This window comes from Hemitrygon akajei, chromosome 31 (genome assembly GCF_048418815.1).
Source record: "Hemitrygon akajei chromosome 31, sHemAka1.3, whole genome shotgun sequence".
Classification (NCBI taxonomy): domain Eukaryota; kingdom Metazoa; phylum Chordata; class Chondrichthyes; order Myliobatiformes; family Dasyatidae; genus Hemitrygon; species Hemitrygon akajei.
This window is the reverse complement of record NC_133154.1, coordinates 16,881,676-16,950,112: the sequence shown is the minus strand read 5'-3', so window position 1 is coordinate 16,950,112 and position 68,437 is coordinate 16,881,676. Positions and strand designations below refer to the sequence as shown.

General features: G+C 42.0%; 1 protein-coding gene across 2 annotated transcripts; it reads right to left on the bottom strand.

The window, feature by feature from the left end:
- Positions 1-13,450: 13,450 nt before the first annotated feature.
- On the bottom strand, positions 13,451-45,840 carry txn2 (thioredoxin 2). 2 transcript variants are annotated; one of them, XM_073033624.1, is made up of 5 exons: positions 45,713-45,839; positions 37,936-38,213; positions 20,884-21,007; positions 16,899-17,022; positions 13,451-14,220 (listed from the first exon to the last, which is right to left on the bottom strand). In XM_073033624.1, the coding sequence occupies exons 2-4, from the start codon at positions 38,211-38,213 to the stop codon at positions 16,912-16,914; spliced, it is 513 nt and encodes a 170-aa protein (XP_072889725.1). In that variant the 5' UTR covers positions 45,713-45,839; the 3' UTR covers positions 13,451-14,220; positions 16,899-16,911. The 2 variants fall into 2 exon arrangements, with proteins under 2 accessions (XP_072889725.1, XP_072889724.1); XM_073033623.1 differs by having other exon boundaries at positions 13,451-17,022; positions 45,713-45,840.
- Between the last annotated feature and the right edge of the window lie 22,597 nt (positions 45,841-68,437).

Genomic DNA, 68,437 nt, shown 5'->3' with positions numbered 1-68,437 from the left:
ACCAGGTGAGATCCTCCATCAGGTGAACACCAAGAAATTTGGTGCTCTTTACGATCCCTACCGAGGAGCCGTCGATGTTCAGCGGGGAGCGGTCGCTCTGTGCCCTCCTGAAGTCAACAACCATCTCTTTTGTTTTGACACTACACTAGTGCTTACACTAGTTAGACACTACACCGTGCTTAGAGCAAACAGTTTTTAAATAGTATCAGTTGTGTACGTTTGTATTTTTAAAAAAGTGATTTTTGTTACTGATAGTTGGTGAGAAATAAGACAGTAAGACAATCCGGAAGTTTTAATCACTGTGGTTTCAAGCATTCAGGCTTGGAGATGCCAGAAACTGAGGGTAGTGAAGATGAAGCAATTTCACTAATTCAACAAGTCAGGAAATGCAAAGGATTTGAAAGTATCAACAATCAACATGAATGTTACAATGAAAATGAAGATCTGGAAGATGCAATTGTCGATAGCATTATATGAAGGCACTGGTACGTTCACAGTCAATCAAAACACAGTAGCACATCCTCTGTTGATAACTATTAGAAACCAATGCAGTTTCATAGTACTGTAGTAGTATTGGTAATGTTCTTATTTGTTCTGTATTTCATTTAAATACACAACTTATTACTCAATTAAAAGGTAGTTAGTCTTTATATACTTTTTTTTAAAAACTATTTCCATAAAACTTTAGCTAATTGGAGCAGCTGCTTAATTGGGCCAACTTTTTTTTTAAAAACTATTTCCATAAAACTTTAGCTAATTGGAGCAGCTGCTTAATTGGGCCAAAATCTACGGGTCCCGATGTGTCCCAGTCAACTGGAATTCACTGATCAGTTCAGAGGGACCGTGGTGGATCGTCACGATAAGTCAACAACCACAAAGGTGCCTCCTCCTGGGCAGGCGGTGTGATAAACCCATTGCCCCTTAGGCACAGGCTTCCACCGAAAAGCAGAAAATGAACAATATTGACTGGAAAACATTGTGTCTACATCATACATTGATTCTAAAATACGTGCCTGCCAGTTCTTAGATCTGCAATGATCCACTTAACGTCTTCAAACCTTCCAAGTGACCCAACCTATGTGAAAATCACAAGGCTGCCCCTCACCCTTAGCTCAGCTTTCCCTGTCAAGCAACACTTAAACTTTTCTTTTTTTCAAAACGCCAGCTTAAATGCTTAATATTAAATACTTCAAGGGGTTAATTTCAAGGCCACAGACTAATGACTCTCATTTTGAATTGCGGCAATCGTGCTCTTGCTGCTTGGCAACCGGAGGCCGAAGTGCAGACAAAGGCAGCTGTAAATTCCAAACTTTGTTGCATTCCTGAAGGCTTTTTTAAGTGGTCAGTTAATTTAGGACAAAAGTCACCCAGGGTCTGGCCCAGCTGTTTTGCAGGGTCAGAGAGCAGCAGCTGGTTTTATTACACTCATTCCAATGTAATTTGAACCAAGGCTTCAAGGTAGGTGTAGATCAGGGAAGTTAAACTATGAACTGCAGATATCTCAAAACAATTGGCCCGTTTACTGATTGAAGCTGTACACCACCTCCTTGTTCTCTGTGGCTCTAAGTTTCGCACCAGGGGGTTGGGCAGAGTAAATAAGGGGCAACTGATTCTGACTGATTATTCGAGGAGTTTTGTTCAAGGAATTTGACAACAGAACCAGGGCAGATGAGAATTATTTTTAAAGGGCGTTGGTCATTACGATCTTAAACAAGAATGGATTTGTGATTCACAACAGTTTGCGTTTTTCCCACTCCTTTAAACTATAAAATATTCCCTATCATATTTCTAATGGGCTGTAAATAGCTTTGGATTTAGCCAAGGGTTATAAAAGCAGCCACAGAAATGCAAATTAAAAATAATATGTATTCCAAAATTCTTCACGGGAGCACGATCAAAGATGTAGGTGCTGTGGGACGCACTGAAGCTTGGTCTAATCACCACAAAGGCTCCAGGGGGAAGGATCACAGTCTAGGGTCCTGTTGTCATTGGCATTGAGGAGCTGAGCCTTGGGTACCCTGTCTCTCAGACATGGATGCAGAGTTTAATGAGGAAGCATCATGCACTGTTACTACAGTGAATGTCGAGAAAGACATGTATTGCTTGTGTTTACTGCATATAATCTAAAGCATGCTTTTGAAATTAAAAAGAAGCATAATGTGATACCAAGCCCTGCTGAAAGATCAAATGTTAGGTCAGATGGCTTTTAATGGGGGTTCAAAGGGGGAAAAAGATAAGAGGATTTGGAAAAGCATTCCAGAGCCTCTGCACCAAGGCAGCTTAAGTTACTGGTGCTGCAGCAGTGAATGTCGGGAATGGAAAGATTCAAGATTGTTTGGAATAATTTCCTGTACACAAGTGTGAAGGAAAACAAAATAATAGTTACTCCTGATCTGATGAAGCACAAAAAACAGACTAGGAAACTAAACAGAGGAGATTCTGCAGATGCAGGAAAGAACGCTGGAGAAGCTCAGCAGGTCAGGCAGCACCTATTGAAATGAATAAACAGTTGACGTTTCAGGCTGAGATCCTTCATCCGGCCTCTTCTAGATACTGCTGTCAAAACCTCAGGGCCGGGTGTTCGAATCCCACCACAAAACAAAAACAAATTTAAGAATTCTGATCTTGTCAGGGCAAGCCCAGAGGAAGCTGCAGGTACCATGGAAACATAATTGGGTCACTCATGTTCTTCGGGACAAGAAACCTCTCTGGTGTATATAGGTGGGGCTCCTGTGCCACACTCTGTGTACTAAAGCAAGCAGGGATGGGCCGTTAGCCAGCCAGGCTAATATTGACACACCCTGACACAACTACAATTAAGCTGGATTCAGATCAAAGTTTGCTGCTCACCATGTGATTACAACACTGTGTTGATGGCTGTTACTCTACCAAGCTGCTTGCATCTGGCGTGGCGTTGTGTTTTTTGTTTTTTTTCGCGGTGAGGGGAGTGGATTGAGTTAGGTAGTTGTGGGGGGGGGGGGGGGGGGGGGTCAGTCCGAGCTGCTGGACCCATCTCCGGGTGGCGGAGTGCCTGTAAAAGTGTAGATCTGCGTCAGCAGGACTCGGTATCACAAGGAGTGGAGAAAGTTGGAACAGAGGAGTAAGCGCACATAGCAATCCCATTACTTAATGTGGTTACAGTTCTGGTAGTCAGCATTCCTCCGCCTGTATCTTGCACAGCAGTGACAGAAGTTGGGCCAACAAACCTGGCCCGTTTCAATGTAGTCAGTGATACAGGGGTCTCCATGGCTGTCTGCAGGGCCTATTCTCCAGGATAATGAGGCAGTTATCAGAACTCCTGCCTCTCAGCACCAGACTTGCTGGCACTGTCTGTGTGGAGTTTATTGCTCTTTCTGTGACTGCGTGTTTCCCCTGCGTGCTCATTTCCTCCGGCATCCCAGAGCTGTGTAAATTGGCCACCCTAAATTGTCCTTAGAGGGTAGGTATGTGGTAAATTTGGGGCAGGGGTTCCCATCTTGGGGTCCACAGACCCCTTGGTCCCTGGCATTAAAGATTGGGAACCCCTGATCTGGGACAGAGGAGGAAGTTGATAAAAATGTGGTGAGAATTAAGAAGTGGGATTAACACCATTTTAATGGAAATGGGTGCCAGAGACACAATGGGCTGAAGGGCCAGTTTCTGTCCTGCATCCGTCTATGATTCTCTGAAAATTAATCAAAACTGCTAGCCGCAGTCTGGGTCACCACTTTCCTGCCTCTCAACTTTCTTAGAAGTTTCCGTATATTTGGCTTGTCATCTAAAGCTCTGACAAACTTCTATAGATGTGTGGTGGAGCGTATAATGACTGGCTGCATCACAGCCTGGTATGGGGACACCAGTGTCCTTGAATGGAAAGTGCTACAAAAAGTAGTGGATACGGCCCAGCCCATCACAGGTAAAGCCCTCCCCACCACTGAGAACATCGACAAGGAGCGTCGTCGCAGGAAATCCATCATAAAAGAACCCTCACCATCCAGCCCATGCTCCTTTTTGCCAGCTGCCATCGGGAGGGAGATGCAGGAGCCTCAGACTCACACCATCGCGTTCAGGAACAGTTATTACCCCTCAACTATCAGGCTGCTGAACCAAACTTCACTCACCCTGACACTGAACCTCAACAACCTATGGACTCCACGACTTGTTCTCAATATTTACTATTTATTTATTTTTCTTTGTGTAGCTGCAAATCTTGTTGCCACTTGCACATTGGTTATTTTTCCGTCTTTGCTGTGAGCAGATTTTCATTTATTCTAATGCAAATTTGTATTTGCTGTGATAGCAAGAAAGCGAATCTCAGGTGGTGCACGGTGACTTTGAACTTTGTCTGCCAGTCAATGACCCACGTGAAGCATACTGCTGTCAGCCACGGCAAAAGTGTTTCAGAGTTCAAGGAGAGACTTTCTTAAGCACAAGAGAGTCTGCAGATGCAGGGAATCCAAAGCAACACACGCACAAAATGCTGGAGGAGCTCAGCAGGCTGGGCAGCATCTGTGGAAAAGAGTCAATGTTTTGGGCTGAGACCCTTCTTCAGGACTGAGAAGGAAGGGGGGGGGGAAGATGCCAGAATAAAAAGGTGGGGGGAGAGGGGTAAGAGGCTAGCTGGAAAGTGATAGGTGAAGCCAGGTGGGTGGGAAAGGCGAAGGGCTGGAGAGGAAAGAATCTGATAGGAGAAAAGGAAGGAGGAGGGAACGCAGGGAGAAGCAATAGGCAGGTGAGAAGAAGTTAAAGGTCAGAGTGGGGAATAGAGGAGGGAGGGGTGGAATTGTTTACCGGAAGGAGAGATTGATACTCATGCCATCAGGTTGGAAGCTACCCAGGATGAATCAAGGTGTTGCTCCTCCACCCTGAGAGTGGCCTCATCTTGGCACAAAAGGAGGCCACGTCGGGATGGGGATGGGAATGGGAATTAAAATTTTTGCCCCCCCCCCAGGAAGTCCCGCTTGTGGCGGATGGTGCAGAGGTGCTCGACAAAGCAACTACTTTATGAGTTTCCCACTACTGGTCTCTTGCTGACAAGTGGATGTGGCAAGTAAGGAGGTGTTGGGCTTGAACGTGATTAAAGAACCAACCTAACTGCACAAGGTGGAACCAAAATGCTGGAATGCCAATGGTGGAACAGGATCCCAGCCAGTCTCAGCCCCTGTGGGGGTGTGTCAGAACCCAAAGGGCTTATTCAGTTATGAATCGATGTCAAGGGGCAGGAGGACATAAAATGGAAATTCCCTGTCTTTGTACGCCTGTCCTCAGCTGTAGGTTCTAAACTCATCACCGCAAGGTCAATGTGAAATGCCATCGAGGTCACTGGGAACGCAGGTGACTATCCCATTCAGTACTGACATGTTATGGTGCCCGCTCTGTAGAATATCCAGCCTGGAGGTCCTGACCCCGCAGGCTCTGAGCAGTGGTTTTTCTGTAGATCGGGAGATGGAGGTGAGGAGTGAACGGTGGACCGGATGAAAGGAGGTGTCGGGGGGAAGAATGCAGAAGGGTACGGTGTACATACACACAAGGGAATGTGTTGCTGGTCGACGTGAAGCCCCTTCTCATTCACTCATTCATTCATTCAATCAATTCGATCTGCTGCCACATGGACTGAATGGTACTTGCTTTGCAGCTCACACCTACGGATATCACTTTATCAGTATATATAGTCAGTCTCAATACCACAGCTGAATTAGTTAAAGATGTTGAGTGTGTTGGCCCACTGTGTAGGTAAGGGCTCGGCTCAGCCCATGTCTGTGCTTCTGACTGATGTCACTCAAGTTAAGAAGCTGAAAAAAGATCAGCTACTCTTGGAAGCTGAGGACTGTACACTGAACTGGGATTTTTTTTAAAACAGGGACTGCTAGGTTGCTCATTACAGCTGACACAGCTCAAGGATGTCTGCTCTAATCTGTCTACACTCAGCACAGCTTCAGTGACTTGGCAGCTATAAAGTTGCTGGTGACGCCTCGGTTGTTGACAGAATCCCAGATGGCAATGAGAAGGTGTACAGGAGCAAGGGAGATCAGCTGGTTGAATGGTGTTGCACTAGCAACCTTGCATTCATCATCAGCAAGACCAGGGAGAAGATTGTGGAGCTCAGGAAGGGGAAGTTGGGAGAATGTACCAGTCCTCAGTGACAGGTCAGTGGTGGAAAGGGTGAGCAGCTTGAAGTCTCTGGGCATCAACATCTCAGAGTACTTAGCTTGGGCTCAACATAACGATGCAATCATGAACAAAGCACACCAGTGGTTCTACTTCACAACGAGCTTGAGGTGATTTGGTACGTCGCCAAGAACTTGCAAATCTCTACAGAGAGCATACCGACTGGTTACATCATAGACAGTCTGGTATGGAGGCTCCAATGCACAAGATCGTAAGACACTGCAGAAGGTTGAAGACTCAGAGAGCTCCATCAGAAGCACAATCCTCCCTACCATCAATTCAAGAGGAGGGGTTCCAAACCTGGGGTCTACAAACCCCTCGGTTACAGGTGGGGGGTCCATGGCATAAAAAAGGCTGGGAACCCTTGTTCAAAAGTCAGTGCTTCAAGAAGGCGAAAGCCATCATTAAGGACCTGGACCATGCAGAACATGGCCTCTTTGCATTACCAGCATCAGTGAGGAGGTACAGGAGCCTGAAGACCCAGGCTCAACAATTTAGGAAGAGTTTTCTCAAATTTCTGAACAATCCATGAACCCATAAACACTACCTCATTATTCCTCCTTTGCACTATTTATTCTTGTAATGTAGTAATTTTTTTTTTTGTTTTGCTTGGTACTGCTGCTGCAAAGCAACAAATTCCATAACTTACATCAGAGATAATAAACGTGATTCTGAGTAGACCGCAACAGGTAGGGTTTGCATTGATGCCGATTGCACTACACAGGCTATAATCACGGGCAGGAACAGGGACTGCAGCTGAATAGCTGAGGCTGCCTACACAGTATTGGAAAATCATCCTGCTGTTTGTGGTCTTTCAGATCAGATTCAGGCCAAGTTTCTTCAGCCCTGAGCTGTGCGTCTGATTAAGGTGTTCCTTGCAAACCCATGAGCATTTGCTCTCTTGAGCAGGAGGGAGCTGCCTTGCATCCAACCTCTTCAGCAGCCTTACATGTCTGAACTTTCAATGTTGCCAGCCTGAAGCAGTTTTAAAGCCTCCTTTGTCTGGAAGCAGTGGTTTGTCCTACTGCAGAGATGACTTCCTGTTATCGATTCGGTAATAGGATTCGGCGGGGGAAAGGAGCATGATAAATGTGTGTTAATTGTAAATGTGAAGATGTTATTTTGACATTCCGGTTGGCAGAGGAGTCACTTTTTCCTCGTTTATGGAGGTCACAGGTTGGAAGGTCATTGCACTGGCCAGATGCCAACATATATTAAAACGCGTCAGTGCGTTTAATCAAGTGGAACTGCTCAGCCCTGCTTGAAGTGAGAGCAAACCTGACGGCAGATTATTCAGCTGTGGCAGATGTGAGGATTGATTTCAGAGGCAGTCAGTACTCCCGGACACAGTCTGACTCAATAATTAGGCAGTGAATGGGAATTTTCCCACATAAATCCAGCTTACACTGCCATCTTGCTCAGTGGCAATGCCCCATTAGAAAGAAAAAGCTGCTTGGCTTTGTTTCAAAATTTATTTGGATCATGGCTGACTTTTCATGTTCCTACCTTAGTTTTATAATCCTAAAAAGCACAGGGTTATCACTTCACCCCGAGAGGAAATAATTCTTCATTCATCTCCAAAACAACACACATAAAATGCTGAAAGAACTCAGCAGGTCAAGCAGCATCTATGGAAATGAACAAATTGTTGATGTTTCAGGCCGAGATTCTTCTACTAGTGGGAAGATACTAGAATAAGAAATTGGGGGGGGAGGGGAAGGAGGATAGCTAGAGGATGATAGGTGAAGCTAGGTGGTAAAGGGCTGGAGAGGAAGGAACCTGATAGGAGAGTGGACCATAGGAGAAAGGGAAGGAGGAGGGGTGCTAAGGGAAGCGATAGGCAAGCGAGAAGAGGTAAGAAGCCTGAGTAGGGAATATTAGAAGGGGGAGCCGAGAGGGTATTGTTTTTATCAGAAGGAGAAATCGATATTCACGCCATCAGGTAGGAGGCTACCCGCACGGAATATAAGGTGTTGCTCCTCCATCCCGAGGGTGGCCTCATCACGGCACAAGAGGAAGGAGAACGGGAATCGAAATTAAAATGCTGAACCGGCGGAAAGTTCCGTTTTTGGTGGATGGAGCAGAGGTGCTTGGTGAAGCAGTTTACGAGGAGCCTCACCGGTGCAGAGGAGGCCACGTTGGGAGCACCGGACGCAGTAGACGATCTCAGCAGAGTCACAGGTGAAGTGTTGCCTCACCTGGAAGGACTGCTTGGGGCCTCTGAATGGAGGTGAATGGGCAGGTTGTCCACTTTCAGGGATAATTGTCAGAAGGGATGAATGGACACGGGAATCGTGGAGCGAGCGATCCCTGCAGAAAATAGGCCGGGGGAGGTAAAGATATGCTTAGTGGTAGGAGCCCTTTGGAGACGGCAGAGGATGATGTGTTGGATGCAGAGGTTCATGGAGTCGTAGGTAAGGGCAAGAGAAACTCTTTCACCGTTGAGGCAGTGGGAAGATGGGGTGACACGGATGTTTGGGTAAAGGAGGAGATGCGGGTGAGGGCTGCGTCAGTGGCGGAGGAAGGGAAACCCCGTTAATGGTTGTTCTACTCTTCCAAATAATGTGTTAAGATCACCCCTCCAACTAAATTCAAGTGATCAGATCAGTACCTAAGGTAGCTGCACTGGTAGAGTCCAGCAACCTTGGGCTCGACCTTTGTGGAAGTTTGCATGTTCTCCCTGTGGCCACACTGATTTCTTTTGGGTGCTCTGGTTGCCCCCCACACTCCTGAATCCAGGCTGGTAGATTACTTGGCTGCTGTAAACTGCTAGAGAACTTTTCCAACTGCAGCAATGGAGGAGCCCAGCTTTTGTACACAAAAGGCACAGCTGAAGGGTTTTCAGATATGTTTGACCACAAGTGGTAAATAGATGATCCGTTTTGGTTTCTTCCTGCAATTGCCACCATCTCTCTCTCACACACACACACACACACACACACATTTTCAGTCCATTCTGTTAACTCCACAAGACATCAAGGAGCAGCAGAGGGCAGTGTGTTCAGTCATCATCCCAGTTGTTGTACTGCGCTTCCAAAATAAGCTGAATCTCTAGACACGCAGTTCCAACAAGAGAGGCAGCCACCCACCAAAGTGGAAAATTGCCCAGGTGCATCCTGCTCACAGTAAATTTAACTTGGCTGTTTACGACCTAGTCCATTCACTCTCACTCGTCAGCAGGTGATGGGAGGTGTCATCAAGTACCATCAAATGGCAATTACTCATCCGCTCATCGATGCCTGGTTCCGATTACACCAAGACTATTTAGATTCGCTCTTCATTGCAACCCTTCTCCAAACATGAACCAGACAGCTGAATTCCTGACATGACTGTTCTTGCCATTAAGGCAAAACTTGATGCATTTATTTATTTTATTGATACTGCATGGAATAGGCCCTTCTGACCCTTCAAGCCCAGCAATCCCCCAATTTAATCCTAGCCTCATCACAGGAAATTAACAAAGACCAATTAACCTACTATTCAGTATGTGGGAGGGAACTCGTCCAGTCAGAGAGTGAACGTACAGACTCCTACAGGTCAGTGGTGGGAAATGAACCTAGGTCGCCTGCACTGTAGAGCGTTGTGCTAACCACTACTTGAATGTGACATCAATGAGCCCTGATAAAACTGAGGTGATTTAAGTTTGAAGGGGAACACACCACCTAGAGAGGCTGCGGGATGGGATGGGAATCTGAGCAGTACGTCAGCAAGCGTTAAGGGTTAATGTTACGACCATTGAGCTTGAAAAGAAGGACAGGCAGGGACAGGTTAATGACATGGTGGGACTGATGGGTTGAAGAATGTTTATTTCTATTCAAGTAATTTGGGTAAAGCCGGTGAACTTAAGATTCTGTATCAGTACATGGAACCATGATGTTGCGGCCATTACAAATGCTCGGTTGCGGGGGAGATAGGAGTGGTAGCTTAATGTTCTCAGGCTTCGATGATTTTGATGTAATGGGAGTAAAAGAGGTGGAGAGTTGCATTACTAATAGGGAAACTTCACAGCTGCACTCAGGATGACACACTGGAGGACTCATCCACTGAGTAGAGCTTAAAAATAAGAAAGGTGCAGTCACTCTGATGGCATTATACAATAGGCGCCCCAGTGATTAAATGAGTACTTTGTGTTTGCATTCACCAAGGGAGAGAAGTGGCTATGGCATTGCTTATGTCAGTGGACGGGCCGTGTTCAAGGACTCATCAGGTTATCTGAATGAACACACCATGACTTTATAAGAAAACAGTCGTAGACGAGTGTGTCCCCACAAAATCATTCAGAGTCTTCCCCATCCAGAAGCCACAAGATCCACAATCAGCTGAGGGCCAGATCAGTGGCATTCAGGTCTGGCGACCAAGTAAAATGCAAGAGGTTCAAGAGTGAAGTGGAAATTCAGCAGCAAACGTGAATCACTGAGGATGCTCGACAACTGTAGCAAGGCTTGAATGCTATCACCTCCTACAAACTGAAACCTAACAACATAAGTGACAACAAGCCTTCGCTCCCAGACAAGCTCAATGCTTTTTATGCTCACTTTGACCGTTAAAACATTGAGGAATCTTCATGAACTCCCGCAGCCCCTCATGGCCCTGTGATCGCAGTCCCTGAGCTGACGTGACAGCATCCTTCAGGAGGGTGAACTCACGGCAAGCATCCAGTCCAGAGGGTGTACTTGGCTGAGTACCCAAGACCTGTGCTCATTAACTGGCTGGATTATTCACTGTCATCTTTAACCTTTTGCTTCAGGATTCTGCAGGCTTAAATTATATTGATACCCAAGAAGAACATGGTAACCTGCCTCAATGACCACCATCCAGCAAGACTTACATCCACTGTAATGAAGTGCTTCAGGGAGTGGTTGGTGATGAAACGTATCAACTCATGCCTGAGAAGTGACTTGCATCCATTCCAATTTGCCTACCGGCACAACAGGTCAACAGCAGATGCAAGACGCAAGGGCTTTTCACTCAACCCTGGAACATCTGGACAGCAAAGGTGCATACATCAGTATGCTCTTCACAGACTACAGCTCGACACACAATACTATCATCCCTTCAAAACTATACAATAAGCTTTAAGACGTTGGCCTCAATACCTCCTTGTGCAACTGAATCCGGTTTCCTCATTGCAAACCCCAGTCAGTTCAGATTGACATCTCCTCCACAACATCCCTCAGCAGAGGTGCACCACAAAGTTATATGCTTAGCCCCCTCGCTCTACTCATTTGACTTTTATGACTGTGTGGCTAAGCACAGCTCCAAATGGCATATTTAAATTTGCTGACACCACTGTCATTGGTCAAATCAAAGGTGGTGATGAATCAACATATAGAAGGGAGACTGAAAATCTGGCTGAGTAGTCTCACAATAACTTCTCACTCAATGTCAGCAAGACCAAGAAGCTGATTATGACTTCAGGAGGGGGAAACCGGAGGTCCAGGAGCCAGTCCTCGTCAGGGGATCAGAGGTGGAAAGGTTCAGCAAATTTAAATTCCTCAATTTACAGGATCTATTCTGAGTCCAGCACGTACGTGCCATTATGAAGAAAGCATGGCAGTGCCTCTACTTAGAAGTTCGCGAAGATTTAACATGTCATCTAAAAGTTTGAAGAACTTCTATAGATATATGATGGAGAGTATATTGACTGGCTGCATCATAGCCTGGAATGGAAACACCAATGCCTTGAATGGAAAGGCCTACAGAAAGTAGTGGATATGGCCCTGTCTGTCACAGGTAAACCACACCCCCCCCCCCCCCTCCACTGAGCACATCTGCACGGAGCGCTGTCACAGAAAAGCAGCATCCATCAACGACCACCACCACCCAGGCTATGCTCTCTTCTCACAGCTGCCATCAGGAAGGAGGTACAGGAGTTTCTGGAGTCACACGCCAGGTTCAGGAACAGATATTACCCCTCAACCATCAGGATCTTGAACCAGAGAGGATAACTTCACTTAACTGTTTCCACAACCTATGGACTCACTTTCAAGGATTCTTCATCTCATGTTCTCAATATTTATTGCTTATTTACTTATTATTATCTCTTACCTTTTCTCTTTCTTTCTGCCTTTGCAGTTTGTTGTTATTTACACCAACTACCATCTCAGGTGAAATACAAGAGGCTCTTACACTATTAGGAGACAGCAAGATGATTGAGGTATGTAAAATTGAGGGTTCTAGATAGGGAATATTGTAGAAAATTCCTCATTTCAGATGTAGATAAAATTAGAGACTGTAGGATTTCGACTGAGAGGAAGAAAGTCAAATGAGATACAAAAGAGGACTTTCTTTGGTCAAAAAGTGATAAGTACTTGGGATATACTGCTGGTGAGAGTGGCTAAAGCTGCATCACTGAAAGCATTTAAGTGTCTAAATGAGCTCTTTAATCACTTGGGTATAAAAGGCTAAGGACTAAGTGCTAGGAGATGGGAATAATATGGAAGGGTAAACAGTGGTCACCATGGGCCAAACAGCCTTTTTCCATGGTGCATCATTCTATGATTCCACTTGAAAAGTACAGTACTTCTGATAGTGTTTGGTAACTATTTATTGCTGGTGAGATCACTCTGCTATGGAGAGAGGAGAATGCCTTTTTAAATCGCTGGCAAGATTGCTCTGCTACGGAGAGGGAAAAGCCTGCTGCTGTGCCCGCAGATATTACCCAGGTTTTCTATGTTTTCGATATGGACTCGGCCTATTGACTTTTCTCCCCCCAGTCTTACATTCAATGTGCCTGTTCCATTTTTGTTTTTTAGGGGTTTGTGATTTGCGATTTAGGGGTTCTTTTCTTTCTTAGTTTTGTGGCTATCTGGAGCAGAAGGATTTCAGAGTTGTATACTTTAATAATAAATGAAATGAATCTATTTATTTTCGGCTAATAAGAACCAAGGATAAACTAATTATTATCCTGATTCGTCTTGCCAAGGAGAGATTGCCTACAGTACATTGTTACATTTCATCCTCAAGGACCAAGTCATCAGGATTACTGAAGCTAATACAATAAAATTATCAGAATTTCATTTCCACTGAGATGCTCCTCACATCTTCCTTCTTGGATCTTTAGGTCCCAATATCTCATCAGCCTCAACGTTCAGTTACTGTTTCAAAAATGCAAGTTTTGATCTAGTTTCATGCAACATCTGAATATTTCCATAAAGACATTGGGAGATAGGATCCTTGCCAACAAGCTTGCAAGACCCAGGCTCAAATGAGCAAAGTTCCAGTCCTGCGAAGACCCCATACTCAAAGAGATACAGATGGTGAGTGTGGGTGTGCAAAAGCAAAAATTAGGGGGAAAAGATCATTAAAATTTGTAATTTGCTGGATTTATTTGATATAAATTTGTTACATTGATGGCAAAATTTAAGACTGTAAAAGAATACCAGAATTCAGTTACAAAGTGATCAGTTTATAAATGATGTTAAACATTGCTAATTATTTAGCCCTCAGCTTCAGTTCTGCTTCATCCAAGTGATGTGCCAAAGGAAATTTTCCAGTTGGTGATAAAAGCTGGAGTTTCAAGATGGTGCCAGTGAACCACGGTGATGTTCTGTGGGCTAAACTTTGTTTCTGCAGTAGGCAAATGTATTTCAGAAGCTGGAAGGAAGCAATACTGGTGATGTTGGTAAGGACCCAATATGTCATTTTAAAAAAGGCAGGGGATAAGCAGTAGGTCAGACAGCATCCATGGAGAGAGAAACACAGGTACCCTTTCAGATAAATAATTCTTAAGAAAGTTTACAGTTTACTTTCTACAGATACCGCATGACCTCCCGAGTACTCACAGCAATTTACTTTCTGTTAAATTCCTTACTACATGCAGTTGCTTAGAGTCCAGCGATATTCATCCCACTGACATCAAGCACAGAGTTTTGGGAATCTGTTCTTATAGCTCTAAGAGTTTGTCGGGTTAAAATATTGTCACTTGCCACACAAAGCTGCTCACTTCCCTCTGCAATTCAACTGCTGCTCTTACTCAGTGATTGCCAGAGATCCTTTGGGCTATGTGGTGATCCAACAACAGGGCTGCAGACATTGATGATTTCCACCTCCCCCTTATTCGTCTCCGTTGATCTGGAGAAGGAGCAGAGGCAAGTTTTACAGGGAGCATCACTGCTTTGTTGGACATGAACACAATTTAGTTTCTACTGGTGATTAAATCCAAGGATCCTTTCACTCTTATGAAAGATAAGCTGGACAGTTCCTTTTGACAAAGGAACCAAATTATATTAATGCATAACCATAGCACCATTACAGGCCATCCTCGGGTGACGAACGCCTGACTTACGGACAATCCTAAATATGAACAAGCTCACATGATGTATTAAAAAGTCCAATGTACATACATATATTCATTTCTATGAATGGCAGAACAAGTTTCTATTCTCACACCATATTGTTCTTTCTTCTATGTTGATCTGGACAAGGAGTCTTATGCTTTTGATGTTATTCATTACTATTCTATGGAAGTGCGGTTAACATAATCAAGTGATTTTCTGACTTAAGGACAAAACTATCTTAAGGACAATTTTAATGTTTAAATGGAACTTGTTACCCATGGACAGTCCATAATAAGCTCCAAATACTTTCAAAATGAAAGCCTGATTTTCATCTACATTTAACATTGTTCTACGAATACCAGCAGCAACATTCAGATTGTCCGTTTGTCCCGCAGGATCCAGTCAATTCTGCGTCCTTGGAGCAGTGAGGCTACAGGATTAATTGCTGCACCAATGTACCGCCTTCATCTCTCTTTGACTTTGGACCTGCGCAGCCATCAGCCTTCCAAAAACATCCAGGTTGAGACAGGATTCCTAAATCCTCAATAAAGGCAAATTTTTATTTGCAAGGAGTCACTGTGTTTCATTACAAGGAGTACAGCAAGGCAAGAAGTTTACTAACTGTTCCATTACATACAAGACAGAAGGCACAACCCAAAGCAAGTAGGCAAAACAAATTAAGTCACTAGGTTGTTTCCCAGAATTAACAGGTTCTTACTAAATGCACTCACTCAGTGCTGATGTGCAATTCAAAGCAAAGACAAGATATGCAAATCATGAGGGTGAAATTTTGTTTTAAGATAGAGTAAGTTTTGGGAGACAATGTGTTTGAGTTAAGTACCATGCTTTTGTTTCACCCACTTTGTTTAACCTACACTTCTACTGCAGTTAATAAATCAGTAGATTCCACCAGCAACAATAGTCACCTTAATGTACCGAACAATCCAGGATTATTTTTACTTCATCTCATGTCCAGTCGTAAGTTTGATTTTAGCAATACAGAGGCCCCTGTTTTGTGTTCTTCAAAAGCCATCTCTAATGCAAAGCCCTTTTTCACACAACCTTTCTGCCTGCTGAACAGTGAAATGAAGGGGCACGCCACAGGAAGCTCAAACACACAGAGGACACAGTAACAAAGCTTTACATAGCCTTGTCATCCATGCTGCAGCTTTCCTTCTCTCTATCAATTATTTTTCTTCCTTTCCCACCTCATACCGACAAGAGATGCCCTCAGTTTATCCAACAGTCATTACAGACAAGACAGACTGCAGGCATTGATACTTTGCATGACAGAATATCTCTTGTATCCTCTCCCTAGTCCAGGTTTTTGAAGGCAGCTCTAGCTGCTGCCAAGCCAAGATCAATGAGCTTTTATGCAGTGACTGAAATCAAGACAGTTTACTTCTGGAGGCCAGTACTAGACCCAGCTGTGCTTCATGTTTATGGGCTCCAGGATTTACAATACAAACTGCAGCCAGGTGGCTCTGTCCACTGACACACAGAGTCGGACTGAACACAGCTGCTGTCATGCAGTTTTCTCAGCTGTGAATTATGCAGAATGTCACATCTTGGGTAACTTGCCAGAATTTTTAAAGGGTGCAGGAAACCTCCTTCCCCTGCCAGGTTTCACTTCCTCTCTCAGACAAAAGTACTGCATTTGTGTGAGGACATATTCCTTTTGGTGGTTAGAGATAAAACAGAAGAGAGTTGATGGTGAACGTATTACAGCAAGGCTCTAGCCTAGCGGAACAACTTCTATGGGCTGTCAAATTTATGATATACTGCCTTTATTTGTAAATTTGTCATATTTCATTTCTTCTTGCTTATGTGTTCAATACCCAGGAAAGTCTTTTTCCCAGCAGTACCCAGCAGCTCACTACTCTCAGAGTAATCAAAAGTGTTTATATTAAAATGGATTATTAAGCAAAGAAACGGTTGTGGCAGAAACCCTTTGGAAAACCAAAAAAGACAGAGCTAACAGCGCAGTTTCTGAAGTACCCTGATCACTGATTCTTAAGATACAAACCCTTCATTAGAGTGGAGAACCTGAATCTATTTCATGAATTTTTTTTTGTTTAAAAGTCTGATTCCAATCTTTCTAACAACTTTGCATTTTGTTTTGCTGACTTGATATTTTTCAATACGTGGTTTGGTTTCAGTTGCTGCCAGTGATCCTACGCAAGTTACGATGGGAAAATGGAGTGGAAAGAACTCGTAGTTCCAGCAAGTAGGGCATGGTGGGTGGAGCAAGGGAAGAAAGACAATGACACTACTAAGTTAAGGCTCTTCAGGCCAGAGGCTGCTACAAGGTAACTGGAGTCAGACTGTGTATCATGTGTGACACTGAATAAATGCTTTAGAATGTGACAGGAGACAGCTACAGGAATTTCTCCCAGCCATCAGCAGCATTTAGGACTTCACTAAAAATAAACACTTAGTTGAGAAATGGAGGATCACGTGGCCAACTCAGACCTTTACAGCTCAGTCAAATCAGCTTTTTGATAAACACTTCCAGGTCATCTTCACATTTAACGCCTGTGAATTGGTCCACAACGTTGCCATCCTTAATAGCGATTACAGTCGGGACTGCGGCCACCTGCAAAATATTGGGGAAGAAAAAACAATATTACATTTTTATTTGTGCAACCAAAACTCTGGAAGTGAAAACAAGTCCCAAAATCCTTTTTGGTGTAACTCCTTGATTTGAGTCTGTTCTTAATAACACTCAGTTTCAACTCAGTAGGAAATGATGTTTGTGCAGTATGCATCCATACTGTTTACCTCTTGGGAACCACAAATAATTATGCCCACTCCCTTGACACCTACAGGTTTGTCCCCTTCCTAATTTAACACATTCCTCTTTGAAAATTTCTTCTAAAGCAGAATCCACCTTCCTTACAGCATAAAACCACTTATCCTTTTCTGCCAAAAATGTCAGATCTTCATCTCATTACTTATCAAAACCCTTCACAATTCTAAACACATCTTAAGGTTTCTTCTCTCCCCTGAGGGGAACAATCGCAGCTTCTTCTAGTTTCCCCTTTTGTACTAACAGGGATTTCAAGATGATTAAAAGCAGCCCTGAAGAAGGATCTCAGCCCAAAACATCAATTGTTTATTCTTTCCTACCAATGCTGCCTGACCTACTGAGTTCTTCCTGTGTTGCTTCTAATAAAAAAACAGATCCAGAATTTTATTGTCTACCATTACATTTTCAGTATAGATTAAGTACAACTGAAAACCCTCCTGCACCAAATGACATTGACGTTAGTTCAGTTGCTAATTTTAAATTTGTGATTGAGATCCAATGCTACTGAAGGTAAAAGTGAGAATACAGACCTGAGTTATAGATCAGTTTTGATCTTACTAAATGTAAATCTTAAGAGCTGAACAGCCTACTCTTCTAGGTCCTATTTTCAGCACTGAATTACTTTTATTTCTAATCATCAGTTCAACCAAACATGGTAGAAATTATGTACAGAGTCAGTTCCCAGATATAGTGATTCAATAAATGATTCAATTGGTGTTGATGATGTTGAATAGAGGAGCTATGTTGGAGCAATGTATAAATCACTCCCTGTTCAAACCAACAACCCCATGGGATCGTGTACACCCACTAAATTAGATTAATTAGTCCATCTCCTGCTGTTATTATCTCACTCAAAGATCAGTCTTTATATCTCATTCATCTGCAGAAGCGTGTTTACTGACGCCTTCGAAGCAGGCAGCAATCAAACACTTTTGAGTTTATATGAAAAAAGTCACCAACTTGTGTCAAACCTGCACTAAAATTAGAACAGAAAATGCTAGCAACACTCGTGGGTCAGGCAGCATCATTTGATCTGAAATGTTAAGTATTTTCCTCATTTCACAGATGCTGGCTGATTTGCTGAGAGTTTTCAGATTTTCAGCTTCCACGATTTTACCTTCATTACAGTAAAATTACAACGGTGGTGCAGCTCTTTAACTAAAGAGTTATACATTTTCCATTTCTAGTTCTGCAATAGCCAGTCTGACACGTTGCTATATGCCCATGTAGCAGAAGATACGAGCACTGGAGCTCTCAGAAGCAGCCTACACTTGCATGGCCAGACTTCTCCAGACGTACAGTGTTGGGGGGGGAGAAAAGGAATCAAATGATCAAATCACTTCCCTTTCCTAGCAGATTCCTTTTTCACCATTCCCTCTCCGACCCTCATTAGATCAGTATCCTCACACTGATCCACCTTCCCCTCACTTCTTGATACTGATCATCTCCACTCTATCTTTCAGACCAGTTGAAGGGTCTTCACCTGAAACAGTGACTTTACATTTCCCTATACAGAGACTGCCTGAACCACTGAGTTCCTCTAGCAGCTTATTTTTTGGTAACCTTTAGTTGTCCGTGGTTTAAACATTACATTTATCCTTATAATAGATTTTGAGGTTGGCTTACAGGTTGAAACGGGAAGAACAAGTTGCCAGCAACTGGCAGCTCTAACTCGATTCGGGAAATGCAGCACCACACAAATCTCAAGGGTTTCTGTTAACCCCCTCAATTCACTGCAAATTTGGTATTTTTATTACTTTTTATATATTCAGAAAAATAGCTTTGCTTTGAATTACACAGCCTGAAAACAGATTAAACATTAACTTTTCAAAAGGAATTAGAAATATGACTGTAACTACTTGCAGGGATATACTGTAGGTCAAAGAAAAGCAGGATTACGAAAATGGAGACACAAGAATGCAGATGCTGCAATCTGGAGTAATAAAAACAAACAGCTGGAAGAACAAAACAAGTCAGGCAGGATGCCCAGAGGAAAACGGACAGTTGATATTTGGGTTGAGAACCTTCGTTTGGATTATGGAAGGTTCTTTCAAAGAGTTACCATAGGTACGACAGGCCTTCTGTGCTGTACGTTTCCATTCACTTGTCCAGAGTGCTTGAGGGCCCAGGATGAACCTTAGAAGAATTACAATTTATTTTAAACCTTCCCTCTGCTTTAGGAGGTCCAGTCAAGGTTGCTGAAGTCAGCAGAATGGGGGAAAGCAAAACAGAATCATTTGATCAAGTCTGCTGTTTACCTCAACACTTAGGAATTCAGCTCAGGTCAAAAGCCAGTTCTCTGCCCTTCCAAATTTACCAAGCATTCCATTCAGGAATGTCAGAGATAAAGGTGAACAGGCTATATTAAAAAGGTCTGTTTAGCTGCTACTGAAAGAATCAGTGAGTTTTGATTAGGGGCATCGAACTGCATTCAGGCAGATGCAGATTTAAGTTAGCCAAGTCCAACTTACACAAGAATGCACAGGGATCCCTGGCCTATCTCAACATATCTAGATGCAATATGCATGACTAGTTTCCATCTCTGGTTCAATAAAGTACAAAACATGAATGCAGAATGGAATTCAGATGTGTACAGAGACCAGCAACTAGGCACTTCCATAATCAAAGTACATCAGATATATCACAGTAAAAACTGGGCCAATAGAAGGCCCAGCCCCTGAGATCAACTGAACTTTGCACCTGGTGACTAGCTCAAAATTTAACCCTTTCACCTCTGTCACCACTCTTAAATATTACCTGCCTTCAACATAACCAAGAGAACAGAACTTTCCAATTTCTGATCACAGAGATAACCAAAAGTGAAGATCCTGTTTTCCAATCATACCAGACAGACAGACGTTTTAATAGCACGAAAAGTTGTTCTGGTGAACTGTGTGAACCCGATCTCATCCAAAACTCACACTTCTGTGATCTTGAATGCTCCCATATCTTAGCTCCTCCAATCGCCAAGACCTCTGTACTCCTCCAATTTCAGCTTGCTAATCAGTAATCACGCCAGAGATATTGATCAAAGCCAGATACAGATGTCATCTAAATGGAGATGGAGCAGCAAGCATCAGGAGTTTGATAAATGTTTTGCAAAGGAGAGGGAACAGGAATGTGTAGTATTTACTGCGCCTCTTCCCCAGAGCACCACTGCTCAGTACAAGAGGACATGGCTTTAAGGTAAGGGGTGGGAAGTTCAAGGGGGATATTAGAGGAAGGTTTTTTACTCAGAGAGTGGTTGGTGCATGGAATGCACTGCCTGAGTCATGATGGAGGCAGATACACTAGTGAAATTTAAGAGACTACTAGACAGGTATATGGAGGAATTTAAGGCAGAGGGTTATATGGGAGGCAGGGTTTAAGGGTCGGCACAACATTGTGGGCCGAATGGCCTGTACTGTGCTGTACTGTTCTTTGTTCTTTTGTTCTTATTCACCCTCATGGGAGGCAAACACGCACAGAATTTAACCTAAGAATCAAAAAATTGCTGGGTTCCAAGGGGAAGATCAAGCCCTATAAATATATTGGTTCTTGTATTTAAAACTTCAGGATAGCATCCAAATGTTAAATCAAGGTGTAGAAAAAGATACATTTTATTAACAAGCCCCTCCACCCAGCAGTAATTAAATTGTATGCCCATACCTTGTACTCAAGGGCGAGGTCTGTGTGATCATCTATGTCTACTTTGGCCATTACAACTTTCCCTTTCTGTTGTGCCACCGCTTTCTCAAGCCTTGGACCCAGCATACGACAAGGGCCGCACCAACTGCAGAGCAGAAAGAAATCAGATGGAGGTGAATGTATTAACAAAAATAACGGTGACATATGTCAGCAGCATTTCTCTCATGAGGCCACTAACAGGATTTCAAAGAACTGCAGAGTATCTCAAGCAAAAGGTCATTCTTCCTATTCAAAGTACGTATGCAGTCCACAACCCTGAGATTCATCTTCTCCATAACCACACAACAAAGAAGAACTTGGAACCCTTGTAAAGAAAAAACATCAACCAACCCCACCTCCCCACACCCAATAGAAAACACAAGTTGTGTAAACAGGAACAAGAGCATCAACCCCATGAGTAAAATTGCGCAAACGACACGAAAGAACAAGCAAAAACAAGGAATATAAGATTTATACAAAATTTAAAGACTCCAATTGAACTACAATCCAATCCACAATCCACAGACCCAGAACTTTGGCATCATCCTCCGACAGCATTGGTGGGGGAGAAGAGACCAATCAAACGCAGGGATCTTCCCTCAGAAGCAGTGAGAGACCGCCACAATCAGACATCTCCCTCCGGCAGCAACAAGCAAGAGGATGGGAGGTGGCACTGAACACGCACTCGTCTTCTGCACTCGCCTCAATCTTCATCAACGCTTTAATGGGCGAGAAACGGAGTCAATCATGATCAAGAGGAATATGACGGAGAACTTATTCACTCAAAGGTGGTGAGAGTGTGCAATGAGTTACCAGTGGACGTCCGTTCAATTTGAACACTTAAGAGAAGTTTGGACAAGTCAGAAATGGAGGGATAAGGTCCAGGTGCCGATCAATGGGACTAGGCAGAATAACAGTCTGGCACGGATTAGATGGGCCAATGGGCCTGTTTCACTGCTGCAGTGCTCTATGATTCTATAACATTCCAAACATTGCGGCCTCACCTTTGGCTTATCGGTTTTAGATCATATTTATACTTTATGTTTTATACACCCTAGGTTGTGTTTCACTTGGCAACTGCCATGCTATAATGAAGTGATGTCAGTGAACTTTAGTCTATTCCTGATCTTTGCTGTTACACCTAGTTACTCCTTAAGAACAACTTGATTTTCTATTTTTAGTACCAGTGACCCACCTTTCATTGAACTACAACAAATAGCTTCATCACAGACTAACCACATTCTGCACATTCAGTATTTCTGTGCTGAGATGAAGGAAGCACTGATTTCTGGGGTAAGTTTGTAACAGGTAGAACAGTCGGCTTGTGGGATTGAACAATTAACATCAGAACTGGAGAGTGGAATTCCAGATATCACTTCTCCAATTCCGACATCTTTTATATTTCATTTCTGGTACCATCATGCATACATCAAGATTAGCATGTTGTGCAGCAAAGCTGATACTGAGACTGACAACTGCAGTAAAAAGATAGTGAAAGCAAATTCAATCAAAACTTTCAAGAATTAAATGGATACAGAAAAAAATTATATAGTGCTGTGAGGGAAAAAAGCATGAGTGGGACAAAAAGCAAATACAGATATGAGGAGCTGAATGGCCCATTTCTGTTTTGTACAAATTCACAAAGTGTAGAAATAACATCACACTTTCCAGAGGAACTGACCAGAACTACAAGTTACAAGGTTTTTTACTCCTCCCTCCATTTCTCACACAACATTTAGCAATACTTGCGATTGATTTCTGTTTGTGTGCCAATATTGATGCCTTTATAGTAATAGTTCCAAAGTTTGGCCACTGAATCCAAAAAGCCATACTATGGAGTGAAGGCCTTGGTGAGCAGGATTAAGGAAAACCCAAGGCATTTTACAAGTATGTGAAGAGCAAGAGGATGAGCCCTGTGAGAATAGGACCAACCAGGTACGATAGTGGAAACGTGTGTATGGAGTTGGAGGAGGTAGCAGAGGTACTTAATTAATACTTTGCTTCAGTATTTACCAGGGAAAAAGACCTTTGCAATTGTGGCGATGACTTACAGCGGACTGAGCATATAGACATTAAGAAAGAGGATGTGCTGGAGCTTTTGAAAAGCATTAAGTTAGTCACTGGGACTGGATGAGATATACCCCAAGCTACCGTGGGAAGTGAGGGAGGAGATTGCTGAGCCTCTAGTGCCTTTAACACCATCCAGCCCAAGATCTTAAGGCACAAACTAACGGAGATGGGAGTAGACTCACACATGGTGGATTGGATAGTGGACTACTTGACGGATAGACCTCAGTATGTGCGGTTGGGAGACTGTAGGTCTGACACGGTGGTCAGCAGCACAGGAGCGCCGCAGGGGACCGTGCTCTTTCCGGTCCTGTTCACCCTGTACACATCAGACTTCCAATATAACTCGGAGTCCTGCCATGTGCAGAAGTTCGCTGATGACACGGCCATAGAGGGGTGTGTCAGGAATGGACAGGAGGAGGAGTATAGGAAACTGATACAGGACTTTGTGATATGGTGCAACTCAAACTACCTGCGTCTCAATATCAGCAAGACCAAGGAGATGGTGGTGGACTTTAGGAGATCTAGGCCTCATATGGAGCCAGTGATCATTAATGGAGAATGTGTGGAGCAGGTTAAGACCTACAAGTATCTGGGAGTACAGTTAGACGAGAAGCTAGACTGGACTGCCAACACAGATGCCTTGTGCAGGAAGGCACAGAGTCGACTGTACTTCCTTAGAAGGTTGGCGTCATTCAATGTCTGTAGTGAGATGCTGAAGATGTTCTATAGGTCAGTTGTGGAGATCACCCTCTTTTTTGTGGTGGCGTGTTGGGGAGGCAGCATTAAGAAGAGGGACGGCTCACGTCTTAATAAGCCGGTAAGGAAGGCGGGCTCTGTCGTGGGCAAAGTACTGGAGAGTATAACATCGGTAGCTGAGCGAAGGGCGCTGAGTAGGCTACGGTCAATTATGGAAAACCCTGAACATCCTCTACATAGCACCATCCAGAGACAGAGAAGCAGTTTCAGCGACAGGTTGCTATCGATGCAATGCTCCTCAGACAGGATGAAGAGGTCAATACTCCCCAATGCCATTAGGCTTTACAATTCAACCGCCAGGAGTAAGATATGTTAAAGTGCTGGGGTTGATTGTATTTAATGTATTTAAGTAAACTACTTAAGAACTTTTTAAAAGCTATTATTAATGCTTTTTGAGAGAGTGATTTAGATGCATATCATATTTTTACTGAGTTAAGTATTGTATGTAATTAGTTTTGCTACAACAAGTGTATGGGACATTGGAAAAAATGTTGAATTTCCCCACGGGGATGAATAAAGTATCTATCTATCATCTATCTATCTCTTGCGATGATCTTTGCGTCATCAATAGGGACGGGAGAAGTACCCGAGAACTGCAGGGTTGCAAATGTGGTTCCCTTGTTCAAGAAAGGGAGTAGAGATAACCCAGAAAATTATAGTCTGACTTCAGTGGTGGGCAAGTTGTTGGAGAAGATCCTGAGAGGCAGGATTTATGAGCATTTGGAGAGACATAATCTGATTAGGGATAGTCGGCATGGCTTTGTCAAGGGCAGGTTGTGTCTTGGAAGCCTGATTGAATTATTTGAGGAAGTAACAAAATACACTGATGAAGGTAGAACAGTGGATCTACAGTATTTGGATTTCAGTAAGGCATTTGATAAGGTTCTCCATGCAAGGTTCCTTCAGAAAATAGGGAGGCACGGGATCCAAGGAGACCTTGCTTTGTGGATCCAGAATTGGTTTGCCCATAGAGGACAAGGGTGGTTGTAGATGGTTTGTATTCTGCAAGGATGTCGGTGACCAGTGGTGTTCCACAGGATCTTTTCTGAGACTCCTCCTCTTTGTGATTTTTATAAATGACCTGGATGAAGAAGTAGAAGGGTGGGTTAGTAAGTTTGCTGATGATACAAAGGTTGAGGTGTTGTGGATTGTCTGGAGAGTTGTCAGAAGTTACATCAGGGCATCAATAGGATCCAGAACTGGGCTAAGAAGTGGCAGATGGACTTCAACCCAGATAAGTGTGATGTGGTTCATTTCGGCAGGTCAAATTTGAAGACAGAATAAATATTAATGGTAAGACTCTTGGCAGTGTGGAGGATCTGAGAGATCTTGGGGGTCCGTGTCCATAGTGTTGACAGTGTTGTTAAGATGGTGTAAGGTGTGTTGGCATTCATCAACCGTGGGATTGCGTTCAAGAGCCATGAGGTAATGTTACAGCTAAATAAGACCTTGGTCAGTCCCCACAGAACACAGAAAATATGTGGGTACTATAGAGAGAGTGCCAGTGGTGGTGGTGGAAGCAAATACATTAGGGCCTTTCAAGAGTCTCTTAGATAGGTACATGGAGCTTAGACAAATAGAGAGCTATGCAGTAGGGAAATTCTAGGCAGTTTCTAGAGTAAATTACATGGTTGGCACAACATTGTGGGCCAAAAGGCCTGTGATGTGCTGTAAATGTCTATGTTCTGTGTTTACTGTAAGTGTCCAATCAAATAAGCAGCTAAGAGCTAATTGATCATGGGAGACATTATAGTTCTCAACGATACCCTTAACCAAATAGAAAAAAAACCTGAAGGTGGTGTCCTCTGGACCATTCGTCTCCTTTATCCCATCAGCCACTCAGATGTCAGAAGCAGGTTATAATAAGACCATAAGACAAGCTAACTCTAATCCCTCAAATGCGATTTTGTTAACTCAGCAGAGGCTGCACTCACCATGCAATGAGCTGAGCCTGTATCCTCTGGACAACCATCATGTCCTTGATTAGCTACAGTCTACCCACCGGTGAAACTGAACACCATACAAACTAAGAGCATTTTAACAAAATGCCATCCAAAGAGCTTAAACCATATTTATTTACTGACATGCGACGTGGAATAGACCCTTCCCAACCTTCAAGCCACACCACCCAGCAACCCCCAATTTAATCCTAGCCTGATCACAGGACAATTGACAATGACCAATTAACCTACTAACCGGTACATCTTTGGACTGTGGAAAGAAACTGGAGCACCCAGAGGAAATCCACGTGGTCACGGGAGAATGTACAAACTCATTACAGGCAGCGGCAGGAATTGAACTCAGGTTGCCTCGACTGTAAAGTATTTTGCTAAGCACCACACTACCGTGGTGCACAATTATTGTCTTTTTCCTGATCCCAATCCATCAAACAACAGAGGAAAAAGGGTCTTAAAAACTAAATCAACTAACTCAGTTAACTTTTAGACTACCAGATCCAAAAATGTCCTCGTCATGACCGTTTAGGTGATCACAACTTCACTGAATGGTAGTGAAACAATACAGGAACATCTCCTACGTGTCAGGAACTACTATGGCTTGGCACCAGATTGCCAAATACTGTGTAACAAATAAAGTTAATTTATTTACAATTAGAATAGAAACAGACAGGAAGAAAGTGGAGTTAAAATTTTTCAGAAAAGTTGAAAGGCTAAAATAACCATTTTAGTTCACTATTCTTCAACAGATTTTTTGGATGTAAACACTGTAAATTTCAGCTGACAAAATGCATCATGGATGATAATCCCAATGTCAATAATGATTTAAGATTGGGAGTTGAGCAGTTCAGTAGTGGCTAATTCCAAAATGGTGATGTCATAGATGTCGGTGTTAATTCACAGACTTCCTCTGCCTTCCTTTCAAACATTCTCAGCAGCTGTGTCAGAGATCATATCTCCCTCTTTTTCCTGCCATGAGGATCTTTTGAGCCAATTCATTTCTCTTCTATAGACCCATATTCACTTACTTGCAAAAAAATTATATGATCCACTTGACATACTTACTATTTTTGATAAGGTAAGTGCAGAGAAACTATTTTTTCTAGCCAGGGATTGTAGAACAAGGAGGCATTATAATATTAGAGCTTGGCCATAAGTACTTCCCGGCAGTAAATGAAATCTGGAATTCCTTCAAAATGCAGTGGCCCAAGTTCACTAGCAATTGCAATTTTCAAACATAGCGCTAAAAGCCTGTTAGCCAAGGGTATCAGAGTTACTGAACTAAAGCACTGAAATGCAGATCACCCTTAGAAAATGGAACATAACAGCATAGTACAAGACCTTCAGCCCACAATGTTATACTTTTAACCTACTCCAATATCAATCTAAACCTTCCCTCCTACATAAACCTCCATTTTTCTGTCATCTAGGCACGTATCTATATACGTGCACGTATAGGCACGTATCTAAGAGTTTCTTGAACACCACCCTGGCAGAACTTACCTCTGACATCCCTCCTATACTTCCCTCCAATCACTTTAAAAATTATGCCCCCTCGTATTTGCCATCTCTACCCGAGAAACTGTCTCTGGCTATCAACTCAATCTACGGCTCTTATCATCTTGTACACCTCTATGAAGTCATCTCTCATTCTCCTTCACTCCAAAGAGAAAGACCCCAGCTCACTCAACCCATCTTCATAAAACTTGTCCTAGCATCCTAGTAATCTCCTCTGCATCCTCCCTAAAGCTTCCACATTCTTCCTATAATGTTATAGGTGACCAGAACTGAACACAATATTCCAAGTGTTGTCTAATCAGGGTTTTACAGAGCAGCAACATTACCTTGCAGCTCTCAGACTCAATCCACTGATTAAGGCCAAAACATAACAAGCCTTTTTATTAACTTTCTTAACTTGCGCAGCAACTTTGAGGGATCTTGGGGACGTGGACACAGCTAAAATTTCTACCATTAACCCTGTATTCTACCTTCAAGTGTGCCCTTCCAAAGTTAATCATGTCAGTTTTCCCAGTTGAACTCCATCTGCCACTTCTCAACCCAGCTCTACATCCTGTTGTTGCAGCCTACAATAACGCTCCACATCATCTGCAACTCCACCAACCTTTGTGTCATTTGAAAACTTACGAACCCACCCTTCCACTTCCTCATCTAAGTCATTTATTTAAAAAATTCATCAAGAGATTCCTGCAGAACACCACTGGTCACAGACTTCCAGGCAGAATAGTCTCCTTCTACTACCACCTTTTATGGGCAAGCCAATTCTGTATCCACAGTGCCAATTTTCCCTGGATGCCATGCCTCCTGACTTTCTGAAAGAGCCTATCATAGCTTGTGGAAAGCTTGTTTTTTTATTGCTCCCATGCTTCCTGTCCTGGGGCATAGCCCGTCTGGCTATGGACTTACCTATCCAATGTTTTTCAAAAGCTGTAGCACATCCTCTTTCTTGACATCAACATGTTCAAGGATATCAGCCTCTTTTAGTCACCAAGACCTTCTCATGTCCCCTTCTAGCTCTCCCAAGTCCATTCTTCGGCTCCTTGCTGACCACCACTGGCTGCAATTTTACCCTATCAACTGCTTATCCTTCCTCACAGACTCCCCACACACTGCATCTACCTGTACACCAAATGCCCCATCCTCTGACCTAACACTCAGATTCCCACACCCCGCCAAACCCTCCCCAACAGCTCTAGCAAATCTCTCTGCAAGGATATCAGTCCCCTTCAAATTCAGGAGTAACTCATCTTTTTTTTTTAAAACAGGTCATATCTTCCTCAGAAAAGATTCCAATGATCCAGAAATCAGAAACCCAGTCCCTTGCACCAATTCCTCAACCACGCATTCATTCATCTGCCAAATCATCCTATTCTTACCCACAACGATGCAGCAATCCAGAGATTACTACTCTTGAGGTCCTGTTTTTCAGCTTTCTACTTAGCTTCCTCTATTTTCTCTTCATCCTTTAACTATGATCCAATGAACCTTGTTCTAATGAAAATGGCAGAACAGGTTCAAGCTGCTGAATGGTCTTCTGTTTGTATAACAGAAGGACATCATTCACAGATCCTTGTGGATCAGCTGGACAGATAGTTGTGTATTCTAACCACAAACGTTTAAATTTTGTAAAGGATGTAAAGCTGAAGAAATGGTTTTGAAATACTATTTATCTATTTCAACTCAAACCAAAACATTACAAAATCTCTCACACCCTAAAAAACTCACATATTTCCAACAACAAATTATTCAGAGTGCTCATGGGCCACCTTTTTTCTACTTCCCATTTTAAAGGCAATTTCAACAGTGTTGTTGCAATATCAGCTCAGATCAGCAAACCAAAGATGAAACTTGCAACTTTTCGGACAGCACTATTCAAAAGATCATGCCACAAAGCACACTTTTATAATTAGAAATATCACCTCAAAACTGTGCATCTTCAGAACAAAACTAGTTCGTAACAATTCAAAAATTACAATGGTGCCGTGTATTTTTCTGCTTTTTGGGTATTGCTTTGAACTGGGATCATACTTATCTGCACAAAATTTATGAACATATATGTCATTAATGGTGTCACCACAGTACACTGGAACAAGTCCATGCACTGTGATGTTACCATTAATGACAAATATGTTCAACATTAAGGTAAACTGTGGAAGTTAAAAAAGGAAATTATATTTTTATATAGTATTTTTCATGATATCAAACATCCCACACAGCGAAGCTGAGTTAATTTAGTTCCGAAGCACAGACAATCCTGCATTATGTTGGGGGCAGGGGAGAAACATACTGTTGGAGGAACTCAGGAGGTCAAGCAGAAACTGTACAGGGAAAAAATTGTCAATGCTTCAGGTTGAGACCCCAATTTAGGACTGATACAGGGTCTCAACCTCAAATGTCCACAATTCCTTTCACCCTCGCAGATGTTGCACAGCCTGCTGACTTCCTCCAGTAGTCTCTTTTTGCTCCAGATTCCATCGGAACGGCAGGAAATCCAGCAAATAATTAATGTACCTCAACTTTGCTCGAACAACTGAATCACAATAATCAGGTTTTTTAATATTCATTGAGGGATAAATTTTGGCCAGGACACTAGAGAGAGCTCCCCGCTCTTCTTCAAAATGAACTACCGGTAAGTATCTTTTAAGATGAGAATGCTGGAGTCTCCTCTTAAGAACTGGACCTTCTGCTCTGCAGCAGTCACAACTCAAGTGAAGTTAGTGCAACATTGCCGTGTTCAATGGATGAACGAGTCTAACTGCTGAGCTATATATGGAGAAGCAAGTAAGCGCAAACCTTTTAGTTCTGCTTGCAAGAAATCTGAAACAAGCTTGGAAAATTATATAAAAATTGGTGGGCATTAAAAAAACTCGTCCTGTCAAACATCCTGGCATTGTTTACTCTTCAGGTATGTTCATATTAAATACTTACCAGATTGAACTTCAAATTTGCTGATTATTGCTACACGTGGGGTTGATTGAGAGATAACCACACTTTCAAATAACGTTATCAGACCCATCACTTTCAACCAAGACATTAATGGGTCATTTATTTAACATCTAATCCTGGACTTTATGTTCAAGCCTGGAAAATTACTTAGTTCAAAGCCCACATCTAAGATTGCAACCACTAAGCAATGTTTGACACTGTAGACCTCAAATCTTCTTACCACAATGAGTATGTGGTCAACTCGCATGAAATAAAAATATTTAGCAGAAAATTTATATTATGCATAAAAGGTAAATACAATACCTAGTGGTAAATAAATAGGGGCAGCATGGTAGCGTAGTGGTTAGCATAATGCTATCACAGTGCAAGCAACATGCATTCAATTCCCACCAATAGGTTTCTTCTGGGTGCTCTGGTTTCTTCCCAAAGTCCAAGGATGTACAGATCAGTTAGTCCGTTAATTGATCACAAGGGTAATTGGGAGTCATGGGCTTGTTGAGGCAGAAGGGCCTGTTACTGTGATGCATCTCTAAATTAAAGTACAAATGGAAAGATCACAGAAATCAACAGGGGGTAGAGGCATTTAAACCTTTTGCACTATTCAATATAGTCACAGCTGACCCTAGTTCAATTCCCCTGTACCTACTTTGTCCCTGTATTTCTAGACTACTCACTTTGATTATTGCTTTGAAACAGTTTAAGGCATTTTAAGGATGTATATTGAGCATTTAGCTTCTTTAGACTAGTGCTCTCAGGAGATAGTATTCATATTCATCATTGTCTACACTAAAAGCCATTTAACACCATTTTATTTCTTGCTTCCATCCACACTGAAATGTCACCTGTCCTTGAGTTATCAAAATTAAATGTGGCTCTGTCTTGCCATATAGTTATTTGTAAGTAATCAATATGGTTATATCTACATGAAACCCTGTCGTAGGAAAGCAGCATCCATCATCAGAGATCCTCACCACCCAGGCCATGCTCTTTTCTCGCTGTTGCCATCAAGTAGAAGATACAAGAGCCTCAGGACTCGCACCACCAATGTTCAGGAACAATTATTATCCCTCAACCATCAGGCTCTTGAACAAAAGGGGATAACTACACTCAACTGCCCATCCATGGAGGTATTTCCACAACCAATGATCTCACATTAAGAACTCTTTATCTTGTTATTTCATGTTCTTGTTATTTATATTTGCATAGTTTTCTACCTTCTCCACTCTAGTTGATCTTTCATTGATCCTGTTACTGTTCTATAGATTTGCTGAGTATGCCTGCAGGAAAATGAATGTCAGGGTTGTAAGTGGCGACATTTACATATATATATTTTTTTGATAATAAATTTACTTGGAATAATAAAGAAGTAATATTTACTTTGGTTGTGGCCCAATGCAAATTGCTGTGGGATGCCTTAATCATATCCCTCTAATTAAAGTAACTGCCCATTAATACTACAATTATAAATCTGACCCACACTTTACAAATGTTCCCATGCTCTCTGATGAGCTACAAATGTTCAAGGTGCTCAGACGTTCATTTCTTAATACTGATTCAATCAATTTACAGACAGCAAATGCTTGGCTAACTCACCGCTTGTCATCCATCGATGTTTCTACTTGGCTTGCTCCAAGTGGTACCCTTGCTCACTTTATCCCCATCCAAACCAATGTCATGAAGCCAGCTCTTTGTGCAGTGAACTTGTCCACAGCAATCCCTGCCTGCTTAAATCACACTTCTTAGTTTACCAGCTGTCAAAATTATCACAGAGGCTGCAATATCTGAAAAACCTCAGTGACATTTTAAACAACCTGGCCTATCATTTCCACTTTCTTGAAAGGACAGCATTATGTTTGCAGCTTTTAAATCTTCTGGGATTTCACTAGAATTCAGAGAACGTTGGTAGATTACAACCTTCAAATTCAGCTCATTGGAAACCCTAATATGCAGATCATCAGGTCCAAGGTAACTTGTCAGGTCCATTTTACCTGGCATTTTTTTCTCCCCCCAACAGATAATTACTTAAGTTCTTCCCTTCATAAGCCCTTGATTATCTACTCATTGCATACTTTAATATTTGCTTAGCCCCCAATCAGGGTTACGTGAAGCCATGGCAGCAGGTGGTGGATGGTCATATGAGCAACTGATGTACAAGTCCTGGTTACATGACTACTGATGCCAGGTGGACGATCTCTGAAGAATATTAATAGCTGGTGTCATCCATCTTATAAAGACTCGGCCCAGAAGGCAATGGCAAACCACTTCCATGGAAAAATTTACCAGGAATAATCGTGGTCATAGATAGACCATGATAGCCCATGTCATACAACACAGCACGTAATGATAATGATAAATATCTGCTTCTATGAACAATAATCCAAAATAATTTATTTAGAATCTCTGCCATTTCTCAATTCCCATTGCAATTCCTCAGTCTTGTCCTTTAAGGGACCAACATTTTCTTTGGCTACTCTCTACCTTTTCATGTATCTGCAGAAACCCTATTACAGTCCTCTCCAGGTTATGACAGGGTTCAGTTCCTGTGAACCGTCTGTAAATCCGAACAGTTCATAAATCAGAAATGTGGCCATGAAGTGAGTTTCCACACAACAGAAGAAGCCTGCAGCCCCAAAGCAGGTAGTAAAAAATCCATCCTGCTGGTGTTCCACTCACTCACTTATATTTACAGATTGTACGTTGGATGTCATATGCCTGTGAAGACCTCATCCTTATTTTACCTTCTCAATATTTTACCATCTTCCTGTTTATTTTTAGTTACCTTAGTGATTTCTAAAACTGTCCTAATCATTTACTCTGCCACTAATCTTTGCAACATTATGCACTTTTCAATTTGACACCAATCATCCCAACTTCACTAATTAGTCATGGAAGTCAAATCCTTATTGAGTAGTTCTTCTCAATGGAATATACCTTGATTGAATTTTGTGAAATACCTTCAGAAATGTTTTGGATGCGGATCTCTATCTACTTCCGCAGTTAACTTTAGCCAATTCTGTCCTCATACCAATGGAATTGTACTTAAATTTACGTTTAGACACTCATTTCAGTGTGTTTTTCCACATTTAACTGAATCTGAAATTCTACCATTCTCTTTCCTAGGGGATCCTTTAGTATGAGATTATTAATGAATCCCATCCCATTAGCAATACTAGATGTAAAATAGCCTGCTCCCAAGATGGTTACCACTGGTAGAGCTTTAATTTATTTCACAGATGTACTCAATAAATAGCATAGGCAAGCAGCACAGAAACACTTCTTCCTTTGTTGTTTTTCCCTCACAGCATATTTAAAAGTCCCTCTTTATATATAAAAAGATATGGAACAGCATTGGTTAAGGAGAAACAAAAATTGATAGGAACCATTGAAATCTGATCTAACTATACAAAAGACTCTATTTTCACAAATGAAACTCCTTGTCAAGGAAACAAACCTTCCTCTGCTTATTCAAGCAAAACAATTTATAATACAACACAAAAAATTGCTGATTTCCCCAGTGCAGCTGGTTATTCAATCTGAATAGCATAAGGGTGCAGAACATTCACTCTTTCTGTAAGAACATGTTAAGCGTCATTTCCAGGACACTGTTTTCGACATTCCTGCCAGCAGACCTATTATAAAGATCTTGGTGTTCTTTTAATTGATTGTGCTATGTGCTGTCAGGCTTGGCTTGAGTGACTGCACTCTCCTTTCCAATTTTGGAAAGCTGTGGGTATGTTCTCTCCAGAGAGATGAACTCAATCTAGACTTGTGAAATTATAATTGGATTGGTTAAGAAATGACAGAGCCTAGCAGAGCTGGCTATGCCTTCTTTTGGGGGAATTTTTAAACAGATATACTGCCTACATTTGCAAATGTACATAAACAACCCTATGTTCTACTATAAAAGAACATAACTTTTATCCTTGGCACAAGGGCCATCATCATTCCTTTACAACAGGGGTTCCCAATCTGGGGTCCACTGATCCCTCGGTTAATGGTAGAGGTCCAAAAGGTTGGGAACCCCGATCCACAATCATTACTGTTTCTTGAAAATTCCCATGTCTACACCAACACCTTTCTAACATTACAAGTGAGTATGCTTCAAAGAACATTTCACTGGCCATGTCAATTTGAGTATCCTAGAGTTTGATAGGTGCTTTACAAATTTAAGTTCTCCTTTCATAGCTCAGTTTGAATACCAGCACATTCAAAGCAATTGTGTCCCTTTCGTATCATTACACATTCATCATGAGACCAAGATGCTATGTCATAGTTGCATTCAGTTTTCTTCATGGTGGTTATCAGCAAGAAGCAGGGCTCAGCTACAAACACACTCGTTTGCCACAGTATCTAATCCAAAGGCACAGCACACTGAATTATCCTAATTTGTTTGGACTTGCTCTGGTCAATAAATTGAGGAAAAGATTCTCCAGGAAAACTGCAGTCTAATTATTCTTTCTTAGATATAAGAATGAAGGTCAATAGCAGGACTAAGAAAGGATGCAGATGTGGAGATGAGTCAAAACAAGTTCTGCAGTCAGTAAAGTCCAGGCTCAAACTTTTAATATCTATATGATGTGTAGGCACTCTTGTTTGATGTTATGATTCAGTCAAACAAAAGCAAGAGCCCAGTGTGGTACAGGTCGACCTTCACTAATCTGACTACCTGTAATCCGGTTCCTTCGATAATCCGGCACTAATATCAAATTTTCTGCACAACTGTAATTTCAAATTTCCCGGTCCACCGTACCAATCTGCTGCGCATTGTTTTGGTTGCATTAGATCTGTTCACGTGTTGGCGCGCTCTTGTAAGCACAGACAGGTGATTCCTGCTTGTTTTCCTGCATTTATTAATATCATTTGCGTGAGGTACGGCTGCCCAGCACCCGCCTGCCTGTCGGTAGTCGCGCACTGCCCTCCAGCGTCGCCCATCCGGCGCTCCATTCTCTTCTGCCTAAGACCTCAGATCAGACGTGGCGACCCGCTGAATTTAAGCATATTACTAAGCAGAGGAAAAGAAACTAACGAGGATTGCCTCAGTAACTGCGAGTGAAGAGCCCAGCGCTGAGTCCCTGGTCACGTGAAATGTGGCGTATAGAAGACCTCCTTTCTCCAACTTCTGCTCACCCAAATGTGCTGCCACCATCAACAGTTTTTGAAGAAACTGTTGTACCAGTTACAGCACCAGTTCCTGATGCTTCACTCATTTTTCAAGATGACGACGTTGATGTACAAAGGTACAGGTATGTAACTTGTACCTTTGCAGGTACAAGTTACATACCTGCAAACATGTAACTTTGCCTGAAGGTATATTAAACGTCCCATTTTAGAAGCGGAAGTACTCAACTGTTCTGTATAAGTTAATTGCTGTACATTTACCTGTACCCTTTATTTTATCTGTGCCTGTACAGTATATTACTTTATTAAAATTTCCCCTGCTACTCATTTAATATTTCTGTTTCATTATTATCTAACTTGTACTGATTTACATGATATTTTAAAGATATGATGAGGTGGTTAGCTATTGCTTAATGTGATCCTTCTCTAATTCAGCATTTTCACTAATCTGGCACTCCTCAGGTCCCAATGGTGCCGGAATATAGAACGTCGACCTGTATCTGTGTGTACAAAAGCTAGATCTGGCTTCATCCATTGTCAACAGTTAATTTGACTTCAACTGGATATGCATGTGGAGTTAATCTGTTAACAGAAGAGCCAAAACATGCTCCATCAGATCAAAATATTGCGCTTGGAGGGCAAGATAAAAAAAAAAGTTATGGCACTGTGTAGGAAGCTATTCTAATGAGGTTAATTATAGTTAATGGCAAATTAGAGAAATAATTAGCTTTGTAAAACAGCCCTTCTCCTAGCCCTGTGTTTCTTCCCTATTAAACCTGCTTTGTACTCCCTAATTTCACCTTCAATGTGGGACCAATGCTGCAGGGGGATGTGGTATCCCTTTAATCAAAGATCAGGGATCTGACTCTAGCTTAGGCAGCCAGCTTTATTTTTCTGCAACAGCCCAAATGAGTTCAGACGTGTTGAACAATGAGTTGTATAACCATCTGACCACAGGAGAAAAATGCATGCAACTCACAAGAATGTACTTGCCTAACAATGTGACTGTATGGGAAATTGAAAGGCTGGAATTCTTAACCAAGATACTTTGTGTAGCTTAGTTGCAATGCAGAAGATATGGCAGCCAAAATGGGGCAGAAAACAATATAATGTCCAGATTATCTGCCTTAGTGACATTAGATAAGGGATACTTATTGGTCAGAAAAACTTTCCCACTCTTCAAGAAGTACTACTAGATCTGCTGTGTGCATCTGAGGGGGAGATGCAGTTTCAGGTTCTCAGCTATATTTCTGGGATCAAAAGTGAGTTCTATATATCCTACTCATCTATCTCAACCACGAGAATGCATTCAGGAGCTGAGCTCACAAAGTAATAAATGAAAAGAAAACTTAGTGAGGAGTGAAAAATGGGACTGTTTGATGCCCAAATCCAAGCATGGATTGGCCCAAAAGGCTTTTTTTTCCTGTGCTGAAACGGATGCATGTACAGACCTGGATGAGTTGTAACCTCCTACAACATCAGGAATAATGCTGGATGTGATTTTTTTGGGTCATTCGTTGGGCCTTGACGCAAATAACATATCCAGTTCAGGGTACTGCACTTGAGAAACAATGTCAAGATCTCTAACAGGGTTTAGAAAGATCTATGAAAATGACACCAAGGAGCGATTCCAACTTCGGCCAACTCCAGAATTCTGCTTATCCATTTTTTTTCTTACTCGTACAATGGAAATGGGAAACTTGGCCCATGTGTTACTCCTCCCAAATATTTAACAAATGGCCAAGCATCCAGAGAATTCACCCCTGCAAACAGTTCATCTGGTATCAGTTATTTTAAAGAGAAAATAAAGATCTTTTCCTGGTATCCCTGAGTAATTGCAACATGTGTTGTAGCTCAAAACCGCTCGAAAACTAAACAAAACAATACAAAAAGGGAAAAGAACGTTCCTGGCAAAAGTCAATACACAAGTTATTCATTAGATGTTTACTCTGACGTTTTAGTGGCTTTTATTTCCACAAGTTTTTTTCCAGTAAGTACTCAAGAAGCCTCAGGATTGATACATGCTCTGTATCGAAATAAACACTGTCTTTCAACGATATGGAATTAATCATCATACATTCCATTTACGTCTATAAACTATATATGGTGGTATCCATCGGTCTCAAGAGACCATGGATCTGCGCCTGGAGTTTCCAGGGCGCAGGCCTGGGCAGGGTTTTATGGACCAGCAGTTGCCCAAGCTGCAAGTCTCCCCTCTCCACGCCACTGATGTTGTCCAAGGGAAGGGCACTAGGACCCATGCAGCTTGGCACCGGTGACGTCGCAGAGCAATGTGTTGTTAAGTGCCTTGCTCAAGGACACAAACATGCTTCAGGTTACTAGTCTGATGCCTTGCCCACTAGGCCACGCGCCAACACATGTATATATACACATATACACTATATATATATATATAGTTTATTATTATTATTATTATTATTATTATTATTATTATTATTGTGTTCTTTATCTTTTGTGTTTTTTTTTTGTGCTGCATCGGATCCGGAGTATTTCATCCTCCTTTACACTTGTGTATTGGAAATGATGTAATCATTCTTGAATATAGAAAACACAACAGTGCACCAATCCTGATGCATGTGCATATCCAAGGTGAGCTGGAATAGGTCAGTGAAAAACTCAACAAGATCTGAAACGAAAAACATAAACTCACCTTGCATGGAAATCCACCAAGACTGGTTTTGTACTCTTGATGACTCGTTCAGTGAAATCTGCTTGGTTCTGTATGTTGAAGGAAACTTCATTGGTAGGAGATGCACAAAATCTTCTGGCAACAGTTACACTGGCTAGGTGATGAAAGGAAGGCTTGATGCCGTGCCAGCAAAGGGAATTCAAAGCTGGGAAGTATGCTGAGGATTGAGACTGCAGTGACCGAGGAGCCTCCCTCAGGGTCATTGATGCGAACCTTCTCAACAAAATTCTATGTGCCATCTGCAAATGAAGACCATTAGTGTTATGATGTGCAAATGGGAATTATATTAAAATATCATCCTTCAGTAAACAAAATGCAAGTCACCTCACCTGTAATAGGAACAGGGAATCATTCAGCTGCTTGGACTTGATCCACCATTGAAATAGCACAATTAATCATGATTATTATGCTAGGTTGTGCAGCATACAGATAAAAATAAATTTATTAAGCCTTTAAGCAGAAAAAACTTAAGTTCATAAAAATAAGGAAGATCCACAGATCAGTTCTGTGCTCACTTAGCTACACTCCCTGTTGGAAGAACAGTCAGTTGTAACAGCTTGACATCAGCATCTCATGACTGGATGACAACTAGGAAATTACCAGACATAACTGTAAACAAATAGAGGGCAAACAAATGAAATGTCCAACAGCTTATTTCTATCAACAACACACACAAAATGCTGGCAGAACACAGCAGGCTAGGCAGCATCTATAGGGAGAAACGCTGTTGACGCTTCTACCTATAGACGTCAACAGCGTTTCTCCCTATAGATGCTGCCTAGCCTGCTGTGTTCTACCAGCATTTTGTGCGTGTTGTTGTTTGAATTTCCAGCATCTGCAGATTTCCTCGTGTTTGAGCTTATTTCTATGGTCATTTGTGAAGCTGCTCCCCTGACAAAAAAATAACTTCTCCAAATAAAATGACAAGTATATTCAAGAGAATATAACATCCAGAAGCAAATGCCTTCCAAAAGGTTTAGGAAGTAAATATTTTGACAAGAGTAATTCAGATCACTTCTACCACCAATATCTGCACAAATGTTGTCTTGATAGGAGGCAAGTGAGGAGTGAAAACAAATCTGTGGAAGGATGAGGCCCATTTAATCTAGTCAATAAAATGCACTGTCACAGATCATGACAATAGCATTTGAATATACAAAGATTGAAATACAATTAGATCAACACACAGCACACTTCTCAGTGGAAATTTATTGTCCAATTTTCTCCCCCTCTCCACAAAAAATGGAAATCAGAAATAAAGAGTAGAAATCGAGACAGCCCCATTTGGGGAATATCTATTAGGATTGAAACATCTAGTCCTTGGGGTTTGGGTCTGAAACATCAACTCTCTAAAGTTTGATTTATTGAATACTTCTGGGATTCCTTTTTATTTCTGCCCCTACTCCACCATTTCCGATGCTAAGGCCTGAAAGCTGTGGATCCCCAATTACTAATCCTGCAAAAATACACTCACAAGAAATGGTTTCTTCTCCTGCACCCATGTACCACCTTCACGTCCCCACTTCCAGTGATTTCTCACGTACTGATATCCCCTTTGATAATATGCCATCAATTTCCACATGTATACCCATCTCATCCAGTTTACCTCATTTCTCAGTCCCACCAGTGCCTCCAAATTACCAAAAAGCTTATCAAATATACACGATGAAATAATCAAAAAGTTCCAGCACAAACCTTCAGACCCCACCACAAGTTTCATTCCCTGGCAACCAACTCCATCCATCCTTATCCTTGACAAATCGGACTTTGACTCAGGACTCTGCATTCACAGTCCCATACTTTATTGAAGAGTTTTGGACATCATATCCATGCCAGCTATTTCTACCTGACTCACACCATTCAACTCCAAAACCTTCCCCTAGTTTGCCTCGCAAGTGCTAGGGTCCCGGATGTTTTGGATCGCACCCAAGATATCCTGCGGTGGGAGGGAGAACAGCCAGAGGTCGTGGTACATATTGGTATCAATGATGTAGATAGGAAAAGGGAAGAGGTCCTGAAAAAAAGATTACAGGGAGTTAGGAAGTTGAGAAGCAGGACCGCAAAGGTAGTAATCTCGGGACTACTGCCTGTGCCACGCGACAGTGAGAATAGGAATAGGATGAGGTGAAGGATAAATGCGTGGCTGAGGGATTCAGATTTCTGGATCATTGGGACCTCTTTTGGGGCAGGTGTGACCTGTACAAAAAGGACGGGTTGCATTTGAATCCCAGGGGGACCAATATCCTGGCAGGGAGGTTTGCTAAGGCTACAGGGGAGAGTTTAAACTAGAATTGTTGGGGGGTGGGAACTGTACTGAAGAGACTGGGGAAGAGGAGGTTAGCTCATAAAGGGAAAGTTTGTAGACAGTGCGAGAGGGAGGATAGGCAGGTGATAGAGAAGGATCGCACTTAAACCGAAGGCTTGAGATGTGTCTATTTTAATACAAGGAGTGTTGTGAACAAAGCCGATGAGCTTCGAGCGTGGATCAGTACTTGGAGATAATGATGTGGTGGCCATTACAGAGGCTTGGATGGCTCAGGGACAGGATTGGTTACTTCAAGTGCTGGGTTTTAGATGTTTCAGAAAGGACAGGGAGGGAGGCAAAAGAGGTGTTGATCAGAGATAGTGTCATGGCTGCAGAAAAGGTGGACGCCATGGAGGGATTGTCTATGGAATCTCTGTGGGTGGAGGTTAGGAACAGGAAGGGGTCAATAACTTTACTGGGTGTTTTTTTATAGGCCGCCTAATAGTAACACAGATATCGAGGAGCAGATAGGGAAACAGATCCTGGAAAGGTGTAATAACAGAGTTGTCATAATTGGAGATTTTAATTTCCCAAATATTGATTGGCATATTCCTAGAGCAAGGGGTTTAGATGGGGTGGAGTTTGTTAGGAGTGTTCAGGAAGGTTTCTTGACACAGTATGTAGATAAACCTACAAGAGGAGAGGCTATACTTGATCTGGTATATTGGGAAATGAGCCTGGTCAGGTGTCAGATCACTTTGGAGATAGTGATTATAATTCTATCTCCTTTACAATAGCATTGGAGAGAGAGGAACAGACAAGTTAGAAAAGTGTTTTATTGGAGTAAGGGGAATTATGAGGCTATCAGGCAGGAAATTGGAAACAGATGTTCTCTGAGAAAAGTACGGAAGAAATGTGGCAAGTATTCAGGGGATATTTGTGTAGAGTTCTGTATAGGTATGTTTCAATGAGACAGGGAAGTTATGGTAGGGTACAGGAACTGTGGTGTACAAAGGCTGTAATTAATCTAGACAAGAAGAAAAGCTTACAAAAGGTTCAGAGAACTAGGTAATGTTAGAGATCTAGAAGATTATAAGGATACTAGGAAGGAGCTTAAGAAGGAAATTAGGAGAGCCAGAAGGGGCCATGACGGGCAGAAATAAGGAAAACCCGAAGGCATTCTACAAGTATGTGAAAAGCAAGAGGATACGATGTGAAAGAATAGGACCTATCAAGTTTGACAGTGGGGAAAGTGTGTATGGAACCGGAGGAAGTAGCACAGGTCCTAAATGAATACTTTACTTCAGTATTCACTATGGAAAAGGATCTTATTGATGACTTGCAGCAGACTGAAAAGCTTGAGCATGTAGATATTAAGAAAGAGGATGTGCTGGAGCTTCTGGAAAGCATCAAGTTGGATAAGTCACTGGGACCGGATGAAATGTACACCAGGCTACTGTGGGAGGCAAGGGAGGAGATTGCTGAGCCTCTAGCAATTATCCTTGCATCTTCAATGGGGACGGGAGAGGTTCCGGAATATTGGAGGGTTGCAGATTTTGTTCCTTTATTCAAGAAAGGGTGTAGAGATAGCCCAGGAAATTACAGACCAGTGAGTCTTACCTCAGTGGTTGGTAAGTTGATGGGGAAGATCCTGAGAGGCAGGATTTATGAACATTTGGAGAGGTATAATATGATTAGTAGTAGTCAGCATGACTTTGTCAAGGGCAGGTCGTGCCTTACAAGCTTCATTGAATTTTTTGAGGATGTGACTAAACAGTGATGAAGGAAGAGCAGAAGATGTAGTGTATATGGATTTCAGCAAGGCATTTGATAAGGTACCCCATGCAAGACTTTCTGAGAAAGTAAAGAGGCATGGGATCCAAGGGGACATTGCTTTGTGGATCCAGAACTGGCTTGCCCACAGAAGGCAAAGAGTGGTTGTAGACAGGTCATATTCTGCATGGAGGTCAGTCACCAGTGGGGTGCCTCAGGGATCTGTTCTGGGACCCTTCTTCTTCATGATTTTTATAAATGACCTGGATGAGGAAGTGGAGGGATGGGTTAGTAAGTTTGCTGATGACACAAAGGTTGGAGGTGTTGTGGATAGTATGGAGGGCTGTCAGAGGTTACAGCGGGACACTGGCAGGATGCAAAACTGGGCTGAGAAGTGGCAGATGGGAGTTCAACCCAGATAAGTGTGAAGTGGTTCATTTTGGTAGGTCAAATATGGTGGCAGAATATAGTATTAATGGTAAGACTCTTGGCAGTGTGGAGGATCAGAGGGATCTGTGGTTAAGAAAGCATATGGTGTATGGGCCTTCATCAATAGTGGAACTGAATTTAGGAGCTGAGAGGTAATGTTGCAGCTATATAGGACCCTGGTCAGACCCCACTTGGAGTACTGTGCTCAGTTCTGGTCGCCTCACTACAGGAAGGACGTGGAAACCATAGAAAGGGTGCAGAGGAGATTTACAAGGATATTGCCTGAATTGGGAAGCATGCCTTATGAGAATACGTTGAGTGAACTCAGCCTTTTCTCCTTGAAGTGAAAAAGGATGAGAGGTAACCTGATAGAGGTGTACAAGATGATGAGAGGCATTGATTGTGTGGATAGTCAGAGGCTTTTTCCCAGGGCTGAAATGGTTGCCACAAGAGGACTCAGGTTTAAGGTGCTGGGGAGTAGGTACAGAGGAGATGTTGGGGTAAGTTTTTTACTCAGAGAGTGGTGAGTGCATGGAATGGGCTGCCGGCAACAGTGGTGGAGGCGGATACGATAGGGTATTTTAAGAGGCTTTTAGATAGGTAGGTGGAGCTTAGTAATATAGAGGGCTATAGGTAAGCCTAGTAATTTCTAAGGTAGGGACATGTTCATCACAACTTTGTGGGCCGAAGGAACTGTACTGTGCTGTAGGTTTTCTATGTTTCTAGCTCTCACCATTGTTATCTCTTTCATATTCATTCCAACACTCATGACTAACTTCTTCATCCCATTCACCAAGGTCATCCAAAATGCTGCTTCCTATGTCATAATTCTGTGTACCTTAATGTGCTGTACACTAAGGTACGTTAACCTATCAGTCCTGTGATTATGTGAACTAGAATGGCTTCAGCTTCAAAATATCTCTATTTTTAAAATTCTCACACATTTTGAAATCCATTCAGGGTTTTGCTGCATCCTGTCTTATACCCTCCAGTCTTCATTGTTTTGAAATTATCTGTGCTCCCTTGATCCTCTGCACGTGTAATGTCTCCACCAGTTGTGCTACTCCTTCAGCTACCAAAGCTCCAAGCTTGTACTTGCTTTAACCTCCCCCCGCCAATGTTCTTCAAATTTTCTATTTTTATCAATCTTTTGATCACTTTCAGCGATATATTATCCAGATTTTTGTCTGGTGGCCCTGTGGAAAGCCTTGGGGGTTTTTTACTAGATTAAAGGAAGTGTACAAATGGAAGAACATCCAAAAGGACCACAACATTGTCATAGGATTTGGAGGCTCACCATTTCTCAATGACCTGGAGGACAATGCTGGCTGGAATCAGGGCTTTATGCTTTGCCTCTTGGTAGCATCACCCATGCCAAACAGGTCAAAGGATAAAGGCTGGACTACGAGTGGTCCACATGTCCTCCAGGTTCAGGGGTTCAGCTCAGGACTAATAACCCTGACTAGTAAATCAAAATTGTTACAGAAACAGCAATGAAGAATCCTTCCACATCTGAGTGCGACGGTTTTCCTGAGTCTCCACCCAGGACTTGCATGACTGCCGGTACTGAAAATCGAGAGGAAGCTACTGACAATGAAGGAAGCCCTGTACTCAAGAGATGAAGGGCCTTCAAGGCTGCTCTAAATGCCGGAGGTGTAACGTGCAGTAAGTGAGCACAAATGGTAGAAGTTGCATTTGCAGCTCTGTCTTTTGCTGGGTGGAAAAGACTAAATGAATGGAGCAATGTAATTCAGTCAATCTAAATTTTATCTTCAGGAAAAATCCATTTAAGGTCACCAAACTCGATAAAGAACCACCTTGATTTTCATATTCACTTGTCTACCTGGGTTAAATATAGTGCAGTGCCAGTTGACTGTAAAATCAGTAATTAAGCTTAATTATTTGGTAATTAATATTCTTGATCTGTAGATAATTGCATTGCCCATCACAGTGGCACTGCAGATAATACTGCTGTCTCATAAATGCACCAACCCAGATTTGATACCAACCTCCAGTGATCACTGTAAAGTGCTATAGGTATGAACAAAACAAAGCAATGAATTATTCCTAATAACATTGGAGAAGGCCAGTCATCCACTGAGGACACAGGCTTGATGAATTGAATATGCATCCTTTTATTTTGAGCAACACAAACAAAAAGCTGGAGGAACTCAGCAGATCAGCAGCATCTATAGAGAGATATAAATAGTTGAAATTTCGGGCCAAGACCCTTCATTAGGGCTGGAAAAGAAAGGGGGGGGAGAACAAAAGCTATAAGAAGAAATTTTTATTCTTAAGAAATACAGACCGTTTTCAGTCCTTTTTAAAAAAAATTAAACGATGGAGCCTTCAAAGCCCAGCACAGAATTCCAAAGATTAACCATGCTCTGAATGAAGAAATGTCCCTTCATTCCCACCCTAAATGGTCTACACCGTATTCTGAAATTGCAACCGCTAGTTTCATTCTTCTCTGCTGGGAGAAACATCTTTACTGCATCTAATCTGTTGGACCTGCAAATTTTGTAAGTTTCAGTGAGATGTCCTCTTGTTCTACAAAATCTGAGTGATGTGTGTCCAGTCTAATGACTGCTATCCACAAAACCAGTCTACTGAATCTTCACTGTGGTCTTACTTTGCAAGGATATCCTAGTTTTATTCAGCTTGTCTATTTCTAAAAGCCTGCTTTCCTAACAATTCCACAACAAAATTTAAAAGGAAAATTAAAAATAAACCAATTCCAATTTAGCCTAATCATTGACATGGACTGCAAATATTTGGGACCCAAAAATCAATCCCTGAATCAATTCCTTCTGCCATCTCAAAGATGTGTAATCAATTAACCCAGTACTGCAAATTATCCCATATTAAGAGGCAAAAAATCAGACGTGTATTGATAGACATGCAAGGCAAAATAAGTATGGGAGAATGAGACAGATAAGATCACTCTGTTGAGAATATAGACAAACAGGCTGAATGATCAACTTTCTAAAGGGATAACTAGTCTGTAAAATCCTATTAGTACACAAACTGCCAACCCTTTATTCCCATACGTTCCTAATCAATAACCAACTCTCAACCTATGTCTGTGTATAACCCCCAACTCAGTTCCCTAACCTTGTTGACCATCGTCCTTTGTGGAACCTTGTCGAGAGCCCTCTGAAAAATGTAAATATAATAAGTATCACAATGATTCCCTGATAATCACCCCATTCTTTTCGACTACCAAATGAGCTAGCAGCCGCTCCCCCTTTGATCCCTGCTCGTAGCCCTTCTCCCCAATCCCCATCTCACCTCGTACACGCTGCCACAGGCGCTGCTGGTCTAGTCCCCCTCCGTCACTTCCTGGAAACGGATTCCCAGTCGCCTTCGCGGTGTGTCGCCCCACTCTCTTTTGCCTTTCTTTCTGCGGAAAACGGAGCAAGCATTTTTTAAAAACTTGTTTCGTCTCATGCGGGCAGTGGAAGATCACAGACTCCCCTGAAATTAAATTATAAAAAAGCTTTCTGTCTGGTCGCCATCTTTGTAAAGGAGACCGCAGTCGGAAGTGGGCGGGAGGCGGCGGTGGTCACGTGGGATGTTGCTTGCAGGTCCGACCGCGTTGACATTGTCGTTCTTAGGCCTTCCTTGTGAAGCATGTGGATTTAGTAAATTGTGGGAAAAGGTCTAATTTCTCCCAATTCGTGAATTGCACTAAATAGCTCCACAAATTTCTTTCTACAGGAAAACTGCTGAAAATTTATTTTATATAATGTTAACATAAAGAGCTGCGCAGTTTTCAGGCCCTGTTTAAAAATTCCTGGTCAGACCAATGACTGGTCTGCGCAGCTGTAAAAAAAAACTAGAGGAACATTGTTACTATTTATGCTTCCTCTATTCATATCAAAATTATTCACGTATATTTCTAACAGTGAGGGTCCCATCACTGATCCCTGTGGAACACCAATAGCCACAGTCATTCAAGCACAAAAACATACCCTGTTCTATTACTTACTGCCTGTTAACAACGCTAGTGTTTAATTCGGCAATGAAGGCCCTCCATCTCTGGTGGTGTTCAGGGGCTCCTTCATCGTGTCTATAGCTTCCTCTCAGTTTTCACTCCTGTCAGCCATGCAAGTCCTGGATGGAGACTCAGGAATACTGTCACACTCAGGTGTAGAAGGATTTTTAATAACTTTTTGTAATAGTTTTGTTTTACCAGTCATGTTTGTTAGCCTGGACCTTAACCTCCAAACCTAGAAGACTGGTGGACTATACTTAGGCCTCTACCCTTTGATTCCCCATGGTGATTCTACCAAGAACCAAAGCATAAAGCCCTGACTCGAGCCAAAATTGCTTTCTGGGTCATTGAGACACGCAAGCCTCCAAAAGACGACAAGGTTGTGGCCTTTTTGGAGGGTGTCTCCTATTGCAAAGACAATTTTGGATCCAGTTTGCCAACTTGTTCTGGATCCCATGGTCCATAATCTTCTGTTTCCCATCTGGTAAATTGTCAAAGGTCTTCCTGAACTCCATCTAAACCACATGTACTGCACTGACTCCATCAATACACTTTGTTACCTCCTTGAAAAACTGAAGTCAGATTGGTCAAACAAGTTCTGCCCTTGACAAAGCCATGCTGGGTGTTTCTGATCAGTCTCTGCCTCCCCATGTGATCATTAATCTTGTTCCTCAATTTATATCAATAACTTTCCTACTATTGACATTAGGCTCAGAGGTCCCAGGCTTTTCACTGCTGTCCTTCTTGAAAAGTGGGACTACATTTGCTGTCCTCCAGCCATGTGGTACCTCATTTGTGGAAACAAAGATTTAAAAATCTCAGCCAGCACCACAGCAGTCCTTTTCCTTACAATCCATAGTTGCTTGAGATAAATTTCATCTGGCCGTGGTGATTAGTTCACCTTCAAGCCCACAAATGCATCGAGTATCTTCTCTTGATTTATGGAAATTTTCCCTTTTCCCTTTTACTGAGCTCTTCAACTACAAAGTCTGTTTCCTTTGTGACTACTGATTAAAAGTATACATTTAGGACATCACCTGTATCCTCTAGCTCCACATACAATTGTCCCAATTGTCCCTTACTCTTTCCTTTGTTATTCTTTAATGTATGTAACGTCTGTGCCCCCAATTTACCCCCCGTTCGCCTAGGGTGAACCGCCGTCACCCCCGCCAACAGTACAATACTTCAGTGTAAATACAGTGTAATGTCCGGCCCTACTTATCCGTGGAGATTGGTTCTGAGGCCCCCCGCTGATACCAAAAATCACCAATGCTCAAGTCCCTTATTTAACCTGAATCAGTGTGGCGGTCTTTAGGACCCAGCAGAACCCCGGACTTTATTTAACATGTTCAGAGTGGTGGATATTAGGACCCAGTGTAGCTCTGAATCCACGGAGTTTCTGTTCACGAAAATAATCATGATCGCGATTGAAAATAAGGTGGAAGTAATAAAGCGATCGGAAAGAGGTGAAATGCCATCGGTCATTGGAAAAGCATTAGGCTACAGTTGGTCAACGATCGGAACAATTTTAATGGAGCATGTGAAAGGCCCTGCCCTGATGAAAGCTACAATTATTACTAAGCAATGCAGTGGTTTAATTATTGAAATACGTATGTTTCTTAAGTGTTTTATATGCATAGAAAGGTAAAATATGTACTATATACTAAGAAAAACATTTGACTAACTGACACTAAATAATACCAGATGTACCTGTTCTGACCTCAAATCCGACTTAAAGACGGACTCAGGAATGGAACTCATTCATAACCCGGGGACTGCCTGTACTTTTAAGTCATTTCTAGATTACTTATAGTACCTAATACAATGTAAATGCTACGTAAATAGTTGTTATACTGTATTGTTTAGGAAATAATGGCAAGAAAAAATAGTCTGTACATGCTCAAACAACGAGTGCTGGAGAGAGAACTTCCGGGTTTTCTCAATCCGCGCGCGGTTGGTTGAATCCATGCCTAAGGAGGACCGACTGTAGTCATTTCTTAGTGATGGGTTAGTAGAAATAGATAACCTAAAGGCGCCAAATCAGTAAGTTTATCAGTTTGTGCACATAATATTTTAATACATTGGAGCTCACGACCTTCCGAGCCTTTGGCCACCGTCCGAACCACCGACGTCCAGTATCTGCCACCCTGGAACCGCTGTCCACTCCTCACGTGTCTGTCCTCCTCACTCGCCTCCCGAAAAAGACCGCAAAAGATCGTACAGTTAGACGAGAAGCTAGACTGGACTGCCAACACAGATGCCTTGTGCAGGAAGGCACAGAGTCGACTGTACTTCCTTAGAAGGTTGGCGTCATTCAATGTCTGTAGTGAGATGCTGAAGATGTTCTATAGGTCAGCTGTGGAGAGCGCCCTCTTCTTTGTGGTGGCGTGTTGGGGAGGAAGCATTAAGAAGAGGGACGCCTCACGTCTTAATAAGCTGGTAAGGAAGGCGGGCTCTGTCGTGGGCAAAGTACTGGAGAGTATAACATCGGTAGCTGAGCGAAGGGCGCTGAGTAGGCTACGGTCAATTATGGAAAACCCTGAACATCCTCTACATAGCACCATCCAGAGACAGAGAAGCAGTTTCAGCGACAGGTTGCTATCGATGCAATGCTCCTCAGACAGGATGAAGAGGTCAATACTCCCCAATGCCATTAGGCTTTACAATTCAACCGCCAGGAGTAAGATATGTTAAAGTGCCGGGGTTGATTGTATTTAATGTATTTAAGTAAACTACTTAAGAACTTTTTAAAAGCTATTATTAATGCTTTTTGAGAGAGTGATTTAGAGGCATATCATATTTTTACTGAGTTAAGTATTGTATGTAATTAGTTTTGCTACAACAAGTGTATGGGACATTGGAAAAAAATGTTGAATTTCCCCATGGGGATGAATAAAGTATCTATCTATCTATCTATCAAACTTCCGCTCAGCTCACACATACAAGATAGCACAACAATTCTCCATTTGTTAGTCCCCCCCCCCTCTTATCTGCAGTTATAACCCAAACATTCCAGCTACAGAAACCCATTACAGCATTAAGTAACATTACAGAGAAACCATTTCATTATAACAATACAGAGAAGCCATTTTGTTAGCCTGAACAGTTAACATCACAGTTACTGGTACTGAGAGCCCTACATGTACATATAAAATGCCTTCATATTAATCTTCATCCTGCCTGCTGCTGATATCTTATGACCTTCTCTTTGTCTTTTATTTTGCTTTTTAGGCATCATCCTACATTTATTATACTTTAGAGGGACCTCCCTTTTCTTTACTACTGTAAATGCTGTATGCTTCATTTTTTCCCTTTAACCAACCCTCAAAAAACATACAGGATTCCCTGGACTTGTTAGCCCTGGCTTTCAGCCTTACAATAGTACGTTGGCCCTGAAATCTTCCTGTTTTTCCTTTGAATGATTCCCACTGTGCAGATGTATACTTACTTCAAATAGATGCTCCTGGTCTACTTTTGACAAATCCTGTCTTATTTTAGCAAAACTAGCCTCACCTTCCCCCCCCCCCCCACCCCTTCCCCATTTAATACCTCTACTTTTGGTCTATCCCTTTCTTTCTCTGCTTCTTTGGGATAAAAACGGACTACCTTCCACTCGAAATCTGTATGTTCGGTGATGAGTCCTGGTTGGGGTCTGTAGTCTCTCCTACATGTAGAACAAATAGTGTTTGACAGAGCAGAGGATGCATTGCTTGATCTGTAAGCTTCATCTATATTCTCCTTGTGCTCTTGCAATGAGACTTGAGGTACTGTGTGTCTTCCTGGATGCTCCTTTTCCATTTTTGGTGGCCACAGTTTAGACCATAAGATATAGGAGCAGAATTAGCCCATTTGGCCCGTCAAGTCTGTTCCGCCATTTTGTCATGGCTGATCCATTTCCCTCTCGGTCCCAGTCTCCTGCTTTCTCCCCGTAACCCTTCATGCCCCGATTAATCAAGAATCTTATCAACCTCTGCCTTAAATATACCCAATGCCTTGGCCTCCACACCTGCCTGTGGCAATGAATTCCACAGATTCAGCACTCTTTGGCTAAAGAAATTCCTCCTCATCTCTGTTCTAAATGGGCACCCCTCTATTCTGAGGCTGTGTCCTCTGGTCCTAGGCTCCCGCACCACAGGAATACATCTTCTCCACATTCACGTTATTCGATAGGTTTCAATGAAATCCCTCCACGTTCTTCTGAATTCCTGCGAATGCAGGTCCAGAGCCATCATATACTCATTATATGATAAAGCCTTTTGTTCCTGGAATCATTTTCATGAACCTCCCTTTGAACCCACTCCAACGTCACCACATTCTTTCTTAGATTAATTGCTCACAATACTCCAAGTGAGGCCTCACCAGTGCCTTTTAAAGCCTCAAAATTACCCCCTTGTTTTTATATTCTACTCAAGTTAGTGAGAATAATACTTTTTTTTCAGGAAACCTCTTGTTATTGCTGGTTGAAAGTCCATAGAACCTCAACTTTAGGAACTTGACATGAAAGGAAATGATGACATTGTTTATCTTGCCAATGGATGTGGAGGATTTAATGGAAACAGCATTGGTGGCACCTCTGCAGTTTTTTGAAGTAATCTTTGTCAGATATTTCAATGTCATAGCCAGGGAGTTGACTTTATGCATCCCTTGTCTGAATTTTCATTTTTCTTTTTTTTTTTGTAATTTTTTTTTATTGAAGTTCATCAAACAAACATTTCCATAAGATGTATTTCAGACATTGTACATATACATCATATAATAATATATATCACAAATCTCCACAAAGTATTTATCTGAGGTATACACTTATAGAAAAGAGTAGAAAGAAAAAACACGCAAAAGGAAAGAACTATGTACAAGTAGGAAGTGATCTTTATTTTTACAACAGATTCATTGATTTGTGAGAATAAAATAAGGTCTATGAGGCATTATGTAGTTAAACCATTTTTCGTTTTCATTTTTCATTATTTATTTTACTATATGTTGATAATTTTTATAGTTCTTTTTGCCTCTATAAATCATTATTCTAATTCAGTGAATTTTGGATAATTGGGCCATTGGTTCATTGGGGCAGCCACTTATCTGGGACGACCCATAAAGGTAAAAACTTATCAAGAAAATAGCCAGGATTTTCTTCATTTATTTGGGACACCATGCTGCTTTATTGGGGCAGGAGACTGCTTTTAAACTGTTTTTAACTGACGTCAGTCATGTGCACTTGCATGTCTGTTAGACACTACACCAAACAGTTTTTCAATAGTGTCAGCTGTGTTTGTGTTGAAAAAGCAGTGATTTCTGTCACTGATAGTTGGCAAGAAATCAACAGTAAGACAATTCTTATTTTGTCTTAGTATCTCTCCTTTCAGTTAGTCCTGACGAAGGGTCTCGGCCCGAAACGTCGACAGTGCTTCTTCCTATAGATGCTGCCTGGCCCGCTGTGTTCCACCAGCATTTTGTGTGTGTTGTTTGAATTTTCAGCATCTGCAGAGTTCCTCGTGTAAGACAATTCCTGCCTGTTTTGTTCACTATGGTTTCAAGCATTCAGACTTGGAGATGTGAGAATCAGCCGGGAATGAAAATGAAACAATTTCACTACTTCAGCAAATTAGGAACTGCAAAGAATTTGAAGGTTTAAAACAATCATCTTGAATGTTACAATGAAAATGTGAAAATGAAGATTTGGGGGATGCAACAGTTTTTAACTAACTTCAGTCATGTGCACATGTGGGCTGTTGGACATTACACCTAGCTTAAAGTGAATAGCTTATGCTTATGATATGTCATTCATTTGGGCCGACTGACAGCAAATTAACAAGCAGTGTTTTTGATGCTACCTCATGCAGAAAGGCAATGAAGACAGTCCATTTTCTGCACTAGGTGTCTCCAGTGATTTTGTTCATTTACAGTCAATCAAGAAAACATGGCAGCATACACTGCATTAATTCCTCCATCAATCACTATTAGGAATTAATACACAGTTTTATAGTTTAGGGCACCAATGAAGGTCCTCCATCTCTGTCTCTCCTTAGCCATCTTCTCTATTGTGACCTAGGTTTTGGTCAGGGTTCTCATTTCTACTTGTAAAATACAGTGCCAAGTTGTCTTTGGCCTCCCACGTTTCCTCCATCCTTCAACGGTCCAATGAAGTGCTATCTTGATGATGGAGTTGGCCTCCCTTCTCAATATCTGCACAATCCATCTCCAACATTTCCTCATGAAGGAGCAGGGCACGGTTGGAGATCTTTCTTGGCCAGAAAATATGGAGGGTCTTCCAGAGGCTCATGGTGTGGAATAACGACAGCTCTGCAAGGTCGCTCCCTGTCACACGCCAACATTCTGACCTATACAAGAGTTTGGACAGAACACAGTTCTGGTATGGATGCTGCACTTGGTTAATCCGCAGATGTTACTCGTTGATCTGAAGTCATTTCTAGCTTTGCTGAGTCTGCACTGGACATCGTCCCTGGTCCCGTCATCCTGCCGAATGATGCTGCCCAGATAGGTGAATCTGCTGGTGCTGGGTAAGTCAATGGCAGGAGGAGACTCTACATCATATTTGTCAAACTCAAGGCTCGCGGGCCAAATCCGGCCCACAGTGGAATTATCTTTGGCCCGCGAGATAATATCTAATTACTATTAAAGCTGGCCCCAGTAATTGAAGCGCCTATGGTGTATGATATGGCTAATGCTGAGTTTATTCAGGTACCAGGTTTTCAGGGTTTTTAGTGTTTATTCGGCAGTCTTGCTCGGCAGTCTTCTTCATAAGAAACGGAATTTGTAAAGTGAAACACTTTGTAGTTATAGCAGAGACTGAGACACATGAGAGCAGGCTGAAAAAACGGAGGCAACGAAAGCTGCGTTCGCACGCGTCCGACTGATCCGGCCCGCATGAAGCTGCATTTTGCTCAATCCGGCCCGTGACCTAAAATGAGTTTGACACCCCTGCAGACTTTCCCTGGCTTACTCTGAGTCCAACCTGTCCAGCGAAGGTACACAGCCCGAGAGAGTTTTCTCTTGCGTGTGCTGGCGTGTATGTGATAGTAACGCAAGGTCATCTCCAAGGTCAAGATCCTCTAAAGCAGAGAATAGAGTCCACCAAATGCCTCTCTGCTTGTCTTTTTTTTTGCCTCATAACTCAGTCAATCACCAGGTTAAACCTTGCCTAACTCCTGTCTTGACTTCAAAGCTCAAATTGCAGCCCCCAGCTGTGCAGGTGAACCAACTCCCATTTAACCGAGGAACAAATTATTTTAACTGAAGTACAGAACAAATTAGAACGCTACCTTTTTTTAACTACAGTACTATAAAACTGCAACTTTCACCTGCACAATTTTACAGTTCTGTAGTAAAAATGGTAGTATTCCAACTTGTTCTGTATTTCATTTAAACACATAATTTGTTACTCAGGTAAATAGTAGTTAGTCTTTCTAAAACTATTTTCATGAAACTTCGGCCAATTGGAGCAGCCATTTAATTGAGCCAAAATATACTCAGTGTCCCAATTAATCAAATCCACTGTATTTCTATATCATTTTTGTCCCTTTGACCTCTTACTTTAGTGTTAGCTTTGTATTTTTTCTCTTTATATCTATCCTGTTAGTTATTTTGGTTGATCTTGGTTTTAATAGAATATACACTCAGTGGTCACTTTATTAGGTACACCTGCACACCTGCTCATTAATGCAAATATCTAATCAGCCAAATACATGGCAGCAACACAATGCATAAAAACATGCAGACATAGTCAAGAACTTTAGACCAAACATCAGAATGAAGAAGAATTTGATCTAAACGACTTTGACCGTGGAATGATTGTTGGTGCCAGACAGGGTGGGTTAAGTTTCTCAGAAACCGCAAATCTCCTGGGATTCTCACGTACAACAGTCTCTAGAGTTTACAGAGAATGGTGCAAAAAAACCAAAAACGTCCAGTGAGTGACACTTCTGTGGGCAAAAACACCTTGTTATTGAGAGAAGTCAGAGGAGAATGGTCAGACTAGTTCAAGCTAACAGGAAGGCAAACACAGAAAACTGAAATAATCACACAGTACAACAGTGGTGTGCACATCTGGTCGCACCAAACCCTGAAGCGGATGGGCTACAGCAGCAGAAGTCCATGAACATACAGGAGGTACCTAATAAAGGGGCCAGAGTCTACCTTCCAATTCTTGCTCACCTATCTTACCAATGTTTTAGCTCTCAATTAATATTTTTTTCCACTTCATCTTATCATATCACAGTTAGGTATTTTTCACTATCTATCTGTTTGGTCTTGGAGCTTATTCAAAGGTTTAAAGGTTCATTTATTATCGAAGTATGTATCCATAAACAACTCTGAGATTCGTCTTCTCCGGATGGGTTTTTTAATAATTGTCTGGAATATTATTGTATTATGATTACTGTTGGCTCCTTATTCCCTTGCATTTGCACATTATCTGTTACTCATAACTCAATACAATAGCTCAAAGTCTTTTGTTCAGTTTCCTTGTTAAAAAAGGAGTCCTTTATCTCTTCATTCTCCCCCTGCTTCCACTGCTAGATGGCCTGCGCTTTCTGTGAGTTTAATCCCTTAATGAACCATTCCAAGTATTATTGTCTGATTGTGGCTGTCCTTTAGTGCATTCTTCTCCCCTGCCTCAAGGGAAAGTGCCTGAAAAACAGCTGAAGTTTTTGTTGTGACCCAAGGTCTATTAGATGGGATAATTGTCTGCAGACAGCATTAGTAACACTGCCTCAGAGATAATAAATTTAGGACAACCCAACCTTTTGGATTAATCCCATGCAGTTTTCTATTATGAGGAGGTGTTTAAAAAAAAAGTATTTAGGCAAATGGTGATTGGTCCTTTGGATTTTGTATATAATGATTTTTATACACCATTTATTCCTTGGTATTTGGAAATCCTACTGGAAGCCTGATGGGATGCCGCTATGTGGTGAAATATTAAAAGCTGGAGATTATTTGTTGCTGAGATGCTATGTGGAATGTTTAGAGGTTTTAGTGGGGCTCCATAGTGACTCACTGAGATGAGGAAGTATACAAACAAGCTGCTGGGAAGTTCTAGTCTGCAAGGAGAGCTTATTTTGACAAGTTCAGCATCTCTGGACGAGGGAAGGAAAAGTCAATATGAGAACAGCTGAGAGGATCATAGGGAGCATTTATCGGAAGCACTGCATATGCAGGGCCCTTAGTATTATTAAGGATCCCACCCATCCATCCATCAACCTCTCTGACTTTCTACCATCAGGCAGGAGACTATGATGCATAAAAACAAGAATGGTCAGGATGGGAAACAGTTTCTTCCCTCAGGTCATTAGGCTTCTGAACTCCCTGACACTGGTTAATTTGTTCTGTGCCTTATGATATTTAATATTAATACACTTTAGTTTGTTATTTATGAGTGATTTATCTGTAGATTTTATCCTTACCTTCACGAGTTATCGTGTGAGTTATGTGTACTACTGTGCTTTACACCCTGGTTTGGAGAAATCTTGTTTCTATATACATTATATGGTTATGTATGTTATATACATGTATGTAGTTAAATGACAATAAACTTGACCTTCCATTTCTGCTTAGAGTGGCTGCATTGATGTTGTTTGTGGTATATGTTGGGTGAACGGAACAAAAGTGTTGTTTTTAGTAATGGTGTTGACCATTGGTTATCCTGTGAGCTGCTAGGTGTCAGAAGAATATATGCAGAGATCTCATTATTCAAAATGACACGTGTTTAATATGTATTGTAATTATAACAGAAAGCTAATCAGGTAATGCTTCTCGAACTTTGCAACCCCCCCCTTCACCATTTCCCATTCCTTTTGACTTCACTCACCTCACCTCCTTACCTGCCCATCACCTCCCTCCAGCGCTCCTTCCCCTTCCCTTTCTTCCATGGTCTTCAAAGGTTCATGTATTATCAAAGGACACAATTTGAAATTCTTCTTCTCCAGGTAGCCATGAAACTAAGAAAGAAAAGAAAGGCAGCACGATCATCAGTCCTCCAAATACCCCCCTGCGCAAAAAACAAACAAAAACAAAACAGGCACATTGACCCCCAAATCCCTCCCTCAGGAAAAAAAACAAGAAGATCTGGCAAAAATCACATTATATAAAGAAGATAAGATTGAAAAAAAAGCCTATAGTCCAAGTCCACATCCAAAACGCAGAAAACCTGAGCAACCCTCTCTAGGCACAGCGGTAGGCCTTTCCCTCTCCAAAGCAGAGCAATCAAAAGACAGGCAGCTGGCATTCACCCTCTGCACTCGCCTCAATGTTTCAATCTCCCTCATCACTTCAATCGATGAACAATGGAAGCTTTAATCAGCAAAATGGTGTCAAACATTGGCTTGCATTCCGTTCCGCAGCCTACCCGCCATAAGGTTCGTGCATGCTGCCTCTATCTCCTGGAATCCTCTCAGAGACTGCAGAGTGCTGAAACAATCTCTAAGCTTCCGCATTCACCTCGATGTTTCAATCTCCCTTGCCATTTCAATCAGCTTTAATTGGTGAAATGGAGTTGAACGTTGGCTGGCACCCTGTCTCACAGTCTGCCTGTGCTTGCCACCTCTGCCTCCCAGAATCCTCTCAGACACTGCAGACTCCAAACGATCTGCAAACTGCAAATCTCAGGCTCCAGCAGTTCCATAATCATATCCAAGACAAAAAAACATAAATTAAGTGAAAGGCAAACATGAGGAAATCTGCAGATGCTGGAAATTAATGAAGTGAAAGACTTCTTTTGTGAAGTGTAAGACATAAAAGAAGTGAAATATATGGTTTCACCATCTATCCAGAAGATGTCGACTAAAGGAACATTGTACACAGGCGTCATCTTGACTGGAGAGTCTTCTACCTCCCCTGTTAGATTCCCTCTTCTCCAGCCCATTATCTCTTTCATGAAGCAACTTCACCCCTCTCCCCTTGCGTTTTCGCCTATTACCTACCACCTTGTACTTCTTCCTCCCCTCTCCTCACCTTCTTAATCTGACCTCATCCTTTCTTTCCAGTCCTGCTGAAGGGTCTCGGCCCAAAACATTGACTGTTAACTCTTTTCCATAGACGTTGCCTGGCCTGCTGAGTTCCTCCAGCATTTTGTGTGTGTTGTTTGGATTTCCAGCATCTGCAGATTTCCTCGTGTTAGGTAATGCTTTGAAAAGTTTAGTTTTGTGTTTGCGTATTTACTGTGACAACAAACTGAAGAAAAACTTCCTTGATTTCTAACAACGATCAAATTAAATAATAATAATAGCAGTCGGTGCAACGCTATTACCAGTCCGAGTTCAAAGTTCAGTTGTGGCGTGTCTGTAAGGAATTTGTACACTCTCCTTGTGACCGTGTGGATTTCCTCCCGTGGTCCAAAGACAGACTGGTTAGAAGGTTAATTGGTCATTGTGAATTGTCATATGATAAAGCTGGTGTTAAATAGGTGGGTTCTGAGCAGCGTGGCTCATTGGGCTGGAAGAGCCTGTTTCACGCTGCGTCTAAAATTGTACCTGACTTCATCCACCCAGTTATTGCCATCATCTGGTAACTTATTTACAGAGAGGCCAAGGCATTGGAACAAAGTGCAATGAATCTGAATTTTTATGCAGCTAGAATTTCTGCACTGCGTCAAATACCTGGAATGCTTAAAGTAATCACAGTGACCTTTGGTGAGAAAGAAGGTACAGCAGCGTGGGTGTGGAGAGCTATATTGTATGGGAATTTGACAATAACATTCACCACATTCACTGCAGAAGGTGAGCTCATACAGGAAGTGCAGTCAGTGTTTGTTCTTACCTCACACTCTTGCACAAAAGTGGCTGTATTAGAACACTGCTGTTGTGAATTCAAGGTGTGGTCAGACATGCAAACTTCCATAATAGGTGTGTTTTGTGGATCATATTTCTGCCTAACAAGAATTAAGTCATCACGTTGGTTTGTATAAACAATTTGGTGGATTTGCAGGCACAGGTTATCAAAACTGTTGGAAATAATAATCCAGAGATTAAACCAGACTCTGGGAACAAACTAAATGAGTAGTTTGCTCTCACGAACAGTTTTAATGCTTTAGGAACTAATTATCTATGTTTCCTAATGATCTCCTGCTCTGAGCAGGTAATAGATACTAGAGTTCTAAACAATTCTGTCTATTTTTCAGAACGTATTGTCTGTCTGTTCATCAGGGAACCATCACAAATGATTAGTGAGGAGCAATGCTCCTCAGACAGGATGAAGAGGTCAATACTCCCCAATGCCATTAGGCTTTACAATTCAACTGCCAGGACTTAAGAACTTTTTTTAAAGCTATTATTAATGCTTTTTGAGTTAGTGATTTAGATGCATATCATATTATTACTGAGTTAAGTATTGTATGTAATGAGTTTTTGCTACAACAAGTGTATGGGACATTGGAAAAAATGTTGAATTTCCCCATGGGGATGAATAAAGTATCTATCTATCTATCTATCTATCTATCTATCTATCTAATTTGCCATCTCCTGACATCCAGTCATGCATTTTTCCAATGAATAAAGTTGGCAATTTGTTTTTATCTACACCATTTACACTTTTTCCAGTAAACGATCACCGCAAACAGTAGCCTGTAACTTCCCTGTCAGAGTTGAGCATTTGAATTACCTGTACGGCCTGACATTTTAGCGGTGGGAACTGAAATCTTGAAGGTGGAACGTGTTTAGGTCGAATTGAGATGGCGAGGTCCAAGTCAGAGAGCGGGGAGTGAGCCAATGTTCAGCCATTGCTGGAGTGGGGAGGCAATGCAATGCGGCAGACCTGAGGCAAGGCAAGGGAAGTCGAGGCAGAGCCTGGGTGTGAGAGTGAGGAAAGATGCACGGTTTGATCAATTTAAGCCCTGAGCTGAATTGGAAAGGTCAGGTACGGGCCAAATCAAAACAGCAGGGCTTGGGCCTGAGAGCATATCAATGCGGCAGGGCTCAGGCCTGAGAGCGAGGAACCACCCGCGACATGGACAATTTAAGTGCCGGGCTAGATTGAAAAGGTCAGGGAGTCAGGTCCGGAGGCAAGCATTGGGCCGGTGTTCAGCTTGCTGCTCTGTGAGGTTTAGTCATTCCTGCACTGAACTGAGGCTGTGGCCTGCAACTAGCTCACTTCCATGAATTCCAATTCTGGATGCTATTTGCTTATTTTTAATGGATGTTTGACACTCTTCTTTTGTTTAGATTAGATTAGATTATGAGGACACTCTGTCCTCGTTTATTGTCATTTAGAAATGCATGCATGCATTAAGAAATGATACATTTGTTCCTCCGGAGTGATATCACAAAATTAAAAAAAAGGACAAACCAAGACTCACACTGACAAAACCACATCATTATAGCATATTGTTACGGCAGTGCAAAACAATATAGTAATTCGATAAACGTAGACCATGGACGCGGTTTAAAAGTCTCAAGTCTCAATCGACTCCAATCGTCCCGATGTCAGGCCGCAAACGGGAGAACTCTCCCTGCCATAAACTTCCAGGCACTGACAATGCCATGGAAGCACCCGACGACAGCAGATGCTGAGTCCGTCCGAAAACTTCAAGCCCTCCGACCAGCCCCTCCGATACAGCCTCCCGAGCGCCATCCTCTGCCGAGCGCCTTCGACCTCGTCCCGTCCGCCAAAACAAGCAAAGCCGAGGTCTCAAGGCCTTCTCCTCTAGAATTTAGCCCCACGATGAGGCCTCCATTAGTCAGGGTTGACCATGGATGTTAGGTCCTAACTGTCTAGATACACAGTATGATATGGAGAGCAGGCTGTTGCCCGTGTAGCGGGCTCCCCCTCTCCACGCAGCTGATGAACCCAAAGGAAGAGCAGAGACTGGTGCAGTTTGGTGCCGGCAGCATCACTGGAGTTGCCAGTCTGCATTGAGCGCGCCTTAGGGACTCCCAACTCCGGATTTTTCCCTCAGGGTTTACTCCAGAAGCTTTCCCCCCTCATGGGTGTAGCTGCAAGGCGGCAGAAGTTTGAGCTCAGACTTTTCCTTCCCCTAGATGAACTGCCAACCATCGCTTACAAGTCCCATTTGCCCATAGTGACTGGTTTTAAGGTGCCAGTAACCTGCTTTTGTCCCTTCTTCCGTCAGTAGAAAGGGTTCCACCGGGCTTAGTAGCTAAACCACACGTGAAGGGCAGGAGCTGGACTTGGTCATCAGAGGCTATTTGAGCAGTGCGCCATTGTGAGCATTTAATAAGTAGTGGGAACTTGTCTCCATTACCACCCCTGGCTATAACAACCTTAATATGTCACAATATTTAATAAAATTGTTGCTCACTTAACTCTGCACAGAAAATGAATTGAAGCAGTGTGCCTCCTGGTCTGAAAATATTGTGCTTTCAAACCAAGGTGGCAGTTAAACTCAGAAGACTAGGGTATATTTAAAACAGAGGTTGATGGGTTTCTGATTAGTATAGGTGCCAAATGTTATGGGGAGGAGGCAGGAGAATGGAGTTGAGAGGTAAAATAAATCAACTGTGATCAGACTCGATGGGCTGAATGGCCTCATTCTCCTCCTATGTTGTACGGCAGGGGTTCCCAACCTTTTTTATGCCATGAACCAATACCACTAAGCAAGGGGTCCGTGGACCCCAGGTTGGGAACCCCTGTCTTATGATCTTAATAACCTACAGACCTTGAAATTAAATAAAGTCCATTGTGAATTAACCCTCTAAAGCAATACTGAAAATGTGCTCCATTGTCGGCTGCTAGAATTCAGTAGGTTCTATGGCATCAGTTGGAATTCTAGCAGTTGATTTGGCCAATATTTTCACCAAAACAAAGCACTGATGCTTCAGCTCACTACCGCTGCAATATACAAAATGGCGTGATTAGGAAGCACTCAAGATCTGATCCTCGTTCTGTGCTTAATGAGTTACTGCAGCACTTAACATGGGACAGTTTATCTGAAAGAAAAGGAACCGAAGCTTTTCACACGATTGGTCCAGCAACCTCGGCTAAGGTGTCAAAAAAACACACACAGAAAGCCAAGAAAATGCAACTTCTCTGTGATCAGCACTGTGAGAAAGAATCAGCATTAAAAAAAGGAACAATGGAAGGGGATGAAAGTCATGAAATAAGATCCGACAGAACAAAAAGGTGACTGTTTGCCCTTCCACAGATACTGCCTGGTCTACCGAGGGTCGCCAGTATCATCTGTCAGTATTATCTTATTTAAGATGTAGCAGTAATAAAAATATTAGCTCAAGAAATCTCTCACTCTGTGGCTGGAACTCACACAGTTGGGTTGAGACAGATGAAATGCCCCCCCCCCCCCCCCATAGTCCCATAGCCAACCCCAGTCTTTGGATATGTAAACAATATCTTCTCAGTAAAGGTACTTTATCAAGGTTGGGAGTGAAACCTGGGCTGGAGTGAAAAATGGCAATTAAAAACATTTTTTTCATTAAAAGAGTTAGTACCGTTTTCCCCCAATGTGTTTTTTATTAGTGTTTTTTGACCTGGTGCCTTTACATATTTTAAAAAGTCGCAAGGTTCTTTATAAAATTCCGTGTTTAATCTTGTTCAATTCTCTTGTCTTTTCTCATCAATGGGCCGTGGATCTATTTTCTTCCATTTATGGTTGAAAGACTGAGTATTAGGTGCTGCGGTGGGAGGGACTGTGGTTTCCTATTGCGCTAACGTTGTTCCTTCTGACAACAACCGTTTCAGAGATCAACGTAACTAACCTCTGACACAAGTTATTATCAGGACTCTCCCAGACTGCTAAATACAAACTGTGACACACTGACTGCATTCCTCGCATTCTTGTTTCCCCTGCAGCTGGAACCGTAGGTTCAGAGGCCTCAATACTGCCCTCTCATTGGCTCAAGCATCACCTTCACAGTTCTTTCATTTAAGTTCATTTTTTCCTTTTTAGGACAGGAGGCTCGAAAGGGTTGGCATTATGCTGTTAGTCATTAGGAGTAGTGTGGCAGTATGGGGTGTGTCATTGATGATTAAACTTTCAATTAGCCACTTTAAAAAAGACTAGAATTTCTACAGTAATCAAAAGGCTGCAGCTGTACAAAATCTGAAATAAAGATTATTTTGATATTTTATAACACAGTCAATGTCCTGGTAAACATGTTCCAAACTATATCACAGCCAATGAGGCAAAAGTGGATGGGACACTCCCTCGCCATAAATAGCAGGTGATTAGGTGCAAGATACTTTGTAGAGTAAAGCAGAGCTATGTGAAACCTTGAGAAATTTAAAACAGAAAGCACACTTTGGAGAATCATGAAGCTTTTATTTGGCAATGCATACAAAATGCTAGAGGAACCCAGCAGGTCAGGCAGCATCTATGGGAGAAAATAAACAGTCGCTAGTCAGGGCTGAGATCCTTCATCAGGACTGGAAAGGAAAGGATGGAGGCCAGAATAAGAAGGTGGGGAGAATGGGAGGAGTACAAACTGGCAGGTGATCAGTGAGCAACACACACAAAATACTGGAGGATCTAAGCAAGTCCGGCAGCATCCAAAGGAGAGGAATAAGCTGTTGACATTTTGGGCCAAGACCGCCATGAGTCCTGATGAAGGGTCTTGGCCTAAAACATAAATTGTTTTTTCTCTCTCTCACCATCGATGCCGCCTACCCTGCTGAGTTATTGTGTGTGTTATTCTAGATTTTCAGCATCTGAATAATCTCTTGTGCTGGTGATAGGTGTGACTAGGTGAAGGGGGGGGGCAGGTGGGTAGTCAGGGGAGGGGAACAATGTAAGAAGCTGGGAGGTGATAGGTAGAAGAGGTAACGGGCTGAAGAAGAAGGAATCTGATAGGAGAGAAGGAAGAGGGAACCAGAGGGAAGAGAACAGAAGGGGTGAGAGGGCCTCTGCAATAGGGGAAAAATTAAAAAAGGGAGTGGGAGAAACAGAGGAGAGTGATTACCAGAAGTTAAAGAAATCAATGTTCATGCCATCAGGTTGGAGTCCATCCATACAGAATATGAGGTATTACTCCTGCAACCTGCATTTGGCCTCATCATAGCAGTAGAGGGAACCATGACAAATATGTCAGTGTGGAAATAGGAAGTTGAATTGAAGTGGGCGGCCACCTGGAGACCTTGGCTGTTGCAGCAGACAGAACACAGGTGCTCAGTGAGGCAGTTCTTCTAATCTGCGTTGGGTCTCACCAATTTAGAGGAGGTCACAAGGGAGCACTTGATACAATAAATTACCTCGTCAGCCTTGAGGAAAAGTGCAGCCTCTCCTGGAAGGTCTGTTTAGTGTCCTGAATGGTGGTGAGGGAGAAGAGAAAGGGGTTGTGTAACATTTGTCAAAGTTGCAGGGACAAGTGGACATTTTTGACTCCCCGGTGGGCTGAAGGGAAGCAATCAACATACAATTCCAGAAGTTCTTCATCCTCACTTGTTGAGAAAGCAACAAGAGAGCCAGAATGCAATGTACCAAATCCAGGAAAGGATGCAGAATTTGCTCTTCCTGAGGCCAATGGGATGGATGTTCAGGAAGAGCTCTAAATTACATCAAATTTCAGCCTTTACCCTGGAGTTCTCTAATCCGGAGCACACACCATGGGACAGGATAAGGCATACTTGATCCCCTTCCTCCAAAAGTTTTGTGAAGCAAGCACTGTGGCCAGCCACCTTGAAGAAGAGGACAGCTCAGTCAAATCCACTCAGCCTAGCATGTGAAGGATCTATAAATCCTTTAGTTCTGGGCTAAACAATTTGAACAGCTCACACAACACAGCTGCCCAGAGCTTCCTGTTCTCTACCGCAGAGAGTGACAGCAGATGAGAGAGTCTGAACTACTATTAACTCTAGATGAGATGATAAAAACTTTCCTTTCCCTCCTGGAAGTACCTAGTTAGCTAGGAAAGCTTATGATATCATATTTCATATGAAAGGCAGGATCTCCAAAATTGGGTTTAATGAGTCTAGCAGGAAGAAGTATAACAATTCCATACAACTGAGGCAATGGGCACTAAGCTACCCTATACATAGATAGCATCTTCTGTTCAGAATCACTGTGCTCTGCAGATTAATGAGCCTCTGCGACCAATTTGTGCCAGACTCCAGAGCTAGAGCTAATCACTGCAAAAAAAAACATTTTATATGTCAACATGTCCAACCAATTTTGAGATTATCTGAAGCTGCTTGAATATGGCTCGTGAGAGATGTGACATACTATAAGAAATGATCTTACAGTATAGCTGAAGTGAAAGAAAAAAATGTGGTTGTGTCAACAGTACTGTCTTGTTTGTGGAAGGGAACCTAGTCATTAGTTGTGCTGTACTCTAGTGATTGCAAAAGATGTAGTCTATAATTTAACTTTGATTGCTGTTATTAAATGGGTGCAAGTGTATCAACACTCCTTTGTAGTTCATTCTTGATATGTGATTTTATAGAATTGAGTATAGTTTTGATGACCAAAGTTTAATTTCTTCAGTATTAATTATTTAAAGGTTCAAATGTTCTTTTATTATCAAAGTATGTATGCAATATACAACTCTGAGATTCGTCTTCTCCAAATAACCACGGAACAAAGAAAACCATGGAAGTCGTTCAAAGAGAAACACCTTCTAAGTATTTTAGAATATCTGTAACTTAGATAGTGCTTGTGTTATTCAACTTTCAAATAAGCACCAAAACTCATCTGGAGTAGCTCTATAACACAAGACTATATGCTACAGACTGATCCCAAGAACCACACAAAGGTTGAAGGCCAAATGCTGAAAGAGGCATTGAAATTGGTTGAAAGCAATACGAAAGGTAAAGCCAATGTTTTAATCAGTCTGGGATATTGAAGACCTCATCAGACTGAGAGAAGTTCCACTTCAGCAGTTACCAAAGCCCTTTTCCAGTTCTCGAGAATGAAAATCTTTAGATCTCCTGGAGGCAGGGAGAAACGGGTCTGCTGATTGTCACCTTTGAGTATGACTCCATTAAGCTGTGCAAAGACTCTAGACATAATGCTATCGAAGGTTAGCAGGTGCTACAGCTCTATTTGTCCCTGGTGTTGTGATGAATGGCTCAGAACCCTTTCAACTGGCTCGTGCTTTAACATCTGTCCTTTATACAAAAAAAACTGTGCACCTGAATGCTGGTAAATTCTATTAGATGGTTCCTCAAGTGGAGTATCAAGGTCACTTAGCAGAATGGCTCATCAGCAGAACTTTAAAATAAGCCCAGGCCTAAGAAGGATTCTCCCCATCAGGTCTTTCACGTTAAGTGAGAGTCAGAAACCCACCTCATGCTGCGCTTGCACTGTGACACAACACGGTGCTGTTCCCAGGGATGTGGACTTTGACAAATATTAACCTGCTGGAGAACCAGTATTGTGCAAGAAGGTATTTTCTTGTTTGCCTGAAACTTGTTGGTCTTCCGTTGTCCGTTCCACTGTCCATGACTGAATGTTGCAGAATGCCACATTCCAAAATATGGGACGGCATCTTTAGAGATGCACTGACATTTGGTGCAGCCACCACAAACGGTCTTTGGTGAACGGCCACAAGATCCACTGAGGGCATGGAGCACATTAATAAATACTTTCAAAAAATGTGCAATATTGTGCAAAAGTCTAAGGCACATTTAAAATATTCTGTGGAGCAAAGATGCTTTCAAAAATAATGAAATGAAAAGTTTCTAAATATCAAAAAAATTCTATAAAGAACAGTAAACAGTTTAAAAAAAACTAAATCAAATCAATATTTGGTGTGACCGTCCATTGCCTTTAAAACTGCATCAAATCTCTTGGGTACACTGTTGTGCAGTTTTATAAGACAATCAGCTGATAAGTTGCTCCAAGCATCTTGGAGAACTTGTCGTGATTCTTCTGCAGGCTTTGTGGCTGTCTCGCTTGCTTCTGTCTCGCCAGATAATTGCAGACAGCCTCGATGATGTTGAGATCCGGGCTCTGTGGAGGAAACCATATAAAAAGCTAGGTGCCTAAGACTTTTGCCTTCTACTGTATATAAGCAAAATTAATTTTAGGACCATTGTCTGAACCTCAAAAAAATCAGTGTGAAGAAAACTGCTGCCTTTTAACTGAATACATTGAACTTCAAAGAACAGATAAATTTTGCCCAGTGAAACTGAACTAATGCAACAGTAAGTTAAAATCTAAGTCGTCCTCTCCGTGTTCAGTGAGGTAACATTGCATGTGTTTCAGAGATGCAAGAGATTCTGCAGGTGCTGGGAATCATGAGCAACACACAAAAAATGCTGGAGGAACTCAGCATCTGTGTAAGGAAGTAAGCAGTTGGTGTTAAGGGCCAAGACCCTTCATCAGGATTGGAAAAGAAGGACACAGAGACAAACTAAGAAGGTGGGGGTTGTAGGAGGAATATAAGCAGTGACCCATGTGAGGGGAAAGGTGGGCAGGGGAGGTGACAAGTGGAAAAGAGAAAAGGCTAAAGAAGATGGAATCTGGTAGGAGAGGACTGTGGATCATGGAATAAAGGGAAGGAGGTGGGAAACCAAAGGGAGGTGATGAGAGGTGAAAGTGTTTGCTCTGTGAATGTTATTTCTCTTTTGCTGTTAACATGTATAGCAGATTACCTTATCATCTACAGCAAGTGTTTTGTGATACAGACATCCTGAGAAGTTTTACTCTCATTCCTATGGGATCTGCAATGGTCAAAACTGGCTTAAATGATGACCTCCCCAGAGTATCTTTGGACTGTTTGCTAAAGTTTTTGTTCCTGTGTCACAGAATCAGAATCAGGTTTAATATCACCGGTATATCTTGTGAAGTTTGTTAACTTTGTGGCAGAGGGACAATACAATACATGATAAATACAGAAAAAAACTGAATTACTCTATATATGTACATTAAATAGTTAAATTAAGATAAATAGTGCAAAAACAGAAATTTTTATCAAGTAGTGAGGTAGTGTTTATAGGATCAATGTCCATTTAGAAATCGGATGGCAGAGGCACAGAAACTGTTCCTGAGTCGCTGAATCTGTGCCTTCAGGCTTCTGTACCTCCTACCTGATGGTAACAACAAGAAGAAGACATGTTGTGAGTGGTGGGAGTCCTTGATGATGGAACCTGCTTTTCTGAGGCACTGTTCCTTGAACGTGTCTTAGATACAAGAGCTACTAACTTCATCATTGATCAGCAAATTTATGTTAAGTTCTATGGAATGAAATATCAAGAGAGAAATACAAAGGATGATTGATAATCTGACGATCCAAGTTATTACTCCCATGTAATGGCATGATATCATGATGTAGGTCTGTAGGTTTCTCCCTCCCTACTTCCCAGTCAGAATTACACCTTCTCTCCTTGCTGTGAAAGAAGTGTGGAGGGAGGTAATGACAAATCCCATTTAGTAAATGATGTAAAAGCAAATCTTGTTCCTGGATTAATGGGGAGGAGTTTAGCTACAGTTTAATGACAGCTCACCTAAGTAAGCACACTCACTCTTGAAACATGCATAAGTAAATATAATCTCCAAATAATGCACACACCATGGCAGACTGATTAATGTGAACTCTGCTCTCACCTATGAACTTGCATCGACATGATTAAAGATTTATTGTTCGTGTAAAGGAGTTTTATTTTACCTGAAGCCTGTCTTTTTCCCTCTCAGCTAAAATTGCTGTGTATTCAAGGGTGTGAAACTATCAATTGCACCTCCTTGAATGTAAACTCATTTGAAATTCTGAGGTAAAAGAATTGGTGCTTGCTCACTGTGTATCAATAGTACATAATTAATGTGCATCAGCTTGTGATGCAAACAATGCTCACTTCACACAGAATATCTTAAATGCTCATTGCGTACAGAGAACAACCTGGGAAAGATTAAGACCTTGGTTCAATATATTTGATGAATTCAGCAAAATGAGAACAAAACAAAGACATTTATAAATACTTCCCAGCTATCCTCCAGAGTTGGGAATAGTTTTCCCTCTGATTCCCTTTCCAACTCTGTTTAGATCCCGGGGATCTGATTACAAAGCTTCTGGCTATCCTTCAAGAATTTATATGAAAATTTATGTTGTCAGTATTGTTTAACTGCAGCAAAAGACCACACCTGACCCTAATGCTGTCTTCGGCCT

Excerpts from the sequence above, each read along its gene's own strand:
- txn2 (XM_073033623.1), bottom strand. The coding sequence starts at position 38,213 with ATGGCACATAGAATTTTGTTGAGAAGGTTCGCATCAATGACCCTGAGG. Across the intron at positions 21,008-37,935 it reads TTGGTGGATTTCCATGCAAG|TTGGTGCGGCCCTTGTCGTA; the intron begins GTGAGTTTATGT and ends TCTGCTCTGCAG. Across the intron at positions 17,023-20,883 it reads ACCTCGCCCTTGAGTACAAG|GTGGCCGCAGTCCCGACTGT; the intron begins GTATGGGCATAC and ends AATATTTTGCAG.